This window comes from Scyliorhinus torazame, chromosome 3 (genome assembly GCF_047496885.1).
Source record: "Scyliorhinus torazame isolate Kashiwa2021f chromosome 3, sScyTor2.1, whole genome shotgun sequence".
NCBI classification, from domain to species: Eukaryota; Metazoa; Chordata; class Chondrichthyes; order Carcharhiniformes; family Scyliorhinidae; genus Scyliorhinus; species Scyliorhinus torazame.
This window is the reverse complement of record NC_092709.1, coordinates 324,274,625-324,346,713: the sequence shown is the minus strand read 5'-3', so window position 1 is coordinate 324,346,713 and position 72,089 is coordinate 324,274,625.

Here is a 72,089-nt window from a genome sequence, read left to right as displayed (position 1 = left end):
CTGAAGCATTAAACTGAAGAGGGTTATCGGTTTATAGGTCAGTAAAACAACAACAATTTGCATTTATATGGCACCTTTTAACCTCGTAAAACGTCTCAACACAGTAGAATTGGCAGTCAATGCTTCAAATCAACCGAGTCTCTTTCTTCTCGCACCGAGTGTTGTACAAGGCAGGCTTTCATCTGTTCCTATGGTGGGTTTTACCTGGAAGATGTTGCTGCCCTGTTGATAGAGGTTTATAGCTTCAGTGGGGGGCACAGGGCTAAATCGCTGGCTTTGAAAGCAGACCAAGGCAGGCCAGCAGCACGGTTCAATTCCCGTACCAGCCTCCCCGAACAGGCGCCGGAATGTGGCGACTAGGGGCTTTTCACAGTAACTTCATTTGAAGCCGACTTGTGACAATAAGCGCTTTTCATTTCATTTCATTTCAATGCACACCAAACATAGCTGACCAGGTCCCTTTCTTGATCTTACTGCCTGCCATTGGCGCATCGGAAGGATTTTGCAAATCGATACCCGTTGGCCACATTATGAACTCGCCTCCCTTGGCCATCAAGTCCTGGGGTGAGACTCAAACCAAGAGCTTGTGGCTCAGAGATAGAGATGCTGTTCACTGCACCACCAGATCTCCATGCAATAATCCGAGCCACATAAGGATATATTAGGACAGATGACTGAAAACCTGGTCAGGGATATAGGTTTTAAGGGCTGCCTCAAAAGGGCAGAGAGCCGGAGAGAGTAGGAGAGATTTAGGGAAGGAATTCCAGAGCTGAGAGCCTAGGGAGCTGTAGGTACGAACGCTAATAGTGAGCAATTAAATCAGGATCCTCAGGAGGCCAGGGTGAGAGGAACACAGATCTTTTTTATTCTTTCGTGGGATGCTAGCATCACTGGAAAGGTCAACATTTAATGCCCTTCCCTAATTGCCCTTGAGCTGCCTTCTTGAGTTTCTGCAGTCCATGTGGTGCAGCTACACCCACTGTGTTGTAAGGAAGGGAGTTCCACGATTTTGATTCAGAGACAGTGATGGAACGGTGATATATTTCCAAGTCAGGATGGTATGTGCTTTGGAGGGGAAGTTGCAGGGGGTGGGATTCCAAAGGACTTGCTGTTCACATTCTTCCAGTTGGTAGAGTTCACGGGTTTGGAAGTTGTGTCGAAAGAGTTTCGTAAAGTTTCTGCTTCTTGCATATGGTTCAGACTGCACCAGCGCTGTAGGGTGTTAATGTTTCAGGTAGATCAGAGATACCATGGAGATTTGTGGGGCTGGGGGAGATGGCGGAGACAATGAGGGACAAGATCATGGAGGAATTTAGAAACCAGGATGAAAATTTTCAACTCAAAGCATCGCTTAGCTGGGTGCCGATGCAAAGCAGCGAGCACACACCCATGAGTGAGTGGGACAAGGTGCGAGTTAGGATACGGGGAAGCAGAGATTCAGATGAGCTCATGGACTGAGTTTAACCTGCTTTTTCAGATGCGCTTCTGGCCCCCAAAAATGTGAAATCGCACAAGAAGATGTAGGGCATGTGTCCCATTGTCATTGCGCACTTGCGGGATATTTCGGTCGAAGGGTGACCACTGACAGCTAGTCAAGGCAGTTAAAAGGGCAATTGACTTCTACCTTGCCCATGCAATTTTTAGGTTTGTGCACGGTTAACATGGCAGGTGGAAATCTCGATTTTTCACTTGTTTTATTCATGGACAGGAACAAAGGGGGCTGGAGCATTGGCTGTGTGAGTTGTGAGGAGTTCAGGGGCGGGATTCTCCGTTCCCACAACCGGCCAAAGGGGATTCCCATTGTGGCCACCCCCACGCCGTCGGGAAACCCACGGGTGTGAGCTGCCGGTGAAGCAGATGATCCCGCAGACGGAGAATCCCGTAGCAGGTGAGAGTTTGCTGTTGCTTTAGTCTTGAGATTTCAGACCTTTCCCTCAGTTTTCTTGAAGTGTTTGTTTTGGAGACTCTTTTTTTTGTGTCAACTCTGTTGGGACGTTTTGTCCATTGCAGCCTTCAGTGCACGGGGCAGTGCCATCTGCATTTCAGCAGATTGGGATTGTGTACTGTGCTGGGGGCGGCATCTCCTCTGCAGAGGAAGAGAGGGGCAGAAGGGGGAGGCCTCCAACACTCAGCGTCAAAGGAGAGACCCATGGGAGAGGAAGTGTAGGAACGCGGGTGCAGAGCCAGCAGGGAGAGAAAGACGGGTGGTGCCACAGACGAAACAGGAAGCTCCGCCTCTCAAGGGAAATCATGATACCATTGTGCCTTATGAGTGGGCCGGAGATTGCCTCCAACTATCTGACCAGGCTCCCAATGCCAGTGACCTTCAATTTTTATGCATCTGGATCATTCCAGGCGTCAGTGGGAGATTTACTTTTCATTCATTTACAGAATGTGGGCATTGCTGGGTCATTGGTTGCCCATCCCTAATTGCACTTGAGTTTAGTGGCTTATTCGGCCATTTCGGCATTTAAGAGTCATCCACATTGCTGTGGGTCTGGAGTTACATGTAGGCTTGGCCTGCTAAGGACGACAGAATACCTTCCCTGAAGGACATTAGTGAACAAGATAGGTAAATCGACAATGGTTTCATGGTCATCATTAGATTTTTAATTCCAGATTTTATGTTATTGAATTCAAATTGCACCATCTGCCGTGGTGTGATTTGAGGGTCCTGTGAGCATTAACCTGGGCCTCTGGATTATTAGTGCAATGACAATATTATTTTGTCACCACCTGGATTAGATTGGATTGGGTTTGTTTATTGTCTCGTGTACCAAGGTACAGTGAAAAATATTGTTCTGCGTACAGTTCAGACAGATCATTCCGTACATGAAAAGAAAATACATAATAGGGAAAATATAAAACACATAATGTAAATGCACAGACACAGGCATCGGGTAAAGCGTACAGGAGTGTAGTACTACTCAGTAGAGAAGATGTAAGAAGAGATCGGATCAGTTCATAAGAGGGTTGTTTAGGAGTCTGGTGACAGTGGGGAAGAAGCTATTTTTGAATCTGTTTGTGCGTGTTCTCAGACTTTTGTATCTCCTGCCCAATAGAAGAAGTTGGAAGAGTGAGTAAGCCGGGTGGGAGGGGTCTTTGATTATACTGCCCCCTTTCCCAAGGCAGCGAGAGATGTAGATGGAGTCAATGGATGGGAGCGGGTTTGTGTGATGGACTGGGCTGTGTTCACGAGACTTTGTAGTTTCTTCTGGTCTTGGGCCGAGCAGTTGCCATACCAGGCTGTGATGAAGCCAGAAAGGATGCTTTCTATGGTGCATCTGTAAAAGCTGGTCAGAGTTAATGTGCACATTAACTTAGTTTGAATTAACGAATTTCCTCGGTTTCTTGAGAAAGCATAGGCGTTTTTTATTTTTTATTTTTTAGAACGATACAGCGCAGTACAGGCCCTTCGGCCCACGATGTTGCACCGAAACAAAAGCCATCTAACCTACACTATGCCATTATCATTCATATGTTTATCCAATAAACTTTTAAATGCCCTCAATGTTGGCGAGTTCACTACTGTAGCAGGTAGGGCATTCCACGGCCTCACTACTCTTTGCGTAAAGAACCTACCTCTGACCACTGTCCTATATCTATTACCCCTCAGTTTAAAGCTATGTCCTCTCGTGCCAGCCATTTCCATCCGCGGGAGAAGGCTCTCACTGTCCACCCTATCTAACCCCCTGATCATTTTGTATGCCTCTATTAAGTCTCCTCTTAACCTTCTTCTCTCCAACGAAAACAACCTCAAGTCCATCAGCCTTTCCTCATAAGATTTTCCCTCCATACCAGGCAACATCCTGGTAAATCTCCTCTGCACCCGCTCCAAAGCCTCCACGTCCTTCCTATAATGCGGTGACCAGAACTGTACGCAATACTCCAAATGCGGCCGTACCAGAGTTCTGTACAGCTGCAACATGACCTCCTGACTCCGGAACTCAATCCCTCTACCAATAAAGGCCAACACTCCATAGGCCTTCTTCACAACCCTATCAACCTGGGTGGCAACTTTCAGGGATCTATGTACATGGACACCTAGATCCCTCTGCTCATCCACACTTCCAAGAACTTTACCATGAGCCAAATATTCCGCATTCCTGTTATTCCTTCCAAAGTGAATCACCTCACACTTCTTTACATTAAACTCCATTTGCCACCTCTCAGCCCAGCTCTGTAGCTTATCTATATCCCTCTGTAACCTGCTACTTCCTTCCACACTATCGACAACACCACCGACTTTAGTATCGTCTGCAAATTTACTCACCCACCCTTCTGCGCCTTCCTCTAGGTCATTGATAAAAATGACAAACAGCAACGGCCCCAGAACAGATCCTTGTGGTACTCCACTTGTAACTGAACTCCATTCTGAACATTTCCCATCAACCACCACCCTCTGTCTTCTTTCAGCTAGCCAATTTCTGATCCACATCTCTAAATCACCCTCAATCCCCAGCCTCCGTATTTTCTGCAATAGCCTACCGTGGGGAACCTTATCAAACGTTTTGCTGAAATCCATATACACCACATCAACTGCTCTACCCTTGTCTACCTGTTCAGTCACCTTCTCAAAGAACTCGATAAGGTTTGTGAGGCATGACCTACCCTTCACAAAGCCATGCTGACTATCCCTGATCATATTATTCCTATCTAGATGATTATAAATCTTGTCTCTTATAATCCCCTCCAAGACTTTACCCACTACAGACGTGAGGCTCACCGGTCTATAGTTGCCGGGGTTGTCTCTGCTCCCCTTTTTGAAAAAAGGGACCACATTTGCTATCCTCCAGTCCTCTGGCACTATTCCTGTAGCCAATGATGACATAAAAATCAAAGCCAAAGGTCCAGCAATCTCTTCCCTGGCCTCCCAGAGAATCCTAGGATAAATCCCATCAGGACCCGGGGACTTATCTATTTTCAGCCTGTCCAGAATTGCCAACACCTCTTCCCTACGTACCTCAATGCCATCTATTCTATTAGCCTGGGTCTCAGCATTCTCCTCCACAACATTATCTTTTTCCTGAGTGAATACTGACGAAAAATATTCATTTAGTATCTCGCCTATCTCTTCAGACTCCACACACAACTTCCCATCCCTGTCCTTGACTGGTCCTACTCTTTCCCTAGTCATTCGCTTATTCCTGACATACCTATAGAAAGCTTTTGGGTTTTCCTTGATCCTACCTGCCAAATACTTCTCATGTCCCCTCCTTGCTCGTCTTAGCTCTCTCTTTAGATCCTTCCTCGCTACCTTGTAACTATCCATCGCCCCAACTGAAACTTCACACCTCATCTTCACATAGGCCTCCTTCTTCCTCTTAACAAGAGATTCCACTTCTTTGGGAAACCACGGTTCCCTCGCTTGACGCCTTCCTCCCTGCCTGACCGGTACATACTTATCAAGAACACGCAGTAGCTGATCCTTGAACAAGCTCCACTTATCCAGTGTGCCCAACACTTGCAGCCTACTTCTCCACCTTATCCCCCCCAAGTCACGTCTAATGGCATCATAATTGCCCTTCCCCCAGCTATAACTCTTGCCCTGCGGTGTATACTTATCCCTTTCCATCATTAACGTAAACGTCACCGAATTGTGGTCACTGTCCCCAAAGTGCTCTCCTACCTCCAAATCCAACACCTGGCCTGGTTCATTACTTAAAACCAAATCCAACGTGGCCTCGCCTCTTGTTGGCCTGTCAACATATTGTGTCAGGAAACTCTCCTGCACACACTGTACAAAAAACGACCCATCTAATGTACTCGAACTATATCTTTTCCAGTCAATGTTTGGAAAGTTCAAGTCTCCCATAATAACTACCCTGTTACTTTCGCTCTTATCCAGGATCATCCTCGCCATCCTTTCCTCTACATACCTAGAACTATTTGGAGGCCTACAGAAGACTCCCAACAGTGTGACCTCTCCTTTCATGTTTCTAATCGCAGCCCATACTACCTCGGAAGATGAGCCCCCATCTAGCATCCTCTCCGCCACCGTAATACTGCTCTTGACTAGCAGCGCCACACCTCCCCCTCTTTTGCCTCCTTCTCTGAGCTTACTAAAACACCTAAACCCCGGAACATGCAACATCCATTCCTGTCCCTGCTCTATCCATGTCTCCAAAATGGCCACAACATCGAAGTCCCAGGTACCAACCCATGCTGCCAGTTCCCCTACCTTATTTCGTATACTCCTGGCATTGAAGTAGACACACTTCAAACCACCTACCTGAACACTGGCCCCCTCCTGCAACGTCAAATCTGTGCTCCTGACCTCTATACTCTCATTCTCCCTTACCCTAAGCGTTGTTGTGCTTTCTTGGTCGTAGCGTCGACGTGGGCGGACCAGGACAGATTTTTGGTGATGTGCACTGATGCACAATCAAGGACTACATCCTCGCTTTAGTAGTCAAACTGAAGGCTTTAATAAGCTAGATGTTTCCCCCAGCAGCTCAGGTACAGAAAGAAAGCTGCTGGGGCGGCACGGGCTCTTATACCCCGCCTCGCAGGGCGGAGCTACCATACAGCTTGACCAATGGGAAACATATATTATCTACCAATGGTGTTCCAGCATTACTAGGTACCTTAATACCTCTACACAGACTATCACATTCACCCCCTGTTAAAAAAGAGTCAGGCGGGGTGGTGGCTTGGTATTACAACATGGTAACGTGGTACAAGTTATAGTTATGGAGGTACCGTAATACCTCCGTACTGTGTTTTGTCTTATTTTTGTAACTATTTACAATTTCACAATTAACTATATACACTTTAAAATGAAGCAATCAGTCAACCGGGGGCCCTGGTCGTCCTCTGTGATCGTCGAAGCTTTGGTGGTGACGCCGGTGAGGTTTGGGCGTCTGTGACTCCGGGAGCTTGGTTTCGATCTCTGTGGCAGCTTCAACACCCCTAGACGGCGCTGGTGGGGAAGCCGATTGACCTCGGAAAGGAGCATCTGCGGGGTGTGTCGGTGGGCGGGGGGGCCTAGACGGGGCCGGCGGACGGACCAATCCTCCTGGGAAGGGGGCGGCTGTAAGGTGCACCGGTGGGAGGGAGGGTGGGACTGGTGGCTGGGGTGTGCGTGGGTATTGGGCGGGCGCCAGGTCTCGTAGGGAGACCGTATCTTGTCGGCCGTCGGGGTACACCACGTAGGCGTACTGGGGGTTAGCGTGAAGAAGATGAACCCTCTCGACCAACGGGTCCGACTTGTACGCCTGCACGTGTTTTCGGAGCAGGATGGGTCAGGGAGCTGCCAGCCAGGTCGGGAGCAAGGTCCCAGAGGAGGACTTCCTGGGGAAGACAAGGAGACGTTCAGTAGGTGTTTGGTTGGTCATGGTACACAGCAGTGACCAGATGGAGTGGAGGGCATCCGGGAGGACTTCCTGCCAGCGGGAGACTGGGAGATTCCTGGACCGTCGGGTACTAGGCTGTAGGGCCAGTAGGACGGTCTTCCAGACCATTCCGTTCCCCCTCTCTACCTGTCCATTACCCCGGGGGTTGTAACTGGTCGTCCTGCTCGAGGCAATGCCCTTGCTGAGCAGGAATTGACGCAGTTCATCGCTCATAAAGGAGGACTCCCTGTCACTGTATGTAAGCGGGGAACCCGAACAGCGTAAAGATGCTCTAGAGGGCTATGATGACGGTGGTTGCGGTCATGTTGGGGCAGGGGATGGCGAATGGGAATCGGGAGTACTCGTCAATCAGGTTCAGGAAGTACGTATTGCGGTCGGTGTAGGGGAGGATGCCTTTGAAGTCCATACTGAGGCGTTCAAAGGGACGGGAAGCCTTCATCAGGTGCGCTTTCTCTGGCCTGTAGAAGTGCGGTTTGCACTCAGCGCAGATTCGGCAATTCCTGGTGGCTGTCCTGACCTCCTCGATGGAGTAGGGCAGGTTGCGGGTGTTGATAAAATGGAAGAAGCGAGTGACCCCCGGGTGGCAGAGGTCCTCGTGGAGGGCTCGGAGGCGGTCCACTTGTGCGTTGGCACATGTGCCGCAGGACAGGGCATCAGGAGGCTTGTTTAGCTTCTCGTTTAGGTTCTCATTAGAATGGAGAAGGATGAGGGGGGACTTGATAGAGGTTTATAAGATGATCAGGGGAATAGATAGAGTAGACAGTCAGAGACATTTTCCCCGGGTGGAACAAACCATTACAAGGGGACATAAATTTAAGGTGAAAGGTGGAAGATATAGGAGGGATGTCAGAGGTAGGTTCTTTACCCAGAGAGTAGTAGGGGCATGGAATGCACTTCCTGTGGATGTAGTTGAGTCGGAAACATTAGGGACCTTCAAGCAGCTATTGGATAGGTACATGGATTACGGTAAAATGATATAGTGTAGATTTATTTGTTCTTAAGGGCAGCACGGTAGCATTGTGGATAGCACAATTGCTTCACAGCTCCAGGGTCCAAGGTTCGATTCCGGCTTGGGTCACTGTCTGTGCGGCGTCTGCACATCCTCCCCGTGTCTGCGTGGGTTTCCTCCGGGTGCTCCGGTTTCCTCCCACGGTCCAAGGATGTGCAGGTTAGGCAAATTGGCCAATGATAAATTGCCCTTCGTGTCCAAAATTGCCCTTGGTGTTGGATGGAGGTGTTGAGTTTGTGTAGGGTGCTCTTTACAAGAGCCAGTGCAGACTCAAAGGGCCGAATGGCCTCCTTCTGCACTGTAAATTCAATGATAATCTATGATTAATCAAGGCAAAGGTTCGGCACAACATCGTGGGCCAAAGGGCCTGTTCTGTGCTGTATTTTCTATGTTCCCGGGATGATACAAGATCTCGTAGTGATAGGTGGAGAGTTCGATCCTCCACCGCAAGATCTTATCGTTTTTTATCTTGCCCCGCTGTGCATTATCGAACATGAAAGCAACCGACCATTGGTCAGTGAGGAGAGTGAATCTCCTGCCGGCCAGGTAATGCCTCCAATGTTGCACAGGTCCTACTATGGCCCGGGCCTCCTTTTCGACTGAAGAGTGGTGGATTTCGGAAGCATGGAGGGTACGGGAGAAGAAGGCCACGGTCTGCCCGCTTGGTTGAGGGTGGCCGCCAGAGCTACGTCGGATGCGTCGCTCTCGATCTAGTTGGGAGGGACTCGTCGATGGCGTGCATCGTGGCCTTTGCAATGTCTTCTTTGATGCGGCTGAAGGCCTGGCAGGCATCTATCGACAGGGGAAAAACTGTGGATTGGATCAGGGGATGGGCCTTGTCCGCATAGTTGGGGACCCACTGGGCATAGTAAGAAAAAAAGCCTAGTAAAAAAAGCTTCAGGGCCTTGGAGCAGTGAGGGAGGGGGAACTCCATAAGGGGGCGCATGCGTTCAGAGTCGGGGCCTGTAACTCCATTTCGCACTACGTAGCCGAGGATGGCTAGGCGGTCAGTGCAAAACCTTGTTGTGTGTAAGGTTATGGATTTTTGCGGTCTGGGAGAATTTTCGGAGGTTGGTGTCCTGGTCCTGCTGGTCGTGGCCGCAGATGGTGACATTATCAAGGTACGGGAATGTGGCCCGTAAACCATACCGGTCAACCATTCGATCCATCTCGCGTTGGAAGACCGAGACCCCGTTAGTAACACCGAAGGGAACCCTCAAAAAGTGATAGAGCCGCCCATATGCCTCGAAGGCAGTGTATTTGCGGTCACTAGTGCAGATGGAGAGCTGGTGGTAGGCGGACTTAAGATCCACCGTGGAAAAGACCTTGTAATGCGCGATCCTGTTTACCAGGTCGGATATGAGGGGGAGAGGGTACGCGTCCAGCTGCGTAAACCTGTTGATGGTCTGACTGTAATCGATGACCATCCTATGCTTCTCCCCGGTCTTTACCACCACTACTTGAGCTCTCTAGGGGCTGTTGCTAGCTTCAATTACTCCTTCCCTCAGTAGCCGTTGGACCTCTGACCTAATAAAGATCCGGTCCTGGGCAGTGTACCGTCTGCTCCTGGTGGCGACGGGTTTGCAATCCGGGGTGAGGTTCGCAAACAGGGAAGGCGGGTCGACCTTGAGGGTCGTGAGGCCGCAGACAGTGAGGGGGGTAGAGGGCCACCGAATTTGAAGGTTAGACTTTGGAGGTTGCACTGGAAGTCTAACCCTAGGTGTGTGGCCGCGCAGAGGTGGGGAAGGACGTAGAGACGGTAATTTTTAAACTCCCTTCCCTGGACTGTGAGGTTTGCTCCACAAAACCCCTTTATCTCCACTGAGTGGGAACCAGAGGCCAGGGAGATTTTTTGATTAACGGGGTTGACGGGGAGAGAACAGCGTCTTACCGTGTCGGGGTGTATGAAGCTCTCCGTGCTCCCAGAGACGATTAGGCAGGACGTCTCGTGCCCATTGATTAGTACCGTTGTTGTAGCAGTTGAGAGTGTTCGAGGCCGGGACTGATCCAGGGTCACCGAGGCTAATCGCGGCAGCAGCTGGGTGTTCTCGCCGGGCGGTGTGTGGTCATCGGCACCGAGGTCCTTGGAGTCCACCCAAGATGGCGGCGCCCACAGGTCGCACATGGCTGTGGGTGCACAAAATGGCGGCACCCATCTATCACACGTGGCATCAGCGGGACAAGATGGCGGCGCCCGGAGGCCACACGTGGCCCTGCGGGAGGAAGATGGCGATGCTCGCTGGCAGCACGGGGTCCATGGAGAGGGTTGTGGTGGCGGCCCGCATTCATTTCCGGAGACCGCAGCGACCGCCCAGGCCTGGCATACCGCCACAAAATGGCCCTTTTTGCCGCACCCTTTATATGTGGATGAACGGGCTGGGCAGCTCTGTCGGGGGTGTGTGGCTTGCCCACAAAAATAGCAGCGCGGCCCCCTGGGGTTGCCGGGCCGTATGGCAGTGCAAGATTGTGGGGGGATGTGGGATGCCTCGGAGTCGGCTGCAGGGGGTTTCCACGCTGCCCAGGGGGCTGCCGCGCAGTCGGGGGCGTAGGTGTGGGTGTTTCTGGAGGCCACATCCAGGGAGCCGGTAAGGGCCCGTGCCTCCTTGAGGCCTGGAATCTCTTTCTCCAGCAAACGCTGGCAGATTTGAGAGGACAGCATACCCGCAACGAAAGCGTCCCGAATCAACAGTTCAGTGTGGTCGTTTGCTGAAATTTGTGGGCAGCTGCAGTTCCTCCCCAACACCAGGAGCGCACGGTAGAATTCTTCCAGTGACTCACCAGGAATTTGTCGCCTCGTAGCTAGAAGATGCCGGGCGTAGACCTGATTTACAGGGCGAATGTAGTGTCCTTCCAGCAACTCCACCGCGGCATTGAAGTCGTCCGTGTCCTCGATGAGAGTGTAGACTTCTGGGCTCACCCTCGAGTGCAGGATCTGCAGTTTCTGTTCTCCTGTGGGTGTGTTTTCTGCCATTCCGAGGTAGCCGTTGATGCACGCCAGCCAGTGCTTAAAAGTCGCCACCAAGTTTACTGGGGGCTGAGTTGCAGACACTCCGGCTTGATTCGGAGCTCAATTCTTTAAATCTAGCTTATTAAATTGATGCACGATCAATGACTACTAAAGCGAGGTTGTAGTCCAACTGAAGGCTTTAATAAGCTAGATGTTTCCCCCAGCAGCTCAGGTACAGAAAGAAAGCTGCTGGGGCGGCACGGGCTCTTATACCCCGCCTAGCAGGGCGGTGCTGCCATACAGCTTGACCAATGGGAAACATACATTATCTACCAATGATGTTCGAGCATTACTAGGTACCGTAATACCTCTACACAGACTACCACATGCACACTTGGGAATTTGAAGCTGGCAACCATCTCCACCTCGGCACCATTGATGCTGACAGGGGTGTGTACAATGCTTTGCTTCCTGAAGTCAATGATCAACTCTTTCGTTTTGCTGACACTGAGGGAGAGATTGTTGTTGTTACACCACTCCACTGGGTTCTCTATTTGCCCCCTAATTCTGACTCATGGAGTGTCCCAATCAGCTATCCACAGTTTCATTAAGGTCATCACTGACACTTTGTTCAAACAGGCCCACACATACGTACATTACCGGACACACCAAGCTAGAGAGGCTTCGCAGCCATTTCAGGCTTCCGTCACATCCGGTGTGCCACATGGTCATCGGGTGCCCCTGTGAATAGGAAGGGTTACCGCTCAATGAACATGCAGGAAGTATGTGATTACGGGACCCCGATTCTTTGATCCGTGCAAGGTGCCCAGGCAGCTCCCATGATGCATTCCTTCTGTGACGCCCACAGTACCCCAGGCATTCGTGACTCCAACTCTGCTGGATGGTTGGTTCCTGGGTGACAGAAGGGTTTATATTGAAAAGGCGCCTCCTGATGCACTCCACCATCCTAAGATAGAGGTGGAAGGGATACAATTGGAGTCATGCCTCCACAATGAGAGGACAATGGGGCTACTGAAGATGAGATTCTGTTGCCTGGACTGTTCCGGATGGGTGGGGGAGGGGGGGGGGGCAGTCCTGCAATACCCACCAGAGTGAGTGTCGTTTATCTTTGTGACCTGCTGCACTCTGTACAACCTGGCACTGGCGGGGGGCGGGTGGGGGGGCACTGCAGGATGTGGGTACCATGGCAGCTCCACAAGCCTCAGAGGAAGATGCTATAGAAGGATCTGATGACAAGCCCGGGCAGGCACAGGGTGAGGATGAAGAGGCAGACATGAGGAACCTTCGAGGAGGCAGGGACACCAGGGGCGGACATTGATTCAATGCTCCCTCAGCGAATCTGCCAAGGCTAGGCCTCCCTCTGAATGCAAGGGCATTCCTTTACACGCATTTCTGACAATACAATGCCACTAGCCCAATGTTGCCTCACAACCTCTGCCGCCTGTCCTAAGGAATGAATGAGGCCTGCACCTCTGGAAAACAGGAAGGACACTCCGGGAATTGCAACAAAATCATGATCTATATTTTTCAGAGATGCAAGCAAAGAGTAAAACATAATATGGTTGCCACACAAAAGCAATATATTGAAGTGATGAAATGAAAGTCATGTTACGTCTAGCTGCTCCCCCCTCACTGCACTCTCTGCCTCTGCCAGCTTATGTGAGTGTGCAGTGACCACACATCAGTGCAGTGCCATTTGAGCCGCTGATCTACAGCCCACCAATGTGCTGGTGCCTGGCTGCGAGAGAGGGTGTGACGCAGATGGATTTGTTGGCAGCGCCTCCTCGGGTGTCCAAGAAGGGTCCAGGGGACCCGGCTGGCTCTGGAGGTTGGCTCATCTGAGGGAGGAAGACTATTATCACTCATCATGTCGTAAATGTCCATGCTGGGTGGCTGGATGAGACTCATGTCAACAGCATCACGCTGGCTTTGTAATTGTTGAGTAACTGGGGACACTTGTCCAAAAGTCCTCATGAGAGATGAGACAACTCTGCATTGTTTTCACTCTTCATCTTTCTGGCTTCTGTCGACTGAACTCTTACCTTCCTCTGAGACAATTGCCTCTCCATGACCTGGGGTCCTTGGTGCGTGCTTGCACTCAGGCTCAAGGGCACCTGTTTCAGATGTACTCAGGATGAGCAGGTTAACCGCACCACCACCGTTTGCTGAGTGCTCAGCAGACCTACAGTTTCTCTTCTCCCAGAAGTATGAAGGTCATTCATTACTCCACCCCTTCACCTGCAATACCTTTGTGTTTTTTCTCCCTCCCACAAAATAACCGGAGGTGTCTCAGGCACGGCAACACGTTGGGGGGTCCCAGCTTCAGCGATAGACCTCCGGAGCTGACTCTGCCTAACACAAGTAATCAAGCAACATTTTTACAGAGCTGATTACGTCGGCAAGAATACTGTTTACATTGGATTATGTCGGTTTTAAATTTTACATCAAACAAGTTAGGGATTTGCACCCAGGCAGAGTGAGTGTTATCTCTCTTTATCGACCCTCATTTTTCTATGGATCCCTCCCTCATCTCCCTACTTGGTCAGACCCGATAGATGTGTCTGGTCCTGAAGTTGAGTGATAAAAGCATACTTGGTCACCTCTATGCTGACTTGGTCACCTCTATGTAGATTGTGCCACGTCAGCTTTTAGCTGACATCTTTATGAAAATTGCCTAAGTATACTGTACTTCACTATATAGGTTCGAGAATCTAAGTGCTAATTGCTCTAAAAGATCGTTGTTAATAAATCCTAATCATTTGACTTGCCTCAACTTGGCCTTCCCTATTCGTGCTGGCATCTGCGGGTGTAAACACACCGAATGGTTGAACAGGGATTATACCTGAGTGCTGCCTTTGGAGTTCTCGTTGTCCTGTGGTTATACAATATCTCCCATCACCCATGTATGCAATATGGGTTGATTCTATTTAGGCCCACAACATTTCCATTGCACGATTGGGTGCAGCATTAAATCCACATCTTGCTTCTTCATTGTTGTATAGGAATGGTTTCTATCTTATACACCTTTAATGTTGTACTAACTGGATTATCCTCTATTACTACAGGTATATCTGATGTAATGACTTCTAATCACCACAATATTCTCCGCAATAAATGAATAAATAAATAAATCTATATAATACTCTGCCGAGTGTTGACATGGTTACAATGGGTATCATAAGAACATAAGAACATAAGAACTAGGAGCAGGAGTAGGTCATCTGGCCCCTCAAGCCTGCTCCACCATTCAATGAGATCATGGCTGATCTTTTGTGGACTCAGCTCCACTTTCCGGCCCAAACACCATAACCCTTAATCCCTTTATTCTTCAAAAAACGATCTATCTTTATCTTAAAAACATTGAATGAAGGAGCCTCTACTGATTCACTGGGCAAGGAATTCCATAGATTCACAACCCTTTGGGTGAAGAAGTTCCTCCTACACTCCGTCCTAAATCTACCTCCCCTTATTTTGAGGCTATGCCCCCTAGTTCTGCTTTCACCCGCCAGTGGAAACAACCTCCCCGCATCTATCCTATCTATTCCCTTCATAATTTTATATGTTTCTATAAGATCCCCCCTCATCCTTCTAAATTCCAACGAGTACAGTCCCAGTCTACTCAACCTCTCCTCGTAATCCAACCCCTTCAGCTCTGGGATTAACCTCGTGAATCTTCTCTGCACACCCTCCAGTGCCAGTATGTCCTTTCTCAAGTAAGGAGACCAAAACTGAACACAATACTCCAGGTGTGGCCTCACGAACACCTTATACAATTGCAGCATAACCTCCCTAGTCTTAAACTCCATCCCTCCAGCAATGAAGGACAAAATTCCATTTGCCTTCTTACCCATGAACATGTTGTTCATAATACATTTAACATTAATACTACATACATTTGTTAACCCCCTGAGCTGGCAACCAGTCAACTTATTATTGCCCTATGAGAGGTTAAATAGGTATTAATTTGTGACCTGGAGATGAACTATACCCTCGTTTGTATTCTCACAACAAATTCTATACCATGCTCTCACACTGCCCCCCGGCCCCCACCACCACACCCCGAGAATTATGGTCAAGTTCCCTTAATCATTGCACACCTGATCCTGAGATGGACCCAGGGCTTCCTGTCCCATTTCCCAGCCTTATCATGCACAGGTATATGTGCCTTTCATAACTCTGATTCCTACAACCTTGAGCGCCATCAAGGGCGGCCACCCTTCCAGAATTCTCCACACCGGACTGTGCCAGCCTGATCCTCAACCATGTTGAGCGCAGAAGATCATTGAACCTTTCTCAGCACAGTATCCAGGTGCGGCACACCAGACCGTGCCCGCTGACCTGAGCTGCCACCTCTGCTCCGGCCTTCTTTGTTTGGTGGGATGGCCTCGTCTTGCCACCCTGCGCACGAGGATGTCTCCCGCCTGGCACTCCCCCCACCTCCATGAGAGTGCGCAACCACTCGTCCGAGCAGCAAGGGGCAGGGTGCCCACCGGCATTCCTCTCGCACCTGGTGTGTCGCCCGGGTGCTGCTGCTGTCATTTTTCATTTGCTCAGCTCCCAGTGCCTCCTTCCTATTGGCGGGATGTCCGCTGTCACAGCCATGTTTAAACCTCCTGCTTGATCCGCATTGGACCCATTTCCCACCGTGATCCTGCCCCCACTGGCAGCCTTTCCTTCTCCAATTGGGTTGGTGGAGGGTGGGGGGGGGGAGCACATTTCATGCTGGCCAGGCCTCAATTGGCCATCCAGCATGATTTCACATATTTTCAACATTCTCGGGCAGAAGTGTACAATGCAATACTTTAGGTCCGGCCCATCATGCACTCCGGACAAGCGCGAAGTTCGGGCCCATGTTTACAGAGGGTAGAATGTGAAAAGCCCACTTGGAGCACATTGGGAGTGCCAACTCTGGAGGTAACAAAGGCCCAGATGAGGGTTTCAGGAGCAAATAAGCTGAAGCAGGGATGGAGTTGGGCAATGTTGCCAGAATGTAATTAGCCAGTCTAAATAGTGTCCCGGCTATGTGGTCACCGGTTCATCTCGATGTCAAACGCGACACCGAGATTGCAAGGAATCTGTTTCAGCCTCAGGGTGGCCTGAGGTACTGGTGCAGGAGCTGGAAGAAATGTCAGTGCCATTGGGGTGGGGTGGTTGGGGATGGGGAATACCATTTAGGGGGATGCTTAGACAGTGGGGGAGGAGTGGGGGGATCGGGGAGGGGGACAAGGTGGGAGGAGAGGATGGGGGAGTCGGGAGTGGGAGACTGTCCAGTCTGGGTTTTTTAAATAGTTAAGCTGAAGTGCTTTATCCCTCCTCACCTTTTCAGAGTAATGTTGAATGCAAGAAGTCCACGGAGTTCCAGTGGCTACACACACACCAGCAGGAATGGGAGGAGCTCAAACTTAAGCTCACCACAGCACCGGTATTGGCGTTTTTCGACACATCTCGTGACACTAAAATCTCGACTGATGCCAGCCAGTCCGGCATTGGGGCAGTGCTCCTACAGCGGGATGACACTGCGTCATGGGCCTCGGTCGCCTATGCCTCGCGGGCCATGACCCCCACAGAACAGCGCTACGCGCAGATCGAAAAGGAGTGCCTGGGCTTGCCAACTGGGTTGGACAAGTTCCATGACTATGTGTATGGTCTCCCCCGGTTTACCATTGAGACTGACCACCGCCCCCTGGTCAGCATCATAAATAAGGACCTGAACGAGATGACCACTCGCCTCCAGCGCATCCTACTTAAACTTAGGAGGTATGACTTCCAACTGGTCTACACCCCGGGTAAGGACCTTATCATTGCGGATGCCCTGTCTAGAGCAGTGAGCACACCGCCAGATTCGGAGGGGTTCGTCTGTCAGGTCGAGGCGCAGTTGGCTTTCACATCGGCAAATCTGCCAGCTGACGACGCCAGTCTGACCCGTATTCGCCGGGAGACAGCGGCTGACCCCCTTCTACAAAGTGTGATGCGCCACATGACGGGAGGGTGGCTCAAAGGGCAGTGCCCGCAGTTCTACAATATCCGAGACGACTTGGCCGTCATTAATGGTGTCCTTCTAAAGCTGGACCGGATTGTGATTCCGCACAGCATGCACAAGCTGGTCCTCGACCAACTACACCAAGGCCATCTGGGGGTCGAGAAGTGCAGACGTAGGGCCCGAGAGGCGGTATACTGGCCGGGAATCAGTGATGACATTGCCAATATGGTGCTCAACTGCCCCACCTGCCAAAGGTTTCAACCGGCGCAACCTCCTGAAACGCTTCTGCCCCATGAGCTGGTGACGTCCCACTGGGCGAAGGTGGGTGTGGACTTCTTTCACGCGCTCGGCAGGGACTATGTCATCGTCATTGACTACCTTTCCAACTATCCAGAGGTCATACGCCTACACGATTTGACATCGTCCGCTGTCATAAGGGCATGCAAAGACACCTTTGCTCGCCACGGCATTCCGATGACTGTCATGTCGGACAATGGGCCCTGTTTCGCCAGCCAGGGATGGTCATCTTTTGCTGCCTCGCATGGTTTCACACATGTGGCGTCCAGCCCTCTGCATCCCCAGTCCAATGGAAAGGCGGAGAAGGGCGTTCACATTGTCAAGCGGCTCCTCTGCCAGGCTGCTGCTGCCGGATCGGATTTCTGCCTAGCCCTGCTGGCCTATCGATCGGCCCCGCTAGCCACTGGCCTCTCACCAGCCCAGCTATTGATGGGTCGCGCCCTCATGACCACTGTGCCTTCCATTCTGGCACCCACAACCAACCATGCTCCGGTTGGTTGTGGGTGCCAGAATGTAGCTGCAGCGCGGTCGCCAGAAGAGATCGTATGACACACGGGCAACTGATCTTCCCGCCCTGGCCCCTGGAGACGAAGTCTGCATCCACCTACCAGAAGGTGGCTGGTCAGCACCTGCCGAAGTTCTCCGACGCGTGGCTCCCCGCTCGTTCCTGGTTCGCATGCCTGATGGCTCCACTCGCAGGCGCAATCGCCGGGCTCTTCGCCTACTTCCACGCTCGCTACGGGAACTTACACCGGCACCACGCCCTCCTGTTGTTCCTGATATCGACTTCGTGGAGCTGCCTGCCACCATGCCCATTCCGTCGTCGCCCGTGGCCAGGCCCATTCCTCAGCCGGTGGTTCCAGAACTACCCTTGAGGCGGTCAACCAGAATTCGTCGCCCACCTACTAGACTGGACTTATGAGACTGTTTGTACATTGAACTCATAATACCACTGTGTTAATCTGTTTCTGTTCTTATCGATTCAGGAATTTGTTTTGTCGTTCAACATTTCCCCGTTCTTTGTTTATGGTACAACCTCGTTGTTATGTCGCACTCGACATCGCCCCTTGTATATAGTTTAGCCCCATGTACATGCTGTAAATATTGCACACACACACATTTAGCTACACTCAGTACACATCTCTATTTATGACCACGTAGGCACATGTTCTTGTAAAAAAGAGGGATGTCATGATATTCAGGTAAACATCATAGCACATACATACATACATAATGATGGACAGATCAACAGACCAATCAACACACACAACACGACAGCCAATCAGAGGCAAGAGCATACACAGTACAAAACAGGGAAAAGACACTTCCTGGGCACTCGAGCAGGAGACGGCTCAGGGCACAGAGCTCATTACAAGCCACTCAGACATCCACCATGTGCTGAGTGCCACTACACGATAGAATTAGGAGTAGGTCCACAGAATCAAGTGTCATGTACCAGTGTAAATAGATGTTTGAAATAAAACTGCATTGTACCATTCGCAACTGTGTTGGTTCGTCTGTGTAGCAGAGTACCCAACACTTCAAAACTGACAGAACCACCCAAGGTTAACGATTTAAATCACTTTGTCAGATGGTTCCCAGCCCAGAGCATTTGCCCAGGGGGAGTTAGCCCTTCCGGGCAATTGCCAGGTAAACCCTTACCTGGGAATTCCCAAGAGGGATTCCCACAACATAACCTTTCGGCCTCCCTCCAAATCCAACGCTGAGGAGCTAGGGAGTTACGGGAAAGTGAATTTTAACCTGCAATTTCTTTCAGTCTTATCAGAGATAAACAAGCTGCCCGCAACTGGCATTTCCACAGTTAATTAGGTGGGTAGTTAGAACTGATTCCCTCGCCCGTGAATTTAAGGAGTGTGATCAGTCCCCAGGAGCTGTCAATCCAATCAGAGTACCAGTGGCTCGGCAGCACCACTGCTACTGGTGGTCAGTGCTGAGACTTCAGCCACAACAAGAGGATGTTCCAATGATCAAGGTACCGTCGAAGAGGAGTAATCAGGTTTGGTAATGGGCGGCAGGCAGGCCTGGGCAATCCGGGGTGGGTGTTGTGATGGGCGAGTGCTCCCATTGCTGCGGGGGATGACCATTGTCGCCAGGATGGAGATAGACCCCTGTGAACCATGCAGAGCCCATAAACGCGTCACTACGTAGGGCCTGCTTGGAAGCCTTTGTGCCTTGATGTGGGAAAAATGCTCACTGAGGTGGGAAATGGCCCTTAATTTCTATTCCTTTAATGGCCTATGTAAATGGCTCAATAGGCCTCCTAGTGGGTAGCAGATCTGCCAACCTTCTCATTGCTGTCAAAACGGCATGGCAGCAGGAAAACATCAGACTTGGCCAACCCCCAACACCTTCTCATGCCATTCACCAGCCTTCTCCCCTCCAGACCCTCACCAAGGGACTAGTAAGATTCCAGCCAATGGGTTGAATGGCCTCCTTCTGTGCAGTGTAATGTTATCGTTCCACTTTTTCTATGATATGAGGCAGGAGGGCATCAAATTGTTTCTAAATTGAGTCATGCGACTGAGTTCTGTGTGTCACTCCTTGAGTGAGCAGAACACAATGTCCCGCAGCTCTAGGTGGGTAAGACTTTTCACCTACATTGGGCAGCCTGTTAGTTCAATTGGCTCAGGAATTCATGAGAATGAGGCCCAATCATTTTCTCAGATCCACATCCATTCCACTGCCCGTGCCTTTGCCCATAGAGTAGCGAAATCCCTCGAGTATTGCACAAAAGCATGTCTTCCACCTCCCTCACTGGAGCAGCTTCGAGGAACTTCTGGACCCAACTCTACACTGGCTGTGTTGCCAGAAAACAAACATTTGACCAATGCAGTTGTCAGCCACGTCCGCTTGCTATCACTGCCACTGCTGAGCGAAAAATTGTCGGTTCAATCCCCTCTTCAGAGATCGAGCACAATTGGTCTGACACTGAGGCCTCATCTATGCGCTCAGGTGGACACATAAGATCCCATTTGGAAGACACTATTTGGAAGAGCAAGGGTGTTATTTCTGGTGTCCTCGCCAATATTTATCCCTTAATCAACAGCATTAAAGCACCAAGTCTGGCCATTATCGCTTTAGTGTCTGCGGGAGCTTGCTGTGCACATATTGGCTGCTACGTTTCCAAAATTAGAACATGATGCACTATTAATTACGACGAGACAAGGGTAGAGGGTCGAGGCTTTATTAAGCAGAGATGTGTTGCCTCCTGCAGCTGATGCCGAAATGGCTGCAGCTCGGTGGGCACACACATTTATACTCCGCCTATTCGGCTCTACCCCCGTACCTGGAGTACGAGCCTTACCGTATTACCTGTATTATACAAACAGTAGTGACTACCACATTCACCCCCTGTTAAAAAAGAGTCCAGCGGGGGTGATAGTAAAATTATTTACATGGAATGTGAGCATTTCTAAAGTGTACAGTTTGGTGAAAGTTCATAAATTTAGCCGGTCGGATGCCTTGATCTTCCTTAGTGAGCGTCGCAGTCCCGGTTGTGATGCGGGTGCCGGCTTGGTCGCCTGTGACTCCGGGAGCGTGCAGTCCTCATCTTCATCCCTGGGTGGAACCAATGGGAGGACGGATTGTTCTGGCGCGGGGTCTGTAGTGAGGTGCGCTGGGGAGAGGATGGGTGGCGCCGGGGCAATTGGAGGGGGGTGGGGAACCAGCTGGTGCCAGGTCCCTGAGGGAGACTGTGTCTTGGCGGCCATCGGGGTATGCCACGTAGGCGTACTGCAGGTTCGCATGAAGCAGCTGTACCCCTTCGACCAATGGGTCCGCCTTGTGGGGCCGCACGTGCTTGCGGAGGAGGACAGGTCCTGGGGCTGCCAGCCACGTTGGAAGCGAAACCCCGGAGGTGGACTTCCTAGGGAAGGCAAGGAGACGTTCATGGGGGGTTTCATTAGTCGCAGTGCAAAGTAGCGATCGGATGGAGTGGAGGGCGTCGGGGAGGACTTCCTGCCAGCGGGAGACCGGGAGATTTTTAGACCGTAGGACCAGCAGGACGGCCTTCCAGACCGTCCCGTTCTCCCTCCCCACCTGCCCGTTTCCCCGGAGGTTGTAGCTGGTCGTCCTGCTCGAGGCAATGTCCTTGCTGAGCAGGAACCGACGCAGCTCATCACTCATAAAGGAGGATCCCCGGTCGCTGTGGACGTAAGCGGGAAAACCGAACAGGGTGAAGATGCTATTGAGGGCTTTGATGACTGTGGCAGACGTCATATCGGGGCATGGGATGGCGAAGATGAATCTGGAGTATTCATCGACCACGTTCAGGAAGTACATGTTTCAGTCGGAGGAGAGGAGCCGGGGCAATTGAAATCCTTTGAAATCCATGCTGAGGCATTCAAAGGGATGGGAGGCCTTCACCAGGTGCGCTCAGTCTGGCCGGTAGAAGTGCGGTTTGCACTCCGCGTAGACCTAGCAGTCTTTGGTGACCGCCCTGACTTCCGCAATGGAGTAGGGTAGGTTGCAGGCCTTTATGAAGTGAAAGAACCAGGAGACCCCTGGGTGACAGAGACCCGGAGTCGGTCCACTTGTGCGCTGGCACATGTACCACTGGATAGGGCATCGGGGGGCTCGTTGACCTTACCAGGGCGATACAAGATCTCATAACTGTAGGTGGAGAGCTCGATCCTCCACCTCAAGATTTTATAATTTTTGATCTTGCCCCGCTGCGTATTAATGAACATGAAGGCAACTGACCGTTGGTCAGTGAGGAGAGTGAATCTCCTGCCGGCCAGATAATGCCTCCAATGCCGGACAGCTTCTGCGATGGCTTGGGCCTCCTTTTCGACAGAGGAGTGCCGAATTTCGGAGGCATGGAGGGTGCGGGAAAAGAATGCCACAGGTCTGCCTGCCTGGTTGAGGGTGGCGGCCAGAACGACGTCTGATGCATCGCTCTCGACTTGAAAGGGGAGGGTCTCGTCGACCGTGTGCATCGCGGCCTTGGCGATGTCGGCCTTGATACGGTTCAAGGCCTGGTGGATCTCAGTCATCAGGGGGAAAACTGTGGAGTGGATGAGTGGGCGGGCCTTGTCCGCATAGTTAGGGACCCACTGGGCATAGTATGAGAAGAACCCCAGGCATCGTTTGAGGGCCATGGGGCAGTAGGGGAGGGGGAGTTCCATGAAGGGGCGCATGCGGTCGGGGTCGGGCCCCAGAACTCCATTTTGCACTATATAGCCAAGGATGGCTAAGCGGTTGGTGCTGAACACACACTTCTCCTTGTTATACATGAGGTTCAGGAGTTTGGCGGTGTGGAGAAATTTGAAAAGGTTAACGTCATGGTCCTGCTGGTCGTGGCTGCAGATGGTGATGTTATCTAGGTACGGGAAGGTGGCCCACAGTCCATATCGGCCAACCATTCGGTCCATCTCCCTTAGGAAGACCAAGACCCCATTAGTGACGCCCATTTGGGAACCCTAAGGAAGTGGTAAAGGCGGCCGTCTGCTTCAAACGCAGTGTATTGGCGGTCCGCCTTGCGGATGGGGAGCTGGTGGTTGGCAGGTTTCAGGTCCATTGCAGAGAAGACCCGGTACTGTGCAATCTGATTGACCATATCAGATATGCGTGGGAGGGGGTCGAGCTGCGTGTACCGATTGATGGTCTGACTGTAGTCAATGACCATGCTGTGTTCCTCCCCAGTCTTTACAACTACCACTTGGGCTCTCCAGGAGCTGTTGCTGGCCTCAATGATGCCTTCCTGCAGTAGCTGCTGGACCTTCGACCTGATTAAGGTCCTCTCCTGGGCACTGTACCGTCTGCTCCTGGTGGCGACAGGTTTGCAATCCGGGGTGAGGTTTGCAAACAGGGAGGGTGGGTCGACATTAAGGGTCATGAGGCTGCATACGGTGAGGGGTGGTAGGGGTCCACCGAATTTTAGAGTCAGACTTTGGAGGTTGCACTGGAAGTCCAGGCCGAGTAGCAAGGCAGCGCAGAGGTTGGGGAGGATGTAGAGCCGGAAGTTGCTGAACTCTACTCCCTGGACGGTGAGGTTGGCGATGCAATACCCCTGGATTTTCACGGAGAGGGAGACGGAGGCCAGGGAGATTCTCTGGGTAATGGTGTGTACCGCGAGGGAGCAGCGCCTTACCATAGAGGGGTGGATGAAGCTTTCTGTGCTCCCGGAGTCGAGAAGGCGAGGTGTCTTGTGGTCATCGACTTTCACCGTCGGTGTTGCGGTTGCGAGATTGTGCGGCCGGGACTGGTCGAGCGTGATGGAGGCGAGCTGCGGCTGGTGTTGGTGGGCTCCGGGCTGGTCGGCGCGGTTGCGGGCAATGAGGTGCCCGACGAGCAGGGGTCCTGAGGCACCGTCCAAAATGGCGGCGAAGATGGCGGTGCCCACAGGGCGCACGTGGCGGGCTGCGTAAAGGATGGCGGCGCCCATGGGCCGCACGATATCTGATGGGAGGAAGATGCCGGCGCCCACGGGCTGCACATGTTCTGGTGAGAGGAAGATGGCGGCGCCCACGGGTCGCAAGTGGGGGGTGCAGGAACAATGGGCCTGGATACAGCGGCGTTCGACCGAGCCTGGCACACCGCAGCGAAATGTCCCTTCTTCCCGCAGGCCTTGCAGATTGCGCTCCGCGCTGGGCAGCGCTGCCGGGGGTGCTTTGTCTGCCCGCAGAAATAGCACTTGGGGCCCCCCAAGGTTGGCTGGCTTCCGCGCGGCTCAGACTTGGGGTTGGCTGGGGGCGGCCGCTGGTGGGGCCCACGATGTCCATGAGGGGGGGCGCCGTGCGGTCGGGGGCGTATGATTGTACATTACGGGAGGCTACCATTAGTGAGGTCGCAGGTTGCTTGGTCGCCGCGAGATCGAGCGTACCCCCTTCTAAAAAGCGCTGGCAGATATACGCCGACCCTATGCCCGTAACGAAAGCGTCCCTGATTAAGAGTTCAGTATGTTCAACGGCCGAAACTGCCTGGCAATCGCAGTTTCTCGCTAGGACGTGTAGGGCACGCCAGAAATCGTCCAATGACTCACCGGGGAGTTGTTGCCGCGTGGACAGGAGGTGCCTGGCGTAGAGTTTGTTGATCGGCCGGATGTAGTTCCCTTTCAGAAGTGCCATGGCCTCAGTGTATCATAGAATTTACAGTGCAGAAGGAGGCCATTCGGCCCATCGAGTCTGCACCGGCTCTTGGAAAGAGCACCCTACCCAAGGTCAACACCGCCACCCTATCCCCATAACCCAGTAACCCCACCCAACACTAAGGGCAATTTTGGACACTAAGGGCAATTTAGCACGGCCAATCCACCTAACCTGCACATCTTTGGACTGTGGGAGGAAACCGGAGCACCCGGAGGAAACCCACGCACACACGGGGAGGATGTGCAGACTCCGCACAGACAGTGACCCAAGCCGGAATCGAACCTGGGACCCTGGAGCTGTGAAGCAATTGTGCTATCCACAAGGCTACCGTGCTGCCCTAATAGTAGTTGGGCGCATCCCGGATAAGGGGGAAAATATCGGAGCTCACCCGTGAGTACAGGATCTGGAGTTTCTGTGCGTCTGAGGGTTGTTCTGGCGCTGATCCAATGTCGGCTTCAAAGCAAGCTCACTAATGGTTGAAGGCCGACGTGGCGTTGTCTGCTTGAATGTGCAGCTGTAGGCGATCTGGCTTGATACATAGTTCCATCGCTGTAATATCTCTGCTTAACAAATTGATGCACTATCAATTACGACGAGGCGAGAGTAGAGGGTAATCGAGGCTTTATTGAGCAGAGATGTGTTGCCTCCTGCAGCTGCTGCCGAAATGGCTGCAGCTCGGTGAGCACACACATTTATACTCCACCTACTGGGCGGAGCCAGCAGGCAGGGATCTACCCCCCTACCTGTAGTACAGGAGCCTTACCGTATTACCTCTCATATACGTATTATACAAACCGTGGTGACTACCACAGAATAGTCACCATACTTCAAAAGAACCAAATTGGCTGCAAAGTGCTTTGGAATGTGCTGCGGTCAGGAAAGGTGCTAGTGAAATGCAAGACTTTCTTTCATCACTCTTCCCACAGTGCACAGCACCTATTACTGTATCCAGAATACGATTTGATTTCTATTGCATCGGCACAGTGAGATCGCTGGGCTGGTACAAATTCAACATTAATGTAGAGAATGTTATTGGTGCTTAAGCGCAAAGGTGCTAGCCACTGCACTTCAGCACCCTCCTGTTCTGACAGTTTAAAGTGAATATCAATGACTGTCGAGATTGCATGGAAATGACACGAATGGCAGAATGCAAAAGCCTGATTCATCAAATTAATGTTCCTTCCCATCGTCAGAAACTGCTTAAAGCTGCAGCAAAGTCACAGTGGTCAGTTCCATAGACTCCATAAAATCGCTACAGTGCAGAAGGAGGCTATTCGGCCCATCGAGTCAACACTGACCATCTGAAAGAGCACTTTATCTAGGCCCACTCCCGTACCCGATCCTTGTACCCCGCGCATTTAGCATGGCCAACCTGCCTAACCTGCACATCTTTGGACACTAAGAGGCGATTTAGCATGACCAATTCAACCCTGCACGTCTTCGGACTGTGGGAGGAAACCGGGGCACCCGGAGGAAACCCAAGCAGACACGGGGAGAACGAGAAGATTATTTCTATTGTGAAGTACTCCAAATCTGGGGTTGGAATGTGGAACTCACTATCGCATGGTGCACAGGGAAGACATTGGTTTTTTTGTGAGGGCTGTAACAACTTCCATAACTTATGCTCAAACCTGGAAATTGTGGTTCACCTGAAACGGCTGTGGGAGAGCCCTGCTGATGACCCCACTGGGAACTGATAGCCCACAAACTTCATCTGATTGCCCTGTATTTACACACATTTTTTACTGGGTGGCACGGTGGCATAGTGGTTAGCACTGTTGCCTCACACCAGGGATCCAGTTTTAATTCCAAACTTGGGGTTATGGGGTAGGGTGGGGAAGTGGGCTAGGTGGTGTGCTCTTTCAGAGGGTCAGTGTAGAGTCAATCGGCCAAATGGCCCCCTTTTGCGCTGTAGGGATTCTATGATTAATTTGGGGCTGCTCCTAGCAGGTGTAGAGCCCTCTAGAAACGCAGTCCTATAAGCCAGCAAAAATGTCAAAAGACTTCAGCCACTCTTCACCACAAACCCAACACCACAGGTAACCTCCCCAACCGCACCCCCCTCCCCCGACTCCCCAGAGCAACTCCTAGCATTCATTGCTCCCCCTGCTCTTCACCGCCACCCCTCATTGCAGCAACCCCAGCTCTGTTCACTCCCCATCCTTCGGCAGCTCTGGTTCGTCACCCAACCTCTTCCCTCGCTCTGCAAACCTGGCCCCCACCCATCCCTCTCAGCTCTGCTCACCCTCACCCTACACCTTGCTCCCCCCTCCCCACCCCCCCCCTTCCCCCCCCCTCCCCAACTGTACTCCTGGCTACCCTTACCACACAAAATGCCCTTTCGTGAAGGAAATCTGCCCTCCTTGCCTGGTGTGGCTGACATGTGGCTCTGCAATGGGCCAGCAAGACACTTACTTCAAGGGATATTAGGGATCAGCAACAAAGCCGGTCTTGTCTGTGGCACCCACATTCCATGAAGTAATAAATAACTTGTACATTTCTTTTGTTATGGCAGGATTCAAACTCATGTCTGTGGATCACCAGGCTACCACTAAAAGAGGGGAAGTTAAAACACTTTTTTATTCAATCAGGGGGTCTTCACTGGCGAGGACAGCATTTATTGCCCAACCCTGGTTGCCCTTCAGAAGGTGGTGGTGAGCTTCTTGAACCGCTGCAGTCCATGTGGTGTAGGTACACCCACTGTGCTGTTAGGGAGGGAGTTCCAGGATTTTGATCCAGTGGCAGTGAGGAACGGCAAAACATTTCCAAGTCAGGATGGTGAGTGGTTTGGAGGGGAACGTCCAGCTCGTGGGGTTTCCAGATCTCTGCTGCCCTTGACTTTCTAGATGGTTGTGGGTTTGGTAGGTGCTGTCTAAGGAGCCTTGGTGAGTTCCTCCACTGCATCTTGTATACATGGCTGCCCCTGTGCACGAGTGATGGAGGGAGTGAATGTTTGTGGACAGGAATGCCGGTCAAACAGATTGCTTTGCCCTGCATTGTTGAGTGTTATTGCAGCTGCACTCACCCAGGCAAAGGGAGAATATTTCATCGCATTCCTGACTTGTGCTTTGGAGATTGTGGACAGGCTTTGGGGAGTCAGGAGGTGAGTTGCTCACTGCAGGGTTTCTAGCCCCTGACCTGCTCTTATAGCCAACAGTGTTTATATGGTTGGTCCAGATCAGTTTCTGGTCAATGGTAACCTCCCTCAGGTTGCTGAAAGTGGGCATTCAGCGATGGTAATGCCACAGAATATCAAGGGTTAGATTGTCTCTTGTTGTCAGTGGATTTCATCTCTTTTGTCCATGTTTGAACCGAGGCTGTAATGAGGTCAGGAGCTGAGTGACCCTGGCGGAACCCAAACTGAACAATCGTGAGCAGGTTCTTGCTGAGCAAGTGCCGCTTGATAGCACTATTATGACCCCTTCCATCACTTTAATGATGATAAAAAATAGGCTGACGGGGCTGCGTTTTTCCTGTTTCTTGTCTGCAAGACATACCTGGGCAATTTGCCACATTGCTGGGTAGGTGCCAGTGTTACAGTTGTACTGGAACAGCTTGGCTAGGGATCTGGCCAGTTCTGAAGCACAACTCTTCAGTGCTATAGCCGGAATATTATCAGGGCTCATCGGTGCGATCAATGTTATTTTCTAACCCACATCTGTCACGGCTGCTATTAACCTCATCGACACATGCTTTTTTTGTCGCCTGATATCTGGCTGCTAAGCCATGGATAGCACAAGTGATTTAATGCAAGGTGACATTCAGCGATATATCCTGCAGGTTTCCACAGTTACCGAGTGTAGCACTATTTTTCTGCCCATCGGCTTTTAATAAAAAGTACAGGAGGCAGGTTTCTGAAAAGATAACAAATGACTCACACAAAACATGGGAAGATGTATGTGCATCACCCATATTTTATTCCATTCACAATTTATTTCAATTGCTAAAGGGGGCATTGTGCTCAAGAGGAATCAGATATATTCCTTGTGGCAAGAGGGATACAAAGTTCTGGATCTTTCCTATCTTCGAAAACAAAATAAAAATCTATTTCCAGGAAGATGGCAGGGTATATTTTCAACTACGAGCCCATGGATCAGGTTTGAGGTTCACCAGGCCATTAAGGGAGAGTCTAGAGGGCAGGTTAATCCACCCTGCCAGCTTACCATCCCAGGGGAAGTGGGGAGAGAAAATTCAAATCTGACCAAGGGGCTCGTAATTGTAGGCCTAAATTCAAGATTTATGAGTTGGCCTACTTGCCTCATGCTGCTGTTCTTTTCTGCTGATGTCTGTCTCATTAAGCAATCCGATAGTCAGCACTTTGAGTACCAGCATTGTTACAGCTTAGGCTAGCTTGCATTCCTATCTATGGATGGATCTTTTAATAAGCACTGTCCATGGGGATATATGAACACAGGGACAGGAGTCCATTCAGCCTGCTTTAAAAAATTCATTTATGGGATGTGAGCACCGTTGGCTAGGTCAGCATTTATTACCCATCCCAAATTGCCCTTGAGAAGGAGGTGGTGAGCTGCCATTTTGATCCGCTACACTCCATATGGTGCAGGGACAGCCACAGTGTTGTTAACCAGGGAGTTCCAGTATCTTTAATTCAGTCGCAGCGAAGGAGTAATAATATATTTCCAAGTCAGGGGGGTCAGTGGTTTGGAGGGCAACATGGTTCCCATGTGTCTGCTGCCCTTGTGTGAAGACAATTTTACTTTTTAAATATTTCTGGGGCCTACTGTGGAATTCTGTAAAACAAGATTGTGGCGGTGCGTGCGCGCATTTGAATAATTTAAGTAAGTGGAGACTGACTGTCTGTGGAATTGAGACCTTCAATGGGGCTCGGTGTGAAACGTCGGCACTTGAAATGAACAGCGCTAAGTCGGATGTTCCACGAGTAAACACAACATGGGTGGAAATATGCATTTGGAAAGAAATGAGGATTTGAATTTTTATCTGTTGATTTTGAAAGCAAGGTAAGAAGGAGATTATAACTTAAGAAAAGGTCATAATAAGCAAGGCAAAGATATTACATTTTATTTTACCCAGAAGTAGTGGCCCTGAGGACAAAATAGATGATTTCAATATGCTGGGAAAGGTAAATTTCAAAGAAAGAGAAGCACAATGGGGAAAAGATGAAAGTGGGAAACATATTTGAAGAGAAGTTGGAATCTATGTGAGTTGTGTCCATGTAAGTTCACCTGACAAAAGTGCAGAACTGACTGTGAAAAGGTGAAGAGAGCAGCCTTCAGCCACACCAGAGAAGTGACCATTTGTTCCACAGAGCAGCTTTGTTTCAAAGCCCTGGATTTCCACAGTCAAGTGAGTGAGAGAGACAGAACATCTGTGATGTATCTTCCCTAAAGCAACAGTGGGTGCCTTGCGGTAATATTACTGGAATTTTTACAACTTAAATATTGTCTAAAGGAGTGCTGTTGCTAATTGTGTTTCTCTTAATTTGTCTCTGAAGATGGCGGCCAATATGGTCGCCTTCCTTAATTCTAATTACGTTTCGCTCTAGAGTCGCCAGGTATCTTTCAATACCGCCACAAGGTTCAAACCCGAATACTGATCAAAGACTCGATACACCAGTTAGTAAGTTCATACTCAATGCTCATTTATTTACACACAGTCAAATATACTCGTGCATAAAACTCTACAAACTAAACTATCACTACTGCTAAAAGTCTATACTTAGCTTCGGGTGCCCACTCGGTCAGAGGAACAATGGCCGTTGTTTGGTTCTGAGGCTGCTGGGGTCGAATTGGTACAGAATAACAGCGAGAGCGTCCATCTCATAGCGTGCGTTGACCTTGGACTTTCTTGTTCTGATGTTGCTGTTGGGCAGGTCTCTCCTTGGTGAGAGCCGGAGCCGCAAGAGAGCGATTCTCTCTCTTGGGAGATTCTTCTTATACCCAAAAGGGGCTTCGCCCGCTTTTGGGCGGGCCTTGAACTTGGCCCCAATTAATTGGGCCGTTTCCCAATCATTCTCATCGATTTCCTCCAATAGAGGGGTGGGTGTCCTGATTGCTGGACGTGTCCTAGGTGGCCATTGGCCGGTTTTGTTCTGGTCTCCTCTGGCGCCGGGGGTGTCTGTCTTGGTATTGTTTACTTAATTGTTACCTTTTTGTTCCCGGGGATGGCTCATCAGTATTGAAATGGTTTGCAGTATCGGTCTTGTCTGGGAGCTATGGCTCCAGTCAACAGACAAACCCTGCACCTGCTTGCTTTCTTAGTACTGTCCATTTTCCCTGCAATCTTTGTAAAGTGTCCATTTTGTAATCAGGAAGTGGCCATCCCAGATGGCTACACTCCCTCCTAATGATCCTCAACGCGATGCGTGAAGGATCACATTACTGCGTTGTCTTCGTTCCATGACCAAGCGGGACACCCGTAAGCAGTTCATGGGCTCTGCACTGCCCTATCCTATGAAACGCAATTCTTTACCTAAAATCATTTAATTACATACATCAGTATAAAACTCTGCGGGGCGCTATGACATTTAGGCATGCATTACAAAATAAAAAAACTGGAACCTCTAACTATCCTCACTAAACTATCATCACTCAAACAAGCAAAAATAATCTACAACATTTTAAATGTACAAAATACCAGCATCATAAGTTTCTCTGGCCTGGCAGTCAGGCACAGAGGTTTATATTTCTTTATTGAACAAAACACACATAAAGAGAAGCAGATGCACTTTAATTCATGTAAAGGGGTTCGGGGGTTTGGTGAAGTCCGAAAATAGGGGACCTAAATGTGTATACAGGGGCACTAGAGCGGTAGGCTCTCTTTCGCCATTTTCTGATTCTAAGTGTCTGCACGACACTGCAAAGTATCGCCAGTACTAAGAGGGTTTCTACTAGGTAGAATAGTGAATACCAGGTGATAAACGTATCACACCTGGTCGGGGTAGCGTTAACTGTCTTAGGACTAACTATCTCGGGGTTCTATGTATGGCAAGGGTGGGAATCATTCACGGCCTGCGTTGTAGGGATCAAGGGGGGTAGCGTCCGCGCACAACTGAAGGGATCCCGCTAAGATCAAGGTGAAAAAGATGGAGGTCGTCTTCATCTTTCTGTCATTCTGTCTTCTTCTTTGCCTTCCTCTGGGGTTCCTGAGGTTCCGGAGTTCTATGGACACAAGCATAATATCTGTTATTTCTTGCTTAAGATCTTGTATGTTTGTCTGTCTGTCCTTTGTTGTCAATTTCCCATTATGATTGGTCACCATCTGTGACTCCCTCATTTTTAAAAATGTTTTTTATTTTTCTTTTAAACCAAATATTTGGGACAAGACATCCGAGAAAAATACTGACATAGTGCGAGCTGTCTCGCAGCCTGTGCGATCTACCATCCTAGTGTTTGAGGATGTAAATAGCATACGGAAACAACCTAAGGGTCGTCAAAAACAAACAAAAGAATTTCGAACTGAAAGTGCCAAAATGGGATGCATATGGGCCGCGGCGGGGAAGAAATGTGTGGAATCCCCGGGTACGACGGTGATCAGTGCCATTTGTGCTCCACCCGAGCGTAGCTGACCAGAGGGGGTGTCCTCAGGCAGGGCGGGGACCAGTGCCGTTTCTCCACTGCCTGAGCGACGGCAAGAACGGGTAAGAATGTGGTCATCGTGGGGGCTGCCTCTTGTGAGCGAATCAGGAGAGTAGCTATGAGTAGTGTCACTCGACAAACTAGTTCCTCTGAATGGTTGTCTGTCGACAAACTAGTTCCTCTAACAGTCATTGGGCGTCAAAGGGGTGATGGCTTGGGGCCATGAAAAACTTTCAAAAAACGTTCAAATTTACACACAACATACATGATTAAATGAACAAACATACGACAAACATGGTGCAGGTTCCATCATAAAGGACCCCGTATCTCTCCATCGATTCTTTTTTTCCATCATCTGGACACCTCATTGCTCAGTAGTGAACAGGGTTGCAAAGGGATTCGGTTGGTGGGAGTCAGACTCTCTGTCGTCATCTTCTCCCGGCTGCCATACTCTTGACTGGAGTAGTTTGGCGAAAGCTGTTTGGGGTGAATTGGGGTCCACCTCATCATTCCGGATGAGCCTGAACGAATTGTCTCGGTGCCAGAATCGTGTGTCGAGGTTGGACTGCTAGGCTATAATCCGTAATCGTCGGGCGGTGGTCTGGGTCAGGGGCTTTAATGTATGTGATTTCGAAGGGGTCACTGGAATCATCCTCAGATTCACTGGGAGTGGGGCCTGGTGTGGGAATAATCAGAAGGTGGGGTGCTAGGCTGTCGTCATTGCTATCACTATCACTGTCGCTGTCGCTGCTGGTTGAAGGAAGGGAGAGGTGGAGTCGTGCCTCTGGGGGTGGAGTTGAAGATGTGTCTGAGGACAGGCTGGACTGGCTGAGGGAAGGTAGGAATACGTCATCTGTGGGCGGGGCATGCTTGTCTGCTGTTGCGAGCGAGATGTGGTGTGCATGGTTGTTCTGCGAGCCATAAGCCTTAAGCTGGTTTATGTGAAACCATGCAGACTTGCCATTGGGATATGTGATCTTGTATACCGAGGGACTTACTTTGTCCGAAATGGAGTACGGTCCGGAAAATTTGGGGGCTAGGAATGAACTGTGGTTGTATAGGGAAAGCATCACTTGCTGCCCCACTACAAACGCGGTGGCATATACCTTTTTGTCGAAACAAGCCTTGCTTTGTTTCTTCCTGGTCCCAAGCCTCACAGCTGCTGCGAGTTGGGCTGCCTTTATGTTCTCTATTCACTGTTGTACAGCATTTTCATGCGTGAGGGCGGTGACTGCAGGGCTGGCCAAATCCAGTCCTAATAAAGACTGTCCCTTTGATGGGGCGTCCGGTCATGAGAGTGTGGGGGATGTATCCTGTGGACGTGGATACCGTGTTTCTCAGGAACATTAAAGCAATTGGGAGAACTGAATCCCAGGTGATGTTCTGTTGTACCATTTTCCTGAGGTTGGCTTTTAGAGTTCTGTTCATCCTCTCTACAATGTCGCTTGACTGGGGGTGGTGTGCAATGTGATACTTTTCCCTAATGACGAAAATTGAGAGGACGTTCTGCATTACCCTTCCTGTAAAATGGGCGCCTTGATCGGACTCTATACTGCGTGGGGGGCCCCATCTTGTAAAGATGTGCTGTGATAGTATTTTAGCTGTTGTCTTGGCCGTATTCGTTCTCGATGGAAAAGCTTCCAACCATTTTGTGAGGGTGTCGATGACCACCAACACATACTTATAACCATTTCTGCAGGGGGGTCGGGGTCCTATGTAATCTATCTGCAAATTCGTCCAGGGACCATTAACGGGGTGGGTGTGACTACGCTGAGCATTTCGTGCATATCTGTCCGGATTGTTCTGGGCTCAGATCAAGCAATTCTCTATGTAGTGAGTAACATCAGCTTTTAAATCAGGTCACCAGCAGAGCAGTCTGAGGTGGGCTAGGGTGGGTTCAATGCCTTGGTGCCCTTGATTGTCATGGAACGGACAAATAATCTGGTTCCTGTCCTGGCTGGGAACTACATAAATGCCTTCTTTTAAAATCACACCGTCGTGTGCGGTGATTGCGTTTTTAAACTTGTCATACGGGGCTGGGAAGGTTCCTTTTAAAACTTCCCTGAGTTTTTCATCTTCCTTCTGTGTCTTTGCTAGGTCCTGAATGTTAGTCTGTGAGACCTGAACCACGTGTACTGGGGTGCTCTCAGGAGGGTTCCAAAAGTAACCATGCCTGGAGCCTGTCTTCGCTAGGGTGTCTGCTTTAACGTTACCAGGGGGGGAAGAACGGTGATGACTGCGAACCTTAATTATGCCATATTTTCTATTTTTGGCTGTCTCTAAGATATGTTGGAGTAATGGGGCTGAGGATAGGGGCTTTCCGTCTGCGGAAATAAATCCTCTAGTTTCCCACAGGGGTAGGAATTCCGTCAAACTATTACAGACATACAAGCTGTCCGAATAGATCTCTGCTGGGGTCGGGAACGAGTCGGGGTGGTCTACAATATAAGCGATTGCTGCCAGTTCTGCTGCCTGCGAGCCTAAGTGTCCTGGCAACTTTAATGAGATCTCATCTAGGGCGCGTCCCTGCGCGTCCTCTACGTAAATACCGCAACCGGTAATTCTCTTTCTGTTCAAAACTGTGGCGGAGCCATCCACATAAATTTTCAGGGGTGCACACGTGTCTGTGGGCTGGGGTCTCTGGGTGTGTTCCCTGCATTCGTGGGAGCTGTCTTAGGTATAAATGGGACCGTGTTGTGTTTTGTGGTGATGATCTCACATTCATGAGGGGTTCCTGCATATTGCAAATTATCGGCTAGGAAAGTGTGGGTCTTGGTTCTTTTGACTGTAATGTCCCGTCCCTGTAAAAGAAGGGTCCAACGGGCTGCGCGGATTTGGCTGACTGTGTCATCTTTAAGTCGACCGTCTAATAATAGCTGTGTTGGGGTGTGTTCAGTGAGAATGGTGATGGGGTTGAGTCCTGTAATGTAGGCAAAGTACTGTACTGCCCAAAAAAACTGCGAGCAAGTGCCTTTCGCAGGCAGAAAATCCTTGCTCGACAGGGTCTAAAACGTGCGAGGTGAATGATACGGGGCGTAATTGGTCATGGCGTTCCTGGAGGAGCACGGCCGAAAGAGTTCGGCCGGTGCTTGCAACTTCGATTGCGTACGGGGAGTCGATCTGGGACCTGTAATGCGGGGGCTCTGCTGAGGGCTCTTTTTAAAGCATCTACGGCATCCGTGTGCTGTGGAAGCCATTCCCAAGGTGCCTTTTTCTTGAGAAGGTCGGATAGGGGCGCTGCATTTGTGGCGAAACCATCGAAATGGTTTCGGCAGCAGCCAACCAGTCCTAAAAATGACCGGAGGGCTGAGACATTGTGGGGAAGGGACAATTTGACGATCGAGTCAATTCTCTTTTGCTCGATCTCGCGTTTACCATGTGTGATTACTGTACCCAAGTAAATCACTTTTTCCTGCAAAATCTGGGACTTCTTGGGGATCACTTTACATCCAATTTCTGGCCCGAGTGCTAGGAGTTTGGCGAGAAGCAAAATGTGCTCTCCCTTTGTGTCTGTCTGTAGTAGCAAGTCATTACATACTGGACCAGACAATCGGGTCGGGAAAATTTTGCTAGTCCATTTGCCAGTTGTCGGTGGAAAATGGAGGCGGAGTTGTGGAAGCCTTGTGGAAGGCACGTCCACGTGTACTGCTGTCCCTGGAATGTAAAGGCAAATTTGTACTGGCACGCTTTATCCAATGGAATGGACCAAAAGCCGTTGCTAATGTCCAAAACCGAAAAAATGTTTGAGCATGGTCTCGGGACTCGTGGCTACGGTGGGGGCTGCTTTTGGGGTTACTTCGTTCAGTTCCTGGTAATCAATGGTCAGTCGCCACGATCCATCGGGTTTCCTGACGGGCCAAATTGGTGAGTTCTTTGTGGAGGCTACTGATCTGAGTATGTCTTGATCCAGCAAACTCTCTATTACATTTGAGATTTCTCCCTCTGCCTCCGGGGAAATCCGTACTGTTTCTGGGATCTTAGGTCGGGACCTGTAATGTTTACCAAGCCAGCGATTTTGCCACAGTCGTGCCTGTGCTGTACAAATGCTGCTTTGTGTTGCTGCAGGACTTCCCTGACCTGTTTGTCCTGACTAATGGCTCGAGGGTCGAATCAGAAGTCTCCTCCTGAGCTAATCCTGTTTTCATAGTCTCCAACTGTGAGTGTGGCGGGGGCTCGTGCAGCCTTTTCCATTCTCCAAACACATTTATTAACTGGATCAAAAGAGAGGTTGTGGGAGCTCATAAAATCGATTCCTAGGATGTGTTCAGCTGTCTGGGGTAGATCGACCAAAGCTAGTCGTGATGTTCCCTATTTGTATCGCTACAGGGGCTGTGATGTGTCCTTGTTGCAAATGACCTGTAAAGCAGCTGAGTGTGATGGTGTCTGTTGTGGGCCACGTGTCTCGCTCGAACATCGTGGAGGAATTGAGTGTGTCCCAAAGAAATTCTACAGGGTGTCCCCGGACTTTGCCTGCTACTACCGGTCTACCGGACTTGTCCAAAAGGGTGTCGCAGACCCAAGTTGGGGAGCCCGAACACCGTCAGTCGGTGCCGTTCATGTCTATGTTCTCTGAACGGGTGCTAACGCTATGGATTGGCTTTGCCCTATTCTTATTTAGGCTGTCTGTCTGTTGGCTTCTCTGCTGCTTTTGGGGCGCGTTGCACTCTCGTGCAAAGTGTCCTAATTGTCCACAGTTGTAACATTCCTGGGAGTTTGGTTGTGGTGGGCTGTTCCTGCCCTCATTTACTCATGCGGGGTTCTGGTGCGCTTTAACTGGATTCATATCTGCCTGCTCTTCATCTGGTTTTATATAAGCGGTTTTGCCTTGGACTGATTGCTCCCAAGTGCAGAACAATCTTTTCAAAACCCAGGGGTTGTAATTTGTGCAAGCTCTCTGTCCTGCGTCTGTCGCATGAGAGACCAGGGATTCGAGTCCATTTGGCCATGTTATCTGGGGACAAGTGGGCGTGTGCTAACTCTCCGAAAACTGCTGTGAAGTGTATCCACAAGAGTCCAGCAAACGCTGTGGGGTGCTCTGTCTTCTTTTGCCTACACTTATTTAGGCCTTCTACGGGGTCTCCTCTGTTATAGCCAATCGCATCTAGGATCGCTGTGTGCATTTCTTGGAGTGTGCTTCCTCCTACATTCTGTGGGTCGGGAAGGGCTGCCATGACTGAAGGGTCGAGGCTTAAAACTGCGAGCTTCACTTGCTCCTTTTCGTCCAGGCTGTACATGGTAGCCTGCTGTTTAACTCTAGCGTAAAACTGGTGGGGGTCTGATGTGGGAAGGAACGGTGTAATTTTTCCACACGCATCCCGTAATTGGGTCACGGTTAACGGGGTTGCATACAGGAAATCTGCGTTTCCTTCTGCTTTGACCCTGCGCTGTGTGGTTACAGGGTTCATGGGGGGGTGTTCTGCCTGTTCAGTCAGGGGTTGGGGTGCTTTTCTCTTTTGGGGTTTTTCTTGCGTACATGTCCCAAGTACATATCTGTGGGCAGTCTCATTTAACTCCTGCCAATCGGGTCCGTTTTCCTGGTCTAATTGGGGTCCAAACGTATTTTGAAACCCATTCTGAACGGAAAGCAGAGATTGCAATTCTGCAATTTGCTTCCGGCACTTTGCGTGATCTACTGAGCTCTGCCTTTGTTCCGTCGTGGAAGTGTGGTGCGCTCGTAGGGCTGCTTTTAAATCATTGCACTGTTTCTGCAATTTCTCTACCTGTTGCTCGGTTTCTTGCCTTACCAAGACCGCACGTCGCGTGTCCTGGTAGGCCTTATCATATTGGGTCTGGAAACTACTCAAATGGGTGAGGCAAGACTGGTGTGCCCTCTTGGCATCATCCACCTCGCTGTCGCTCGCTGCTAACTGTTCTCTCAAATCTTTATTCTCTTTCTCAAACGCGCTCACATTTCCCTCACTATTTCTGTCTCTCTCCTCGATCTCTCTACAGAGCGTCCTAACGACCTCCTCTGTGCCTCGCAAATGTGTCAAGCAGGACACGATTGCCATCGGCTTGCGAGCTTTCCCTAAACTCTTCTTGTGGATCTCTGACAGGTTCTCCCACCAAGTATGTCCTATACTCCCGGGACCTGTTTCATCATTCGCGCAGAACTCGCTCCAAAGGGGCCATCCTTTCCCTTTGAGGTACTTTCTGATTTCCTCTTCCCATACGGGACACTGACCTACTCAACTGGTCGCTGCGACCTCAAATTCCTGGGGGTTCATAAGGCGTTCCATTGCCTTCATTGCCATTTTCTCTATCTGGGTTCTCTACTGAATTTGGAACAGGGGATGATAAAGTAGTGATGTAAACACGGGTACGGCTTACGCTAATTTCCGGCCTACAAAACTCCCGACAGTTTTACGCAACAAAATCTCTCAGGTTTACCTTATATCCCTGTTAGTACGCATGCATTAACACACTTCCGAATCTCTGAAGTTTGATCAGTATTGTTCTTACACTTGTGGTTTTTCTGTTTCTAATTGGATTCCAATTCAAATTTGGGTTCTCTCGAAGTGGTTAGGCCACTTCTAAGGCGAGTCCCGTCATATGTCGCCAGTAAATGTTGCTAATTGTGTTTCTCTTAATTTGGCTCGGAAGATGGCGGCCGATATGGTCGCCTTCCTTAATTCTAATTACGTTCGCTCTAGAGTCGGCAGGTATCTTTCGATACCGCCACAAGGTTCAAAACCGAATACTGATCAAAGACTCGATACGCCAGTTAGTTAGTTCAAACTCAATTCTCATTTATTTACACACAGTCAAATACACTCATGCATAAAACGCTACAAACTAAACTACCACTACTGCTAAAAGCCTATACTTAGCTTCGGGTGCCCACTCAGTCAGAGGAACAATGGCTGTTGTTCGGTTCTGAGGCTGCTGGGGTCGAATTGGTGCATAATAACAGCGAGGAGCATCCATCTCGTAGCGTGCGTTGACCTTGGACTTTCTTGTTCTGATGTTGCTGTTGGGCCGGTCTCTCCTTGGTGAGAGCCGGAGCCGCAAGAGAGCGATTCTCTCTCTCTTGGGAGATTCTTCTTATACCCAAAAGGGGCTTTGCACGCTTTTGGGCGGGCCTTGAACTTGGCCCCAATTATTGGGCCGTTTCCCAATCATTCTCATTGATTTCCTCCAATAGAGGGATGGGTGCCCTGATTGCTGGACGTGTCCAAGGTGGCCGTTGGCCAGCTTTGTTCTGGTCTCCTCTGGCGCCGGGGTGTCTGTCTTGGTATTGTTTACTTAAATGTTACTTTTTTGTTCCCGGGGATGGCTCATTAGTATGGAAATGGTTTGCAGTATCGGTCTTGTCTGGGAGCTATGGCTCCAATCAACAGACAAACCTTGCATCTGCTTGCTTTCTTAGTACTGTCCATTTTCCCTGCAATCTTTGCAAAGTGTCCATTTTGTAATCGGGAAGTGGCCACCCCAGATGGCTACAGTGCTTATTTGTGAATCAAAAGAAATAGATATCTTCTTTGGGGGGAAATGATCTGAAAGATTAATTTCATCTGTGTATCTGTAATCTTGTGCATTTAAGCTTTATTACTTTTTGTCAATAAATGTTTCAATTTAATATTTAAAATCTCCACAATGGTTCCTGGAAATTATGGCTCCTGACTTTAGAACCCATATCTGCTTGTGGTAAAAGACAAACAGAAAACAGCTGTGGTCACGTGTCAAATTTTCATTTTTGGGAATTTGGCACTTACCATCTGCTGGATCATAAGACTTGTCCTCCTAGATAGTACTAGTCCTGAGTTTGATATTCCGTCTGTGGAGCTTTTGTCAGTTCCTGCAGGGCATCTTGTAGATCGTACACGTAGCTCCAGGTAGAGGCAGTTAATGTTTGTGGATGGGGTGCCAAGCAAGCGGGCTGTTTTTTCCTGGATGGCATTGAGCTTCTTGAGTGTTGTTGGAGCTACACTCATCCAGGCTAGTGAGGAGTATTCCATGGGGCAGCACGGTAGTAGAGTGGTTAGCACTGTTGCTTCACAGTGCCGGGGATCCGGGTTCGATTCCCAGCATCGGTCACTGTCTGTGCAGAGTCTGCACGTTCTCCCCGTGTCTGCATGGGTTTCCTTCGGGTGCTCCGGTTTCCTCCCACAAGTCCTGAAAGACGTGCTGTTAGGTGAATTGGACAATCTGAATTCTTCCTCAGTGTACCCAAACAGGTGCCGGAATGTGGCGACTAGGGGATTTTCACAGTAACTTCATTGCAGTGTTAATGTAAGTCTACTTGTGACACAAATAAAGATTATTATTATGATTATCATACACCTGGATTAAACCATAAGATAGAAGAGCAGAAGCAGACCACTTAAAGTGGCCCATCGAGCCTGCTCTGCCATTCATGACTGATCTGATATAATCCTCAACTCCTCTTTCCTGCCTTATCCCCTTAACCCTTACTGATTAAAAATCTGTCTACCTCAGCCTTGAACATGCTTAATGACCCAGCTTCTACAGCTCTCTGTGGTAAAGAATCTATTGATTCGCTACCCTCTAAGAGAAGAAATTCCCTTTCTCTGTCTTAAATGGGCAACCCCTTACTCCGAGATTATGCCCTCTGGTCCTAGGCTCTCCCACAAGAGGAAACGTCCTCTCAGCCTGTATCCAGTCAAGTCCCCTGAGTATCCTACCTGTCTCAATGGGGTCACCTCTCATTCGTCTAAACTCCAATGAGTACAGGCCCAATCTACTCCTCTATACCCAAGGTCAACCTCGTGAACCTTCTCTGGACTGCCTCCAATGCTAGTATATGTTTCCTTAAATAAGGGGGCCAAAACTGTTCAGCATTCCAGTTATGATCTAACTCATGCCTTGTGTAGTTTTAACAGGACTTCCCTATTTTTACACTCCATTCCCTTTGAAAGAAAGGCCAACATTCCATTTGCCTTCCCGATTACCTGCTGAACTTACATGCTAGATTTTTGTGATTTATGAATGAGGATACCTCCAAATTCGTCTGAGCGACAGTTTTATTCAGTCTTTTTCCATTTAAATAATATTCAGCTCCTTTATTCTTCAACTAAAGTGCATAACTTCACATTTTCTTACATTACAGGGACTGGTTTAGCACAATGGGCTAAATAGCTGGCTTGTAATGCAGAACAAGGCAGCAGGTTCAATTCCCGTACCAGCCTCCCCGAACAGGTGCCGGAATGTGGCGACTAGGGGCTTTTCACAGTAACTTCATTGAAGCCACTTTGTGACAATAAGTGATTATTATTATTCTAAAATGTATCCTCCTCACCACTTGCCTTCCTACTTATCTTTGTGTCATCCCCAAACTTTGCAATAGTGCATTCACTTCCCTCGCCCAAATCATTAATATATATTGTAATTAATTGTGCCCCCAGAACAGATCCCTGAGGCACTCCACTAATTACAAGCTGCCATCTTGAAAATGCCCTTCTTATCCCAACTCTCTGCCTTCTATCAGTTAGCCAATCCTCTATCCATACTGGTTGTTGAAGTGCGTTTCCTAAGGCTAAGGCACCTGCAATAAGTATTATAGAATCCACATGTGCTTCTACATAAATATATCCATATAAATATATATATATATATTTGTAACTAACTATGAGATGTTTGCAAGACATCAGGGAACTTAGCTGATTAACTTGACAACATTCCTTATATGGGCTGTTTCACCAGATGCAGCCATAACAAGGCACATTCAGCAAGAATGTTCCTAATCAGCAGTCCTCGGGCATATTCTTGTGGAATGCCTTATCGAACGTCTTTTAGAAAAACAAATATACTACATTTAATGGTTCCCCTTCATCTACCCTGCTCATTCCCACCTCAAAGAATTCTAATACACTTGTCAGGCATGATTTCCCCTTGATGAAGCCCTGCTGGCTCTGCTTGATTATATTTTGCATTTCTAAATGCTCTGCTTTTACATCCTTTATAATGGACACTGACATTTTCCCAATGACAGAAGTTAAATTAACTGGTCTACAGTTACTTGGGTTGTGGAGGTGAAACCCACGCAAACATGGGGAGAATGTGGAAACTCCACAGGGACAGTGACCAAGAGCTGGGATCGAACCTGGGACCTCGGCGACATGAGGCAGCTAACCACTGCGCCACCGTGCTTAGTGTAGTACAGTTGTTTCTGACCCAAGTTTCTCACACTCGCTCTCAAATTAACTTCTACCACGTTATGGTCACTGTTTTTACTCTGAGATTGTTTATTGAACCTGCATCATTACACATTACCAAATCCAAAAAGATTCCAGGGAATCACAGAAAACTTACAGCTCAGTGGTTAGCACTGCTGCCTCACAGCACCAGAGATCTAGGTTAAATTCCAGCCTTGGGTGACAAAGAACAAAGAAAATTACAGCACAGGAACAGGCCCTTCGGCCCTCCCAGCCTGCACCGATCCAGATCCTTTATCTAAACCTGTCACATATTTTCCAAGGATCTACTTCCCTCTGTTCCCCGCCCGTTCATATATCTGTCTAGATGCATCTTAAATGATGCTATTGTGCCCACCTCTACCACCTCCGCTGGCAAAGCGTTCCAGGCACCCACCACCCTCTGCGTAAAAAGCTTTCCACGCACATCTCCCTTAAACTTTCCCCCTCTCATCTTGAAATTGTGACCCCTTGTAATTGACACCCCCACTCTTGGAAAAAGCTTGTTGCTATCCACCCTGTCCATACCTCTCATAATTTTGTAGACCTCAATCAGGTCCCCCCTCAACCTCCGTCTTTCCAACGAAAACAATCCTAATCTACTCAACCCTTCTTCATAGCTAGCACCCTCCATACCAGGCAACATCCTGGTGAACCTCCTCTGCACCCTCTCTAAAGCATCTACATCCTTCTGGTAATGTGGCGACCAGAACTGCATGCAGTATTCCAAATGTGGCCCAACCAAAGTCCTATACAACTAACATGACCTGCCGACTCTTGTACTCAATACCCAGTCCGATGAAGGCAAGCATGCTGTATGCCTTCTTGACCACTCTATCGACCTGTGTTGCCACCTTCAGGGTACAATGGGCCTGAACTCCCAGATCTCTCTGTACATCAATTTTCCCCAGGACTCTTCCATTGACCGTATAGTCAGCTCTTGAATTAGATCTTCCAAAATGCATCACCTCGCATTTGCCTGGATTGAACTCCATCTTCCATTTCTCTGCCCAACTCTCCAATCTATTTATATTTTGCTGTATTCTCTGACAGTCTTCCTCGCTATCTGCAACTACACCAATCTTAGTATCATCTGCAAACTTGCTAATCAGACCATCTGTACCTTCGTCCAGATCATTTATGTATATCACAAACAACAGTGGTCCGAGCACGGATCCCTGTGGAACACCACTAGTCACCTTTCTCCATTTTGAGACCGTGTGGAGTTTATACTTTCTCCATGTCTGCGTGGGTTTCCTCCGGGTGCTTCGGTTTCCTCACACAGTCCAAAGATGTGCCAGCTAGGTGGATTGACCATGTTAATATTGACCCATAGGTTTGCAGGGATACGATGGGGAGTGGGCTGAGGTTAGGGTGCTCTTTCAGAGTGTCAGTGCAGACCCAATGGGCTGAATGGCCTCCTTCTGCACTGTAGTGGTTCTATGACAAGGAGGAGGCCATTCAGCCCACCTTGTCCATGCCAGCCCGAGGACACCCAGGTGCCCCTTCTAATCCCTGCAGCAGGTCCAGAGCCCTTTAGTTTAGAGCACTTAAGGTTCAGGTCCAGATACCTTTTAAAATAGTTTAGGGTCTCTGCCTCCAACTTGGGCAGTGAATTCAAGACTCCCACTATCCTCTGCATAAAAATGTTCTTCCTCATGTCCCCTCTACACCTTCTGCTACTTATCTTGAATCTATGTCCCCTGGTTCTAGAATTCTCCACCAAGGGAAACAACTATATCCTATCCCTTCTCCTCATCATTTTGTACACCTCAATTAAGTCACCCTCAGTCTTTTTTACAAGGAACTTAATCCCAACCCAGCCAATCTCCCGCGGAGCCACACTGTTCTCGTCCTGGCAGCATTCTTGTAAACTTCCTCTGCACTCTTTCCAGAGCAATTACGTCATACCTGTAACGTGTCGACCAGAACTGCACACAATAATCCAGTTGTGGCCTCACCAGAGTTTTACACAATTCCAACATCATATCCTTACTTTTACATTCTGTACCTCTGCCAATGAAGGAGAGCATTCCATGTGCTTTTTAACAACCTGGTGTACTTGAACTGCTGCCTTTAGGGACCTGTGTATCTGTACGCCAAGATCTCGCACTTCATCTACTCCTCTTAGTATATTCCCATTTATTATGTACTCCCTACAACTATTCGACCCCCCTAAATGCATGACCTCACACTTCTCTGTGTTAAATTCCATCTGCCACTTTATTGCCCACTCCACCAATCCATCTACATCATTCTGGAGATTATAACCATCCTCTACACTGTCCACCACTCGCCCAATTTTTGTGTCATCTGCAAACTTCCCAATGGTGCCCCTCACATTCACGTCCACAATGATATCACACAGAGACCAATTTGAAATCTCACATCTAAGTATCTATTTTCCTTCATTTTAATTTTTAATCTTTGTATCTATATTGTATTAATTAACTTTGTCACTTTTACTTAGAGGAGACAATGGTGTAGAGTTGTTGTCACTGGACTCGTAATCCAGAGACCCAGGGTAATGCTCTGGGGTGCTGGGTTCAAATCCCACCATGGCAGATGGTGAAATTTGAATTTAATAAAATCTGGAATAAAAAGTTAATGATGACCATGAAATCATCGCCGATTGTCCGAAAATCCATCTGGTTTAGGAAAGGAAATCTGCCATCCTTACCCGGCCTGGCCTACATGTGACTCCAGACCCACACAGCGATGCAGTTGACTCTTACTGAAATGGCCTGGCAAGCCACTCAGTTCAAGGGGAATTAGGGATGGGCAATAAAGTGACGTCCACATCGCAAGAACGAATAAAAAACAACTTAAGCAACGCACAGCAGTGTTTTTGTAATAAACTAGCATTTATTCTGCTCAAGACCAGCTTTGCTGCTGGTTATCTTAAATCAAATCATTCACAAATTCATAGGAGGTGACGTACAAACATAAATTCTTACTGGCAAACTTGAGGAAAGATCTTTTACGTGATCATGATGCAAGGGATGCAAATGCTGCACAATGGGAAAGGGATCCAGTTTTCCACACTCAATTCACATTGTTGGGTTTGAACCTTTTTAAAAACAGCTCTTAAAGTCTCTCACAGCAGCACTTTGTTGAACAGATGTGACTTCCCATGTGATATCCATAGAACCATTGAATTCCTACAGTGCTGAAGGAGCCATTCAGCCCATTGAGTCTGCACCGACACCCCAGACCCACAGTCACCCAAGGCCAGAATTGAACTTGGGTCCCTGGTGCTGTGAGACAGCAGTGCTAACCATTGTGCCAGCGTGCCACCTCATTTTATCCACCCATTTAGGACTGGATAACCATAAGCAATTTACTTGTCCATTCGGATTGGGTGTGAAGGAAAGTTCCACATGGAAAGAAACTTTAAATGGACAGGGATTTATCTTGGAGAATAATTCAAAATATTATTTTTAAGTGATCTTTAGCACTGCTAGCGATGGTGAGAAGAGAGGTGGTATCTGCTATCAGAGTACCTGAGGAATGTTTGTGCGAAAACATCCTGGCCGTAGTCCTGAAAACCTTTGCTCCAGAACTGGCTACACCTCTAGCCAAGCTGTTCAAGTACAGCTACAAGACTGGCATCTACCCAACAATGTGAAAATTTTAAATAAAAGCAGAAAATGCTGCAAATGGCGGCAGATCTGGCAGCATCTGCGTTGAGAAAAAGAGAGTTAATGTTTTGAGTCTGTATGACTCGTCTTCAGAGCTGATGTCCGAATGTGAGTTATTGTCTTGGTGTATTGTCCACAAAATGCAAGACAAGTCTAATTCAGCCAGTTACTGTCCCGTCAGTCAATTCTTGATCACGAGTAAAGTGATGGAAGAGGTTGTCGACAGTGCTATCAAGCAGCACATACTCACCAATAACCGTCTCACTGGCGCTCAGTTCGGACTCCATCGGGATCATTCAGCTCCCGACTTCATCGCAGCCTTGGCTCAAAGCTGGGCAAGCAAGCTGAATTCCAGGGGTGCATAAGCAGCGGTTGACCAAGTGTGGCAGCAGAGAGCCACAACACAATTGAAGTCAGTGGAAATCAGAGGGATAAACTCTCCACTGACTGGAGTTATACCCAGCACAAAGGGAGATAGTTGTGATTGCTGGAGGCTAATCATCTCAATCCTGCAAAAGTTCCTCAGGCTCGTCTCCTCGACCCAATCAATTTTAGCTGCTTCACCAATGACTTTCTCTATAGTATAAGGTCAGAAGTGGGTTGTTTGCTTCTGATTGCAGTGTTCGATTCCATTTGCAACTCCTCAGATATTGAAGATGGCCATGTCCACATGCAGTGAAACCTCGGCAATATTTAGGCTGAGGATGATAATTGGCCACGCAAGTGCCAAGCAATGATCATCTCACAGCAGAGAATCTCTAACCATCTATAGGGGCTGGTTTAGCACAGGGCTAAAGAGCTGGCTTTTAAAGCAGACCAAGGCAGGCCAGCAGCATGGTTCAATTCCCATACCAGCCTCCCCGGAATGTGGCGACTAGGGGCTTTTCACAGTAACTTCATTTGAAGCCTACTTGTGACAAACAAATTTCATTTTCATTTCATCTCCCCTTGACATTGAATTGCTCTGCCATCACTGAACCATCCACTATCAACATCCGGGCTGCCCATTGACCAGAAACTTTACTGAACGTGCCATATGAGTAATGTGACTACAAAAGGCAAATCAGAAACTCGGAATTCTGTGGTAACTCACCTCCTAATTACCAAAGTGTGGTGAATTTATTTCACCTAATGCATGAGCTGTCTGTACTGTCTGTATAATGATGTGACCCATGACCTGGAAGTGGTGATACGGGCTACTTCAGGTACTGTACTGGAACCCCGGTGGGCTCCGCCTCTGGCTCCGCCCTCACCGGGGCCATATGTAGTCCGGCCACCTGTGGGTGGCACTCATTTGTACAGACGACTCTGGCAGGCGAGTTCATGGATATTAAAGCCTAAGGTTCGCTCGTTCTCACGGTCTCACGGTGAATTGACGGTATAACACAAAGCTTGTCTGTCATTTATCAGGCACAAGACAGAGATGCAAGGGAATCCTTGTCTCTTGCCTGGATGAGTGCAACTCGAACAACACACAAGAAACACACAAACAAGACCCATTCCAAAACAAAGCAGTCCACTTGATCACTATCCCATCCATCACCTTAAACATTCACACCCTCCCTCACGGTGCACAGTGGCAGCTGTGTGTTCCATGTCACAATGCAGTCAGTATTTCGCCAAGGCTCCTTCTATAACACATTCCAAATGTGCAACTTCTACCACCTAGAAGGACAAGGGTAGCAGATGCATGGGAACACCACTGCTTGCAAGTTCCCCAGGCCACACAACACACTGACGTGAAACTATATTGCTGTTCCTTCACTTGTGCTGGGCAAAATCCTGGCACTCTCTCTGTATCAGCAATGTGAGTGTACCTACCCCACATATATTGCAGTGGTTCAAGAAGGCAGCTCACCATCACCTTCTCGGGGGCAACTAGGAATGGCCTCTACAGCGATGCATAAATCCCAAGGATGAATTGAAAAATAAAGCAGCAGGAGAAAATATAATCTGGAAAATCACCAGGAAGCTAATCGCAATTTCTAAAAGTTTGCAAACATTGCCTTGTTTGAGCACAGCTGAATCAGCACAGGGAACCTGAGGCCCTTTCTGCTCTGTCCGGCTCAGTCTTCTAATGTTTGTCGCCTTTATTAACTTTATTCACACCTCTTTAACCTGGGGTTACCCCATCTCTGGATCTGTAAAGATGTAATCACCTGCTAATGCTCGCATTCCAAGCACTGCCTGGCATCTTTGAATTTGTCTATATATATGTTTTTGGAGAATACCTTTTCATTCACCTGAGGAAGGAGCAGCGCTCCGAAAGCTAGTGACATCGAAACAAACCTGTTGGACTTTAACCTGGTGTTGTAAAACTTCTTACTGTGCTCACCCCAGTCCAACGCCGACATCTCCACATCATTTATTAACTGAGCCACAGCTGTCAGGAGGTGAGACTCTGCCTTGGGTCTGTGGGCACTTTGAGCAAGTGTTAAGGACTTTGACTGACACTGTATTTGACAGAAGGTTGACCTGCTGGGAAGGGCAATCATATACTGTAGCATCTGGAGGATTGCATTATGAAAAATGCAGCAATACTGGAAAGCAAACTGTTTCTAAACAATCCTTTTCTCAATGTCAGTTGGAGTTCATTGTCCCTTGAAAAAGATAAGCCGAAAGGAATTGCTGTTACTCAGTGATTTTGGGACTACGAGATTCTCAAGCAGTCAAAATACAATGGATCGGCGGGATTCCCTGGGATCAAATCAATAATTATTGTTTTTTTAATGCAGTGGAGTTTGGGCAAATGGGAGCACGCAATTCCAAGATGCCATTCCCTGTCACACCATTGCATCAGGGTCCAGTTGGAGAAATTATTTCCTTTCAAAGCTGATTTGTTCTATACACTTCAGGATGTGAGGTTTTTATTTTGAGCAGCATGTGAAAGTTGCTGTCCCTGTATTTTCAGATCAAAGTGATTAGTTAGTCAACAGGACAATGCACCAATTTATTTGACAGGTCCATAAACTGAGTACTGAGAAGGGCGGCAGGTTGGTACAGTGGTTAGCACTGCTGCCTCACAGTGTCAGGGATCCGGGTTCAATTCCGGCCTTGGGTGACTGTGTGGAATTTGAATGTCCTCCACATGTCTCCGTGAGTTTCCTCCGGGTGCTCCGGTATCCTCCCACACTCCAAAGATGTGCAGGTTAGCTGGATTGACCATGCTATATTGCCCCTTAGTGTCCAAAGGTTAGGTGAGGTTACGGGCATAGGGCAGGGAATTGGGCTTAGGTAGGGTGGTCTTTCGGAGGGTCAGTGCAGACTTGATGGGACGAATGGTCTCCTTTTGCACTGTATAGATTCTATGAACATGAGCAAGTAAGAAATAGGAGCAGCAATCACACATGGGATGGCGCGGTGGCACAGTGGTTAGCACTGCTGCCTCACAGTGACAGGGGCTTGGATTCAATTTCAGCCTCGGGTAGTAACTGACCTTGTGGAGTTTGCACTTTCTCGCCATGTCTGCGTGGGTTTCCTCCGGGTGCTCAGGTTTCGTCCCACAGACCAAAGATGTGCAAGTTAGGTGGATTGGACATGCTAAATTGCGCCTGAATGTCCAAAAGGTAAGGTCGGGTTATTGGGTTCCAGGGATAAGCTGGAAGCATGAACTTAAGTAGGGTGCTCTTTTCAAGGGCCGGTGCATACTCGATGGGCCACATGGATTGGATTGTATTTGTTTATTGTCACGTGTACCGAGGTACAGTGAAAAGTATTTTTCTGCGAGCAGCTCAACAGATCATTAAGTACATGAAAAGAAAAGGAAATAAAAGAAAATCCATAATAGGGCAACACAAGGTACACAATGTAACTACATAAGCACCGGCATCGGATGAAGGTGTAGTGTTAATGAGGTCAGTCCATAAGAGGGTCGTTTAGGAGTCTGGTAACAGTGGGGAAGAAGCTGTTTTTGCGTCTGTTCGTGCGTTTTCTCAGACTTTTGTATCTCCTGCCGATGGAAGAAGTTGGAAGAGTGAGTCAGCCGGGTGGGAGGGGTCTTTGATTATGCTGCCCGCTTTCCCCAGGCAACGGGAGGTGTAGATGGAGTCAATGGATGGGAGATAGGTTTGCGTGATGGACTGGGCTGTGTTCACGACTCTCTGAAGTGTCTTGCGGTCCTTGGTTGAGCATTTGCCATACCAGACTGTGATGCAGCCAGATAGGATGCTTTCTATGGTACATCTGTAAAAGTTGGTAAGAGTTAATGTGGACACGCTGAATTTCCTTAGTTTTCTGAGGAAGTATAAGCGCTGTTGTGCTTTCTTGGTGGTAGCGTCGACGTGGGTGGACCAGGACAGATTTTTTGAGATGTGCACCGCTAGGAATTTGAAACTGCTAACCATCTCCACCTCGGCCCCGTTGATGCTGACAGGGGTGTGTACAGTACTTTGCTCCCTGAAGTCAATGACCAGCCCTTCAGTTTTGCTGGCATTGAGGGAGAGATTGTTGTCGCTGCACCACTCCACTAGGTTCTCTATCTCCCTTCTGTATTCTGGCTCATCGTTATTCGAGATCCGGCCCACTATGTTTGTATCATCAGCAAACTTGTAGATGGAGTTGGAGGCAAATCTTGCCACGCAATCATGTGTGTACAGGGAGTAGAGTAGGGGGCTAAGTACGCAGCCTTAAGGGGCCCCGGTGTTGAGGACTATTGTGGAGGAGGTGTTGTTGTTCATTCTTACTGATTGTGGTCTGTGGGTCAGAAAATCGAGGATCCAGTTACAGAGTGGGGAGCCAAGTCCTAGGTTTTGGAGCTTTGATATGAGCTTGGCTGGGATATTGGTGTTGAAGGCGGAGCTGCAGTCAATAAATAGGAGTCTGATGTAGGAGTCCTTGTTGTCGAGATTCTCTCGGGATGAATGTAGGGCCAGGGAAATGGTGTCTGCTGTGGACCGGTTGCAGCGGTATGCGAATTGCAGTGGATCAAGGCAATCTGGGAGTATGGAGGTGATGCGCACATTGCCTGTTTCTTCTTTGGCACCGGTATGATGGTGGTCTTCTTGAAGCAGGTGGGGACCTCGAAGTGGTCCCTGGCCATGGCGGCCGGTATGGGTGCCGGCATGTGGTGCAGGGTGGGCTTTCGCCCGCCCTCCGGGTGTCAGGTTACAGGTGTGTGGGACAGGGGTTGGTGCCAGGGTCACAGTGCTGCCTACCCACCCTGGCCACCCTTAGGAGGTTGTGCAGTTTTTTGCGGTAGAAACAGAGAATTCTGCTCTCTGTCTTTCAGATAAGATGTTAACTCTGAGGCTGCATCTGACCGTTCAGATGGGTGTAAAAGATTCCACAGCAGTGGGTCAAAGCAGTGGTTACAGGAAGACTGCTCTGTGGATTTAGGTGGATGTCAAAGACCCTTTCCTGTTCAATGATGAGTAGGATACTGTTCCAATGCTCTCGCGAACCTTCCTCTCTCAAGCAACACCACCAAAAACCGATTAACTGGTCATTTAATGTGTTTAGCCAAAGGAGCAATGGAAACATGAGGAAAGATATTTTTACATAGCAAATGGTTAGAGTCTGGTGTGAAGTGCCTGAGAGCGTGGTGGAGTCAGTTTCAGTCACTGCTTTCAAAAGAGAATTGCATCATTATCTGAAGCAAAAAACAATTGCAGGAAGTGGCAGAGGGCTGGCACTGATACATTGGGATTTAATTCTGCTGGGATTTTAACTTTAAAAATGTGTGGAATTAAAGGAAAATAATTTTCTGCTATTTCACGCTGTCTGTTGACGTAAGTCTGAGGGTTATTATTACAGGATTTGTGCTGCCTAACGTATTTTACAACCTAAACATATCACAGTGTGGTACCTGTAACGTGAGCAATTTGATTGGCAGCTCCAACTGTTTTTGAATAAAAGGCTTGTTTTCTTAAAAGATGGAATGAGTGAAATGTTTGTGTTCACAAAAAATTAGTTGAAGAAGTTTATATGCAGTGATTTATTTTTATCAATGAGCGCTTGCTTAATAGTGGCATCATCAACAGATAGCTCCTGATATTCTCGCACAATGGACGCTAAGTACGTTGGCATGGAGTATGCGAGGAAAAAGGGTGGATGAGTGACATGGGTTGGCATGAGTTTTCAAAAGGCTACAAAGCAATATGGGGTTGAGTAAATGCATTGGTTGGCATAAGGGGCTATGAAGTGCCATGGACAGTCCGTAGATGGGCCATGGTTGGTCTAATGGTATGAGTAGAGGTGAGTATCTATAGGGGATGGACAGAGGGGCATGGATTGGTATAGCTGACATGAGGGGCCACAGGACATGGGTAGATGGTACAGAGGATTTGAGGGGCCATGGGTGTGGTTGGGACATGATGTGGCATAGGTTGTCTTGGAGGGCATGTGGAATGAAGGGAATGAGGGATAAAGGATGGAGGGCTGTTGTTTGGGGGCGGATATTTGAGGGCAAATCAACATCTGACATGCGGGAGGCTTTCAAGTGTCAGTTGAAAGGAATTCAGGACCGGCATGTTCCTGTCAGGAAGAAGGATAAATACGGCAATTTTCGGGAACCTTGGATAACGAGAGATATTGTAGGCCTCGTCAAAAAGAAAAAGGAGGCATTAGTCAGGGCTAAAAGGCTGAGAACAGATGAAGCCTGTGTGGAATATAAGGAAAGTAGGAAGGAACTTAAGCAAGGGGTCAGGAGGGCTAGAAGGGGTCACGAAAAGTCATTGGCAAATAGGGTTAAGGAAAATCCCAAGGCTTTTTACACGTACATAAAAAGCAAGAGGGTAGCCAGAGAAAGGGTTGGCCCACTGAAGGATAGGCAAGGGAATCTATGTGTGGAGCCAGAGGAAATGGGCAAGGTACTAAATGAATACTTTGCATCAGTATTCACCAAAGAGAAGAAATTGGTAGATGTTGAGTCTGGAGAAGGGTGTGTAGATAGCCTGGGTCACATTGAGATCCAAAAAGACGATGTGTTGGGTGTCTTAAACAATATTAAGGTAGATAAGTCCCCAGGGCCTGATGGGATCTACCCCAGAATACTGAAGGAGGCTGGAGAGGAAATTGCTGAGGCCTTGACAGAAATATTTGGATCCTCACTGTCTTCAGGGGATGTCCCAGAGGACTGGAGAATAGCCAATTTTGTTCCTCTGTTTAAGAAGGGTAGCAAGGATAATCCAGGGAACTACAGGCCGGTGAGCCTTACTTCAGTGGTAGAGAAATTACTGGAGAGAATTCTTCGAGACAGGATCTACTCCCATTTGGAAGCAAATCGACGTATTAGTGAGAGGCAGCATGGTTTTGTGAAGGGGAGGTCGTGTCTCACTAACTTGATAGAGTTTTTCGAGGAGGTCACTAAGATGATTGATGCAGGTAGGGCAGTGGACGTTGTCTATATGGACTTGAGTAAGGCCTTTGACAAGGTCCCTCATGGTAGACTAGTACAAAAGGTGAAGTCACATGGGATCAGGGGTGAGCTGGCAAGGTGGATACAGAACTGGCTAGGTCATAGAAGGCAGGGAGTAGCAATGGAAGGATGCTTTTCTAATTGGAGGGCTGTGACCAGTGGTGTTCCACAGGGATCAATGCTGGGACCTTTGCTGTTTGTAGTATATATAAATGATTTGGAGGAAAATGTAACTGGCCTGATTAGTAAGTTTGCAGACGACACAAAGGTTGGTGGAATTGCGGATAGCGATGAGGACTGTCAGAGGATACAGCAGGATTTAGATTGTTTGGAGACTTGGGCGGAGAGATGGCAGATGGAGTTTAATCCGGACAAATGTGAGGTAATGCATTTTGGAAGGTCTAATGCAGGTAGGAAATATACAGTGAATGGTAGAATCCTCAAGAGTATTGAAAGTCAAAGAGATCTAGGAGTACATGTCCACAGGTCACTGAAAGGGGCAACACAGGTGGAGAAGGTAGTCAAGAAGGCATACGGCATGCTTGCCTTCATTGGCCAGGGCATTGAGTATAAGAATTGGCAAGTCACGTTGCAGCTGTATAGAACCTTAGTAATTAGGCCACACTTGGAGTATAGTGTTCAATTCTGGTCGCCACACTACCAGAAGGATGTGGAGGCTTTAGAGAGGGTGCAGAAGAGATTTACCAGAATGTTGCCTGGTATGGAGGGCATTAGCTATGAGGAGCGATTGAATAAACTCGGTTTGTTCTCACTGGAACGAAGGAGGTTGAGGGACGACCTGATAGAGGTCTACAAAATTATGAGGGGCATAGACAGAGTGGATAGTCAGAGGCTTTTCCCCAGGGTAGAGGAGTCAATTACTAGGGGACATAGGTTTAAGGTGAGAGGGGCGAGGTTTAGAGTAGATGTACGAGGCAAGTTTTTTACGTAGAGGGTAGTGGGTGCCTGGAACTCGTTACCGGAGGAGATGGTGGAAGCAGGGACGATAGTGACATTTAAGGGGCATCTTGACAAATACATGAATAGGATGGGAATCGAGGGATACGGACCCAGGAAGTGTAGAAGATTGTAGTTTAGTCGGGCAGCATGGTCGGCACGGGCTTGGAGGGCCGAAGGGCCTGTTCCCGGGCTGTACATTTCTTTGTTCTTTGTTTGTTCTTGTTTGTTTCAATGATTTTTAAAATAATTTCAACAAATTCCCAGTGCACTATGTGATGAAAATATCATATTTTTACCAAGTTCCAAATTCATTACGGTATATTGTGAAACCAGCTTGTGTGCGTGTATGGGTGTAACAAATGTAATAAAACTGATGATAGTTAGACTACAAGGTTAAATATATCAATAGAAGTTAGGTGTGAAAGCAGGCATTTTGAAGTGGAGATGAATAGTGGTAAGATGGAATACCAGGGAGCAACATGCATAGAAATTTGCATCAGGAATGTAAGTTAACTTGTATTCCAAAAGGAAAATGTACACTTGGTAAAGATTGTACATGCATAAAATTAAGTATTGAGCTTATTTTTATCCAAAAACAGTTCCATAAAAAAAACCATGAAAGATTTTGTACATTTTGGAAAAAGGAACTGTGGATGGCAGGGGGGGCACAGTGGTTAGCAATGCTGCCTCACAGCACCAGAGACTGGGTTCAATTCTGGCCTTGGCAGCACGGTGGCGCAGTGGTTAGCATTGCTGCCTCACGGCGCCCAGGTCCCAGGTTCGATTCCGGCTCTGGGTCACTGTCTGTGTGGAGTTCGCACATTCTCCCCGTGTTTGTGTGGGTTTTGCCCTCACAACCCAAAGATGTGCAGGGTAGGTGGATTAGCCATGCTAAATTGGCACTTAATTGGAAAAATGAATTGGGTACTCTAAATTTTGAAAAGGAAAAAAAATAAAAAATGTTGGCCTTTGCTGACTGGCTGTGTGGAGTTTGCACTTTCTCCCCGTGCTGCCTGAGTTGTCTCCGGGTGCTCCAGTTTCCTCGCACAGTCCAAAGAAATGCAGGTTAGGTGTATTGGCCGTGCTAAATTATTCCTTAGTGTCCAAATATGTGTAGTTTGCGTGAGCTTTGTGATAGAGTGTGGGAGTAGGCCTAGATAGGGTGCTCTTTCAAAGGGTTGGTACAGACTCAATGGGCCGAAAGGCCTCCTGCACTGTAGGAATTTTATGAATTTAATTTTATTTTTTTAATTTTCTTTTATAAATTTAGAGAACCCAATTCATTTTTTCCAATTAAGGGGCAATTTAGTGTGGCCAATCCACCTACCCTGCACATCTTTGGGTTGTGGGGGCGAAACCTATGCAAACACGGGGAGAATGTGCAAACTCCACATGGACAGTGACCCAGAGCTGGGATCGAACCTGGGACCTCGGCGCCGTGAAACTGCAGTGCTACCACTGCGTCACTGTGCTGCCCTGAATTTTATAAATTTATAGCACTTGTAAAAAACAGTAGATTTAAAGATGAAATGCGTAAAACATGTAGCCACCTGGGTTGGCCACTTCCCGACTTAAAATGGAGGTCCGCAAAGAATGCAGGGAAATTCAGTCAAGCCAGGAAAAACTAGCAGGTGCAAAGTCTCCTGTGTATTAGAACTTGCAGAAACCCAGACAGCACTGAAACTCACAGCCATCTGCATATTAATGAGCGATCCCTGGGAACAATTGAAACATGTAAGGTGAATAAGGCCAAGCCAGACTCCTCGGCGCCAGCAGGAGCCAAGACAAAAGAAGGCCAACGGGCACTCAGGGACCGCCCAGCGATCAGGGAACAGCTCCAGTATTGGAGAAATCGATCCAAGTGATCGGAACCTAGTCCAATCACTTGGAACCAGATACGGGGTCCGCCCCGAACGGCACGAAGCCCCTGGGGACTATAAAGTAGAATCCCCAAGTTCAATTTGTCCTTCTTGGCAGGGTCACTCAGCAGCTCGAACCAACCCTTGACAGTGACCTGCCTCGCTGCCGCACCAACCAAGTAAGTCTCCAGTCAACGCATGCTACGAGATAGGTGCTCCTAGCTACCAGTCCATACCAGCTTTTGAATCCTGCAAATTCAGAATCGAACGAAAGGCCATTTGTTCCCCTGACCTGGTGGGCCAGTTCCGAAGCTAAGTATAGGCCTTTTAGTGATAGAGATCGTCTAATAAATAGAGTTTTATACATGAGTAGTGATTGACTGTGTACAATAAATGTGTTTTGATTTGAATCTTACTAATTGGTGTGTCGAGTTATTGATCCATACTTGAACTTGAACCTCGTGGCGGTATCTTAAAGAAATCTGGTGACTCGAGAGCAAAGGTTATAGAAACAGAGCAAATTAAGTAAAGATAGTAACGAGCAACAAATTAAGAGCCAACCAAAGTTAGCAACATTTACTGGCGACATTCTGACGGGACCCGACTTAGAAGTGGCCTAACCACCCCGGGAGAACCCAAAATTTGAATTGAGAATCCAATTGGGAACAGAAAAACCACAAGTGTTCAAGCAGTTCTGATCAATCCTCATAATTCGGAAGTGTGTTAATGCATGCGTAACTAACAGGGCAATAAGGTAAAACTGATAGATTTTTGTTGCGGAAAACTGTCGGCAGTTTGTATTCTGGAAAATAGCGCACGCCGTACCCGTGTTTACAGCACCGCCTTTGTACCCCTCGTTCCAAATTTTAAAATTGCATTCCGATAGGAAAAATGGCAATGAAGGCAATGGAACGCCTTATGAACCCCCAAGAATTCGAGGTCGCAGCGACCAGCAGCTGAGTAGGACAGTGTCCCGTTTGGGAAGAAGAGATCAGAAAATATCTCAAAGGGAAAGGATGGCCCATTTGGAGTGAATTCTGTGATAATGAGGAAACAGGACCCGGGAGTATAGGATATATTTGGTGGGAGAACCTGTCAGAGATCCATAAGAAAAGCTTAGGGAAAGCATGCAAGCTGATGGTAATCGTGTCCTGTATGGCACAATTGCGAGGCACAGAGAAGGTCGTTCGGAAACTCTGCAAAGAGATGGAAGAGAGACATCGAATGAGCAAGGTCGATGTTAGTGAGATTGAGAAAGAGAATATAGATTTAAGTAGGAAGTTGGCAGCAAAGGACAGAGAGGTGGATGATACCAAGCGGGCACACCAGTCTTGTCTAGTGCATCTGAGCAGCTTCCAAACCCAGTACGATAAGGCCTATCAGGACACGCAATGTGCAGTCCTGGTAAGAGAAGAGACAGAGAAACAGGTAGAGGCATTGCAAAGGCAGTGCAGCAATCTAAAAGCAGTGTTAAGAGCACTCCATGCTGCCACCACGGAGCACAGACAAAGCTCAGTAGATCATGCGAAATGCAGGAAGCAGATTGCGGAACTGCAGTCTTTGCTTTCAATGCAAAATGGGTTTCAGAGCACCTTTGGATCCCAATTAGATGAGGAAGACGGCCCTGATTGGCAAGAATTAAATGAAACCGCGCATAGATATGTACAGGGAACATGTGCCCAAAGAAAGCCCCAAAGGAGAAAAGCACCCCAACCCCCCACAGAGCAGATAGATCAGGCACCCATGAATCCAGTAACCACCCACCGCACAGTCACATCGGAAGGAGACGCGGAACTCCTTTACACCACTCCCTTAACCGTGACCCAATTACGAGACGCGTGCGAAAAGACACCATTCCTCCCCACCTCAGACCCCCATCATTTCTTTGCTAGAGTGAAGCAGCAGGCGACCATGTACGGCCTGGATGAGCGTGAGCAAGTGAAGCTCACAGTTTTAAGCTTAGAACCTTCTGTTGTAGCAGCCCTTCCCGACCCACAGAATGTAGGAGGAGGCACCCTTGCAGAGATGCACACGGCGATCCTAGATGCGATCGGTTATAACAGAGGTGACCCAGTAGAAGGCCTGAATAAGTGCAGGCACAAGAAAACAGAACATCCCACAGCGTTTCCTGGATGCCTGTGGATCCATTTTACAGCAGTTTTCGGAAACTTGGTCCGCGCCCATTTGTCCCAAGACAACATGGCCAAATGGACCCGCACCCTTATCTCCCATGCCACAGAGGCAGGAAAAAAAGCTTGTACCAATTATGACCCCTCGAAAGAAGCGCACAATGAAAAATGGGTTTTAAAAAGGTTGTCCCACCCCTGGGAGCAATCTGTCCAAAACAAACCCGCGATTAGGAAACCTGAAGAACAGCAGGCAGAGGCAGATATCCGAGCAGTTAAAACGCACCAGAATCCTGCATGGGTGAATGAAGGCATGAACAGCTCCCCACAGAAACCACAGGAGTGTTACAACTGTGGGCAATTAGGTCACTTTGCACGAGAGTGCAATGCCCCACGAAAACCACAGAGAGCCCAGCAGGCAGGCACTCTGAATAATAACAGGACAAAGCCCATACATAGTGTAGGCACCCGTTCAGACCATACAGACCTGAACGGAACTGACTGACGGTGTTCGGGCTCCCCCAGTTGGGTCTGCGACACCCTTTGGGATAGGTCCAGCCGACCGGTAGTTGCAGCGAAAATACGGGGTCAGCCCATCAAATTTCTCTGGGACACAGGAGGGTCCCGCACCACAATTAATTCCTCCACTATGTTCCAAAAAGACAAGTGGCCCACTACAGCCACATTCACCCTCAGCGGCTTCACAGGCCACTGACAACAGGGACACATCACAGCCCCTGTACCCATTCAAATTGGCACAAAACACCCCATAGTTTTGGTTGATCTGGACCACACAGCAGAACACATTTTGGGCATTGATTTCATGAACTACGCAGAAACCTGTGAAAACTTGCCAGCACGTTTAAAGGCAAAAGCCGCTGAGAGCTTGCCAGGCCCCCGTTCATAACTGCTCTTCTGGTTCGACAGTAGAACCTTTACAGCAACCCCACACGATGACCACATTCGTACCCATTCTTGCCGGTTGCTCAGGCAGTGGAGAAACGGCATTGGTCTCCGCCCTGCCTGAGGATCCCCCCCCCTCCCCTGATCAACTACTCTTGGGTAGAGCACATACGGCATTGATCACCGTCCTACCCGGGGATTCCATCCAACTCTTACCCGCCGCGGCCAATACGCACCCCATTTTTGGCTCATTATGTTCAAAATTCTTTTGTTTGGTTTTGACAATCTATGGTTGCTTCCCTCTGCTATTTACATCCTCAAACACTTGGATGATAAATCACACAGGCTGCGAGACGGCTCGCAGTACGGCAGTATTTTCTTTGATGTCTTGTCCGAATATTCGTTTTTTTTTTTAAATTGAGGGAGTCACACATGGTGACCAATTATAAAGGGAAATTGGCACTAAAAGACAGACATGCTAACATTCAAGATATTACACAAGATAGTAACAGATATTATGCTTGTGTCCATAGAACTCCGGAACCTCAGGAACTCCAGAGGAAGAAAAAGAAGAGAAGAAAGAAGAAAACAATGAAGACGTCATACGTGTTTTTCGTCGTTATTGTAATTTGTATCCGGTTCCGAGCAAATGTGAACCCCCTGACCCCAACCCCACCCCCGGCCGTCAATGATTCACTTCCCCATAGCACTCAGAGCCCAGTGACAATTAACAACACACCATCATGACATGGTACTCCCTTTCACACGTAATTGAATCCCTTCTAGTATTGGCGATATTCTGCAGCATCGTGCAGACTATCCGCATGAGAAGATGGCGAAGGAGAGCCGACCGCTCTCGCACCCCGGTATACAGGATGAGATCCCCTATTTTGGGTTTTCACCAGGCCCCCGAACCCCTTGATCTACAATAAAGGACCATCGTTTGTGTCATTTTGTGAATAAAGACAACTGAGAGATTGTACAACTCTGAGCTTGACCGCCAAGCCAGAGGGAAATGTGAATGCTGCTATTATTTTTGTATTGTTAGGACGTTAGTATGATTGGATGTTTAAGTGAGTGTAGTTTATTGAGGATAGTTAGAGGTACCGTTTTTTAAATGTTGTAATGCATGTCCCTGTTGTGACATAGCGCCACTTAGAATTGTTAGTTAAAATTTTTCATACATAGTTATGGTCAGTGTAGAGGCCATGGAAGTGGCTCGCTGGGTCAGGAAGTGAAGACGACGCAGTTATGTGATCCTTCACGCTTTGAGTTAGGGATCACAAGGAGGGAAAGTAGCCACCTGGGTTGGCCACTTCCCGACTTAAAATGGAGGACCGCAAAGAATGCAGGGAAATGCAGCTAAGCCAGGAAAAACTAGCAGGTGCACAGTCTCCTGTGTATTAGAACTTGCAGAAACCCAGACAGCACTGAAACTCACAGCCATCTGCATACTAATAAGCGATCCCTGGGAACAATTGAAACATGTAAGGTGAATAAAACCAAGCCAGACTCCTCGGCGCCAGCTGGAGCCAAGACAAAGGAAGAACAACGGACACTCAGGGACCGTCCAGCGATCAGGGAATGGCTCCAGTATTGGAGAAATCGATCCAAGTGATTGGAACATAGTCCAATCACTTGGAACCAGATACGGGGTCTGCCCCGAACGGCGCGAAGCCCCTGGGGACTGTAAAGTAGAGTCCCAAAGTTCAATTTCTCCTTCTTGGCAGGGTCACTCAGCAGCTCGAACCAACCCTTGACAGTGACGTGCCTCGCTGCCACATCAACCAAGTAAGTCTCCAGTCAACGCACGCTACGAGATAGACGCTCCTACCTACCAGTCCATACCAGCTTTTGAATCCTGCAGACTCAGAATCAAACGAATTGTTCCCCTGACCTGGTGGGCCAGTTCCGAAGCTAAGTATATGCCTTTTAGTGATAGAGATAGTCTAGTAAGTAGAGTTTTATGCATGAGTAGTGATTGACAGTGTATAATAAATGTGTTTTGGTTTGAATCTTCCTAATTGGTGTGTCGAGTTATTGATCAGTACTTGAATCTGAACCTCGTGGCGGTATCATAAAGATACCTGGCGACTCTTGAGCAAAAGTTATAGAAACAGAGCAAATTAAGTGAAGATAGTAACGAGCAACAAATTAAGAGCCAACCAAAGTTAGCAACAAACATATGTAAAGATTGATTGAAGGCTATATAGTAGATGTGGTCATGAGACTTTTAGGAGCATGGGTGCTGAAAAACAGAACTTGGAAAAAAGCAGCTTGCAGCCATGCTCAGAGACCCTGTAACAAGAGTGGATGTTTGTGGTAATCTTATGAGGGCTATTGTCAGAAAGGTGTTTCGGCTCACTGTTAACTGTGTAAATACAATCTTGTGTGTTTTAGATTTATTTTCTTTTTTAAATAAATGCTTTAATATTGAAATTTAAATGTAATATTTAATATTGAAATTTAAATGTAAAATTTAATATGTATAATCTCACATAGCGCAGATACCTTCCCATCATAAAATACAAATTGCAAATTATTGTGCTAGCTTGTTCCAAGTTTCCCTTTGGGATTTGGGCAGTCCGGTCATTATCATCTGCCATATGATAACAACAGGGAACCTGCCCACCACCCGCCCTACCCAGGAATGGAAATGCAGCTTTCTGGGTCTTCCCTGCCCCCCTGATTACTGTTGTGGCCAGGAATTTGCCCATCTTTATCACCTCTTCGGTGTGGTCATCACTGGCCAGTCCAGCATTTGTTGTCTATCCCTTATGACCTTTGAACTGTGTGGCCTGATAGGTCTTGAAGAGGGCAGTCAAGAGTCAACCGCATTGCTGTAGGTCTGGAGACACACGTGGGTCACACTGAGTGAGAACGGCAACATTCCTTCCTTTAAGGTATCAATGAACCTGATGGGTTTTTCCAGCAATCCATGATTGCTGCATGGCACTATTATTCAGAGCAGGGGTGGGATTTCCTGCCCCCACCCCCACAACATGATTTTCCAGTGGTGGCGATGACTCACCATTGGCTGCCGACAGTACCTTACAGTCCCGCCGATGCCTACGATGCTTTGTGTGGCTCGCCCTCCTGCCGTAGGGGAACCCACTTCAGCCGATCGTCTACAGCAGGGCCGGAGAATCCCACCGATGGGAAGAGCCAGGAATTCCACTCAAGCTTTAAATTCCAGATTTATTAATTGAATTCAAATTCAACCCTTGACCCAGTGGTGATATGATTGTGCAAAATTTTGTACATAGTTATCTATTAATGTATATCGTTGTCGATTCAAGTTCCAACCAGCAGATGGCGATAGAGATCTATCATGTGACTCGAGATATTCTGCAGTTGGTAGTAAGTCATACCAGAGGCTGGCCGCACCAGAAGTAGCTCCAGAAGAATTCACTGAATTAATTTACTTGTTACCGTTTGTATCATCGTTCGTTCGTTATCTTCCCACGTGTTCATTCTGTTAATAAAGTACCTTACGAGTCAAGGAACTAGATGTTCTGTGTGCATGTGTACTCCGGCCACAACACAGAACATAACAATCCCCAGAGAATTAGGCCAGGCCTCTAGGTTACTCAGTTGAAGAGCGATTAGCGATAGGCAACAAATTACCATTAAGCCACTGCCTCATCTGACCTGGGACTGAAAATCGAAGCCTTGGTGTAATTTTCAAATGCGATGTGATAAAACTGTAAAACGTTGCTCCAGGAAGTTGAATAATGTGTCAGCACACATACCGTCCACAGCTTGCAGATTATAGCCCTCAATATCAAATGGTAAGAATGATGTTAGATTTAGGTTGGCTTAATTTTATTTTTATTGCAGTCTGTTGCTTCCTAATGAAATTCAGTATTCAAAAGCCGAGCACCTTTTGTAAACAACGTTTGTGTAACTGCTCCAGGCCATTAATTTTACACTCATTCATTGGCTTTCACTTAAATTGTGCTTTATGCCTTTAAATTGCTTTATAATTCCATTTATCAATCGGTGAAATGTACCTCATGTTACATACTGGAGCAGTCTAGTTCTGCTGAGTCCAACGATATGATGTGCTGATGGATGTCATTATAAAATCATTTAGCTAAAAAGCTGTTGGTGTGGTTTTTCTGTTGGAGTAAGAGTAATCTGGGCTGATTTTTCTGAATCTGCCATCAGGATATGATTAGCCCAGTATTTGACAGCAGCACTATCTGTTAGGAAACAGTGGTATGTAAAGAATAGGTAGGGAGAGTGGAGGGGGAGGGGTGACTGGAGGGGGAGGAATTTGATTTGGTTCAATGGGGCCAACAAACATTCATGTTGCTTTTTGGACCTCTTGCAAGGCCGCTTCAAATGTCTCTCAGCGAATGTTAACAGCCTTCCTCCAGCCTTGCTGCACTAACTAACAGTTTAGGAGCACAGTGGTCAGCCCTGCTGCCTCACAGTGCCAGGGGCCCCGGGCTCAATTCCGACATTGGGTGACTGACTGAGTGGAGTTTGCACCTTCTCCCAGTGTCTGCTCCGGTTTCCTCCCACAGTGCAAAGATGTGTGCAGGTTAGGTGGATTGGCCATGCTAAATCACCCCGTAGTGTCCAATGATCTGCAGGTTATGTTACGGGGTTACGGGGATCGGGCAGAGTGGATGGGGCTGTGGACCTAGGTAGAGTGCTCTTTCAGATGGTTGGTGCAGACTTGATGGGCTGAATGACCTCCTTTTGCAGTGTCGGGATCCTACGATCAGGCACATAAGGGACTGCAGGAGGGTAAATAGTTCAATTTTGCATTATCAGAATTGTTGTTCGATGTTCAGATAGAATTTTATTCAGTGAGATTTCCTGGAATGAGAGCCTGATTAGGCAGTCAGGGAGAGCCAGTTGGGACCAAAGAGGTGAGATGACTCCCTTTCCCACCTTCCTTCTTCCACAGTGCCCTAAAGGCCTGCTGGACAGGGCTGCACCCTTATGTGAGCCAAATTCCTCCCTCACAGCACTGTGGGTGTACCTACACCACATGGACTGCAACAGTTCAAATAGGAGGCTCATCCCCACCTTCTCAAGGACATATAGGAATGAGCCATGAATGCCGGTCTAATCAATGACGTGCCACCCATGAGGCAGCAGTGCTAACCACTGCAGCACCATGCTGCTCTATCCCAATGACGGTTAATCGTGCAAGTCCAAATGCTGAACTTGCTCTTGGTGTCACTGGAATTTCAGTGCACTGGCATGGCACTAAGGGACAGAGGAATGTGGTTGTGTCCCGTTGCCTGCACCGTACTTGTAGGGAATTGTGTGATTGTCAATGTGGCACCTCTTCCACGTTGTGTTTCTTCAAATGCATCCTCACTTGGAAGCTGACCCTTTTTCCAAATTCAGGTTCCTGCGCTTCATCATCTGAGGAGCTCACAGCCTTTTTTGCATTGGCAAGGGAATTCCCTTTAAACAGCCAGGTTGTGAAGGGCACAACAGACCACAATGGTGCAGGACACCCTCTGTGGAGAGTACTGCAGCACCCCACCTGAGTGGTACAAGTATTGGCGGCACATCTTCAGGGTGCAAATGGTCTGGAGCGTGTCAAGCTGTGCGCTGCATTGCCTCTCTACCAAGGCATCCTGAACATGAGATACAGGAGTCCTGAGCCATTGCTTGAGATTCCCGAGCAGCCATCCCTGTAATCACTAAGGCCCTTTGAATATGTGAGGCATGTGGGAGTGACTCAAGATGTATGTGCCATGGGAACTCCCAGGGTACTTGACACAAATTTGCATGATCTGCATTTGATGGTCACACACCAGGTTAATATTCAGGGACTGGAAAATGTTCCTGTTAATGAACATCAGGAGCTGCTGCCATGGAGCTCTCAAAGCCACAGGTATGCAGTAGATTGCATTGTGTACTCTCGGTCTGAGATAACTGCAAACTCAGAAATCTAACAGCTAAGCTCGCTTAATCGGGTGTGAATTCCACATAAATATAGACCTTACAAAAAGGTCATCTGTCACCTCATAGCTACACTTCTGCGCTTAGGACTGTGACATGCTGTATAGATCCCCTGTGGATACCTAATACAATACGCAGGCAAAGAAAAGTTGAGTGCAGTGGTGAGCTTCAGGGATACTGGCAGGGGACGTACCCCTAGTCCATGGGGCATTATATCCTCCATTCCTCCTGCAGAATGTGGCAGGTATAATCCACTAGTTCTCTTGAAAAGCACAGATGTGTGCAGCATTGTCTTTCGCTCATCTCCAGGCAGCAAAGTCTTCTTCAGTAGGCTGTTAGTTATGTGAGTTGCCTCCTTTGGATGGGCCTAACCAACTCATCCTCTGGGTGTTGCTGGGCTCCCCTGGACCATGGACTGGAGGCCAGGCCTCCTTTCAAAGCTGTGCTCAGCGAGGCCGGGTCCTTCTCTTCAACCGGACCACTGCCATCAAGAAGGCAGTACTGAGCACAGGCTTCATCATTCAATCCTCCTTCGCCCTGCGGACTGATAAATTAAATGGATTAATGAATACTGGACAAATATAATAGACCTCCCACTTGCAAATGAAAGTTACTGTCAGGCTCTCGAACTGCACCTGTGCTGCTAACTTTTTGCTGAGAAGCTCAGGCACACACTGGCAGACCGAGGTCACCAACCCTGATACTTGACATCTCTATTCCACAGAGCTTAGAAGAGGTTTGGACGCATTCATGAAATGTGCCACATTACTAAAGGTGCTCTTGCAATTTCTGACCTGGTATCCTGCACTTGCACTTTGATCTGTTACCCATGCAAGTTGGAGAAAGCACATTAGAGGTTTTCATTGATGATCTGGGGCAGCACGGTAGCATTGTGGATAGCACAATTGCTTCACAGCTCCAGGGTCCCAGGTTCGATTCCGGCTTGCGTCACTGTCTGTGCGGAGTCTGCACATCCTCCCCGTGTGTGCGTGTGTTTCCTCCGGGTGCTCCGGTTTCCTCCCACAGTCCAAAGATGTGCAGGTTAGGTGGATTGGCCATGATAAATTGCCCTTAGTGTCCAAAATTGCCCTTAGTGTTGGGTGGGGTTACTGGGTTATGGGGATAGGGTGGAGGTGTTGACCTTGGGTAGGATGCTCTTTCCAAGAGCCGGTGCAGACTCGATGGGCCGAATGGCCTCCTTCTGCACTGTAAATTCTATGATAATCTGGCAGGTATGCCACAGTTGTGTATCCTTAAAAGTTTTCCATTTTCCATTCTCACACACCTCTGTTAATGCTCAAATGGAGCAACAGTATTGTGAAGCCAGTCACTCCTCTCAACAGCACATCGTCACGGACAATTTTCCTCTTTTCTCTCAGCTCTGACTCTATTTCAATGTTGTGACTCTAAGCGGTTTGGGGGTTTCCCCTGAAAGGGCCCCTGTAGTCCAGCCGTGGGTTCTTCCCACGCCGCCTCAAATCACCCCCGTGCTAACTCCTTTCCTGGTCCAATGTCACATTGTGCAACAACTTTAGACTTCCGAGAAGGTGCTGTGACATTTTTATTTTAAGACCAGCCCCGACATTCTCTCGATCACAGTTCCGGTCCCTCCCAATCTTCTTGGAGCTTCATGATGTGCAGGTTATTCAATGCGGCGTTTCATTGGGATTGCTTTGGTTAGGCTTTTGCATGTTTCACTCGCCTCCAGGTTACGAGCGAAGTGAAGGCGGACAGCTAGATGTCACTTATACCGAGTGGTGATTTTAGACCGGTCTAATTTCCCACTGGTGTGCAATGTAACAGGGAGGGGGATTGTGACAAGGCAGGTTGTGTTTTTAATGAATATTCATGACAGTGGGAATGTATGCAAATAGAGCTCCCGGCACGGATCAGCAGGAAACCCGAACTGCCATCAGCCCATCATCAAAGGGGTGAGGGGGACATTCCAAACTGATTTCCCGCCAGCAGGATTACGATTTTTGGGCTCTCTCTGAATTTTCCGCTCCTGCCCACCACGCAACACGTCAGCTGAGACATTGAAAAGAAGGAGGCTGTACTCCTCACAGACCATTGGAATCCATATCGCACTTTTCTGGTGCACTTTCCAAATCGGTTCCTCAGTGCCACGGCACAGTTGTGAGTGTGGGAACAGCATCCCGTGTTTGCAGATTCATTTCCAGGGGGCCTCAATGTTTTTACATGTGCAAACCAGATTGCTCACAATGTGAAACCAGCAGTTCACATTGTGCAAGCTTTTTTTGAGGGCTAGTCACACAGAGGTGTCCAGGCTGCCGACTTTACTCTGTACTGGGAAGATAAATGAAAAAAATATCCTTAATCATTCATCATGCCTAATCCAGTGACAGAGTAATAGGGTTGGATGGAACAAGGATTTAATAATAGCCAAGGAGGAGAATAGAAAAAGCTGTGTCTGAGGGCACTGACTTGTGGATTTCTACAAGATGCCCTCCTGCTCATGCATACAACAATATTGGATTGGATTTGTTTATTGTCACGTGTACCGAGGTACAGTGAAAAGTATTTTTCTGCGAGCAGCTCAACAGATCATTAAATACATGGGACGAAAAGGGAATAAAAGAAAATACATAATAGGGCAACACAACATATACAATGTAACTACATAAGCACTGGCATCGGATGAAGCATATAGGGTGTAGTGTTAATGAAGTCAGTCCATAAGAGGGACATTTAGGAGTCTGGTGACAGTGGGGAAGAAGCTGTTTTTGAGTCTGTTCGTGCGTGTTCTCAGACTTCTGTATCTCCTGCCCGATGGAAGAAGTTCGAAGAGTGAGGAAGCCGGGTGGGAGGGATCTTTGATTATGCTGCCCGCTTTCCCCAGGCAGCGGGAGGTGTAGATGGAGTCAATGGATGGGAGGCAGGTTCGTGTGATGGACTGGGCAGTGTTCACGACTCTCTGAAGTTTCTTGCAGTCCTGGGCCGAGCCGTTGCCATACCAGGCTGTGATGCAGCCAGATAGGATGCTTTCTATGGTGCATCTGTAAAAGTTGGTAAGGGTTAATGTGGACATGCCGAATTTCCTTAGTTTCCTGAGGAAGTATAGGCGCTGTTGTGCTTTCTTGGTGATAGCGTCGACGTGGGTGGACCAGGACAGATTTTTGGCGATGTGCACCCCTAGGAATTTGAAACTGCTAACCATCTCCACCTCGGCCCCGTTGATGCTGACAGGGGTGTGTAAAATACTTTGCTTCCTGAAGTCAATGACCAGCTCTTTAGTTTTGCTGGCATTGAGGGAGAGATTGTTGTCGCTACACCACTCCACTAGGTTCGCTATCACCCGCCTGTATTCTGACTCGTCGTTATTCGAGATCCGGCCCATTATGGTTGTATCGTCAACAAACCTGTTGATGGAGTTGGAACCAAGTTTTGCCACGCAGTTGTATGTGTACAGGGAGTAGAGTAGGGGGCTAAGTACGCAGCCTTGCAGAGCCCCGGTATTGATGTCTATTGTGGAGGAGGTGTTGTTGTTCATTCTTACTGATTGTGGTCTGTTGGTCAGAAAATCGAGGATCCAGTTGCAGAGTGGGGAGCCAAGTCCTAGGTTTTGGAGCTTTGATATGAGCTTGGCTGGGATTATAGTGTTGAAGGCGGAGCTGTAGTCAATAAATAGGAGTCTGATGTATGACTCCTTGTTTCCGAGATGCTCTAGGGATGAGTATAGGGCCAGGGAAATGGCGTCTGATGTGGACCGGTTGCAGCGGTATGCGAATTGCAGTGGATCAAGGCGTTCTGGGAGTATGGAGGTGATGCGCTTCATGATCAACCTCTCTAAGCACTTCATTACGACTGAAGTCAGGGCCACTGGACGGTAGTCATTGAGGCACGTTGCCCAGCTCTTCTTTTGTACTGGTATGATGGTGGTCTTCTTGAAGCAGGTGGGGACCTCGGAGTGGAGTAGGGACAGGTTAAAGATGTCCGCCACAGCGGATTGTTGGTTACCTGCTCGAACCGAGCATAGAATGTATTGAGTTCATTGGGGAGGGGTGCGCTGCTGCCAGAGATACTGGGCGAAATTCTCCGTTATCGGCGGAAAGTCCGCCGATCGGCGCAAAAAACAGCACAAATCCGACTTGCGTCACGTCGGAAAAATGGGTCGATAGTCTCCGGCCCGAAATGGGCTAGCAGCGACGTAACGGGATCCGCGCTTGCGCAGTGGTTCACACCGTGCAGCGTCATACGCGCTGCACGGCGTGACGGCTCATAAGGCCGCGCTGCTCCCCCCCACCCGACCGCAACACCCGACCGCAACACCCGACTGGATGGCTGGCCGTCGCTCAGCCCCGAGGTTCGAGTCACGCGATGTGGAGGCGCTCCTGGACGCGGTGGAGCAGAGGAGGGGCGCCCTGTATCCCGGGCACGGCCGCAGAGTTGCCCCACGCCACAGCCGGCATCTGTGGAGGGAAGTGGCAGAGGCCGTCACCGCTGTGGCCCTGACACCACGGACAGGCACCCAGTGCCACAAGAAGGTGAACGACCTCGTCAGAGCAGGCAGGGTGAGCCTCCCCCATATCCCCCCTCCCCATATCCCCCCTCCCCCATATCCCCCCTCCCCCATATCCCCCCTCCCCCATATCCCCCCTCCCCCATATCCCCCCTCCTCCATATACTCCCCTCCCCCATATCCCCCCTCCCCCGTATCCCCCATATCCCCAAGTGAATCCAGCCCTAACCTTAACCTCTGCAATGCACGCGCAACCGATGGCGTGCATTCATATACCTGCCTAACACTGTTGCCTTTTACCCCTGCCCCCCCCCCCCCCCCCACAGGAGAAGCGCGCACACAACAATAGGGAGCATGTGAGGACTGGAGGAGGGCCCGCTGATGAGAGCCCACTGACCGTACACGAGGAAAGGGCCCTGGAACTGGCTGGCGGACCTGAGGACCGGGAGGTTGCTGATGCAGAGGTCGGGGGCGTATTAGCGAGTGAGCCACCGACAGCCCGTCCCCATATCCCCCCTCCCCTATATCCCCCTCCCCCGTATCACCTGATCACTGCCTGATGTCTAACCATGCATGCTTCATTGTGTATCGCAGGACCAAACGTCCAGGCACCCATCCCCGCAGATGCAGACCGCCCGCAGGATGCCCCTCGGAGACCACAGGAGACGGAGAGACCCGCACCCTCCAGCATGCGACGCCCGCAGGATGCCCTCGGAGACCACAGGAGACGGAGAGACCCGCACCCTCCAGCATGCGACGCCCGCAGGATGCCCCTCGGAGACCATGGGAGACGGAGAGACCCGGACCCTCCAGCATGCGACGCCCGCAGGATGCCCCTCGGAGACCACGGGAGACGGAGAGACCCGGACCCTCCAGCATGGGACGCCCGCAGGATGCCCCTCGCACACCACGGGAGACGGAGAGACCTGGAGCAACAGGGAGACGACACCCCCGTCACGTGCGGGAGCGACCACCCAGCGACGAGGGGGGCAGCCACAGGCCCCCGTCACATCTGAGCCAGGACACCACTACCCAGGACACCACTACCCAGGACACCACTACCCAGGACACCCCTACCCTGGACAGCACTACCCAGGAAGACGAAATACCGGACAGTGACTCAGAGTGGATGGGTGGAGACGAACCCCCACCCCAAAGTGCCATGGACTCAGAGTGGGACGAAGAGCACGACACAACGCCACTGCTGTCACCACCACCCTCCACCATCGCAGAAACACTCACCACGGTTGGGCACTTTAGTGATGAGGCGTCTGGTACACTCACTGGTGCGCACAACACAGCCGTCCCGGTACAGCAGGTGGAGGTAGGAGCAGCAGAGGGACCGGGCGGTCGGAGGGCAGCCCAGGCCAAGCGAACATCTGCCGCCCAGATGGATCCCAGGTTCCTGCAGTTACCACACCCACCCATAGATCCGATGCAACCACCGACCCGGAGATGAGCGAAGAGGGTGACGGCCGGCTTGCGGCGGCTGCGGTGGCAGGTGGAGGAGTCCACCCGCGTCCAGGAGCTGGGAGTGGTGCCGGTCATGCGTGCCACCCAGGCCGACACCGCACGGGTGGCGTCCGCGGTGGAGGCAATGGGTGCGATGGTGTCAGACATGGGGAACGGTTTGCGAGGCCTGTGGCCCAGGAAATGGCTGCTCTCTCACAGGAGGCCATGAGCCAGTGCCAGCGCCAGATGTCAGACGCGCTCAACGCCATAGCCCAGTCTCAGCAGGCCATGGCCCAGTCTCAGCAGGCCATAGCCCAGTCTCAGCAGGCCATGGCCCAGTCTCAGCAGGCCATAGCCCAGTCTCTGCAGGCCATGGCCCAGTCTCAGCAGGCCATAGCCCAGTCTCAGCAGGCCATAGCCCAGTCTCAGCAGGCCATAGCCCAGTCTCAGCAGGCCATAGCCCAGTCTCAGCAGGCCATAGCCCAGTCTCAGCAGGCCATAGCCCCGTCTCAGCAGGCCATGGCCAAGTCTCTGCAGGCCATGGCCCAGTCTCAGCAGGCCATAGCCCAGTCTCAGCAGGCCATGGCCCAGTCTCAGCAGGCCATAGCCCAGTCTCAGCAGGCCATAGCCCAGTCTCAGCAGGCCATAGCCCAGTCTCAGCAGGCCATGGCCCAGTCTCAGCAGGCCATAGCCCAGTCTCTGCAGGCCATGGCCCAGTCTCAGCAGGCCATAGCCCAGTCTCAGCAGGCCATAGCCCAGTCTCAGCAGGCCATAGCCCAGTCTCAGCAGGCCATAGCCCAGTCTCAGCAGGCCATAGCCCAGTCTCAGCAGGCCATAGCCCAGTCTCTGCAGGCCATGGCCCAGTCTCAGCAGGCCAAAGCCCAGTCTCAGCAGGCCATGGCCCAGTCTCAGCAGGCCATAGCCCAGTCTCAGCAGGCCATAGCCCAGTCTC